The following is a 72,089-nucleotide window of genomic DNA, read 5'->3' on the forward strand; positions in this document are numbered from 1 at the left end:
TTCATTACTTTGCTGAAAGCTCCCAATCTATGCTGTTCTAAGTGAACAATTCACAGCTCTTGTCTATACCTGTTAGTGTTAAGCCAAGGTTTGTATTTTGAGTATTTTTCCCCATTTGCTCCAACAGGAATTTGCCTTCTTTGAGTCAAGACCATTTCTTCCACATATATTCACTGTGATGATGAAGAAAGAAATGTCTTACTGTGGTTCACTACAATGACGCAGATATGTAGTTATCTCAATTAAGATACACAGTGTCCTTAAACGTTCCTCTGAGGCCTCGTTTTCTAAGGTATCCGTCATGTTTATTGCTTTTCTCTGGACATTATCCCATCTCTCCACCCCGCATCTATCATCAAACTCAGGACTTCAACTTCATAGCAAAGTGTTCTCCAACAAACAGCTGGTCACAGGAGCTGGATAGAGAAAATCAGGACCATAACCACTAAGGAGGGGAACTATAAAAGCTAGCCACATGAGCTTTCCATCAACATCTGTCTTTGTAGTGAGTGACTGCAGGGCCTTTATCACTTACATCCCCCGACTCTAGAGATTTGAGATAACGTCATCCAAACTGCACAGTATTAGTGTGACTCCAGGAGAAACACAAAACTGTGTCTTCCATCAGTTACACCAATGAGCAAGCTATGGCCTTCCTATTAAAATAACTGAGTTAGCACTTACACCCAGACAGGTCCCCAGAGTACCTAAAAATGATGAGTTAGGAATTTGTAGAGTAAGGAAGAACCATATCCTCATGTTGCCTCCCTCGGTTAACACATTATTTTTATTATTTATGTGTATGTGTAGGTATGCATGTATTTTGAGACAATGTCTCCATGTAGCTCAGGTTGGCCTCCAATTAGCTTAATTAGCTTGTCTTAACTCCCCAAGCCTTTGAGCTGCAGGTGTGCACCACCACATCTGGCCACACTGAGTCTTTTAGAAGGAGCACACACTTCTGTCAGCTCTACCAGCAATCCTGTTCCTTTAGACTCACATTTTGGTTCTACATCCTATCATGAACTATCATTCTAGCACATCCTCTAAGAATCCCTTTACCACTCCGAATCCTAGTCACTCTGAACCATTAGCAGTTTCTCTGCAAACACTGCTGCTCTCCCTGTTCTCTGCCTTTCTTGGAGTCTCTGTGTTCCCAAGAACTTTCCTTTCTGAGTCAAATAATCTGTGGCATCCACAATCCTGTTTGAAACCTCATTTGGCCCCACACCCTGTCCAGAACTTGCCTCTTGCTTCTCATCTGAATCTGAGAGCACATTGAAACAGTGTCCTGTTCTATACTCTGACATATGCATGGGTCTTCCTTCAGTACCTGGGGGGGCAGGAATAGTGGCTTGTTTTCCTGTATACTTCCTGCAAAATATTCATGCACTAAGTTATAGTTGGTCGCCAATCAAAGCCAGGCACTCACATAGGTATTAATTAGGTATTAATTAGAAATACAAGCATTCACAAGGTGGACTTGGAACCTGTCACTAGGAGACAGCCTGAATGGGAAGAATTAATTTTAGGGAAAAAAGGCATGGATTATGATCCCACAGAAGACAGAGAGCCCATAGGCTGGCGCAGGAGACACAGGAAGGTTCCCATAACCGAGGCTTCCAGGGAATTTTAACAAAGACTATAAAAGATACTGGGTGGTGGCAATTGCCATTGATAGAGAAAGTCATGAGAAAACTGAGGTGAGAGAGCACCATCATTTCGAAGCACCCTGGGGGAGCTTGAGAGACTAGCATCACATCTAACCTCCAGGGCAGGGTTAAGATGGAGAGAAAAGCTAGGGCAGGGCAGGATCTTCCGGGAAGGTGAAGGGGTCCCCTATTGGCTTGAGCCAGTGGTCAGTCCCCGGCAGTTAAGTTTCTTTTGCAGCTGGCTTTGCTACAGAGATAGGCTGCAAGAGAAGATCCACATCAGGGAATCGAAGCAGCCTATTACGGCAACCCAGGTATGCCGTAAGCGGCGGCTCCTGGATATCTTAAGCAGATGCCACTGCCACCTTCAAAGTCAGCTGCAGACCTGGGAGCTTTCGCTCTGTCCACAAACACCATTTTAACCCAACTGACACACAATCTGTAACTGCCCATATGACTGAGGGGGCCTCTGAGTGTCCCATGCCAGGATGCCTCACCCAACATCTGGATTTTTAGCACACCTGGATTCACTTCAGCATTCCAGCCGCAGGCATGATGGGGAGATTCACCGAGTTTCCAAGTATCACTGCAGCTCTCGACTCACATGGAGAACCAATCAGCACTGTAGTGTTTAACTTTCACAACAGGCGTGATTAGCATCTTAATCCATAAGCGTGGAGCACAAACATACAGAGAGCCCCTTAGTCTCCTCCTCACATTCTTTCAGTCACAGGCAAAATCAGCAGGCCCTTCTGTGACTGTCCTTCTTAAAACTAACGGATAAATGAAATGGAGTTCAGGGGCCAGTTCCTCGAGAGCTCACTTCTTTAGTTCAGAAATAGTAAAATCTCCCCTGTGTAACATGAAACTATTTCCCAAGGCAGAAAAAGATAGCTGGGAAATTCATAGTAATGACAGCGTTCTCTTGATGATGATCACATAGCCTCTCCCTGTCCCACCACACAGCCAGTTCTGCCTCCACTATCACTAATTCAGAGAGATGGATATTATCTTTCCAAAGCACATGTATGTCTTAATTCTGGTTACGATAACCAAATGCCATAGGCTGGGGGCTTAGAAACTGTCAGTTTTCCCTCACAGGTCACATTCCTCTGGAGGATGGAAGTCTGAGAGGAGAATGCCAGAATGGTTTCTGGAGGGGCCCTCTTCCTGGTTGTAGACAATAACCTGCCCCTTGTATCCTCACATGGTGGAGGAGGAGAGAGAGAGGTCCCTCTCCCTAACCTGTAGACACTAACCCCATTCATGAGGACCTCTCTCAGGACTCAAAAGCCTCCCAAAGGCTCCACCTCCTAATACAAGTCACCATGCAGATTTGAGAAGGAGTGGGGCCCAAATATTCTTCCACTGCGCAGGGTTATGGTGAAGAACTGGGAGTCATCTGCATAGTTGTCATAGCAACCATCCATTTGCTACTGAGAGGAAGGGCTGTAAGTGAGCCATTTTGAAACAGGTTGTCCTTTCTGATACATGGCCTCTATTATCTAATTGACCCCAAATTAAATAATTTAGGTCATTCAGTTATCTAAATGAAACCAGATATACATGCGGTCCTGAAGTACACAAGAAAGTAATTATGCTGGTCATGTCCACGTTACATGGACCCTTAATGAAGCTCTTATCTGGTATCTTTATTAGTCCCAATAGATGAGGTTCTTAATTATACTTGCTTTAAAAAAAAACCCTGTTGTGGTACTGTTTTCTGAGAAAAATATTTGGACTGACTTTTTCATGTGTCTATTGACAAAATTGGTTCAAAAATTAAATCCTATAGATTTTCTTGTTGGGGCTTTGCCCAGAATCTTCAACTGGGCAACGAGCCTCATTAGGCTCCTAATGCCTAAGATTGCTGCTTGTGCTGTCCTCACAGACCTTGCTCACTGCTTAAAGGATAAAACCACCTCAGTAACAGAAAGGATTTGAACATGGAGCCCTGATACTTGTCAAGGAAAATAGTAAAAGTCTGAAGAATGTGATCTGACCTTGTCCTTAGATCCTCCGTTGGATTGAGACTGATAAACAAATTATGCCACCTGCGTCTTTAGTTTAACTTTAGTTAAACTTCCTATTTAAATTGCCTTTATGCTTCTCATCAGCATAGTTGGAAGGACAATATAAAAAAGGATCCATAAACTCAGAATTACACTTACTCCAAGAATGCAATCAAATAAACCATTTCTTATGTTACCCAGTGACCTCTCTAAGAGGGCCCTTAGGACAAATTGATCACGGGTTTTAGTGGCAGAAAGAGCTAATGTCCCCCCAGGCAACCGGACTCCATTTTGTTTTATGGGGATGTTCTATAAGGGACCTTGGGATGTTCCTGCCTCTGTGTCAGCTGCTCAAAAGTACAGTCAGAGAGGCTGCTCACAGCTCCACATTCATCCACGTGCTCTTTTCTTACTTTGAAAGAAAAACTTGAGTATTAAAGTAGAATTGAAAATTCAGCTAAGAAAAATGAAGATGAAAATCATGTTTACTCTCACTACTCCAAGATGGTCTCTGGGTTTGGTTGTATTGCTTCGTTTTGTTCCCATGCCCAGGTCCTTTATTCTGGAGAGAGAAAAAAAATGATATTATGTAACACATGTAACTAGCTCTTTATACCTCATATAGTAATGCAACTTGCATATCACTTAATGTCCTCCGCAAAGACCTCAATAACATCATTGAACACTCGATACAAGTGATGATTTCTATTCGATCATCCCTTATGGACTAGTTTTCTTCTTTATGTGTTTCTGTTGCAAATATGTCCTGGTGAATTTCTTTCTAACAGAATCATTATAGTAATATTTTCTAATATGTTTTTTATTATTTTCTTAACAATTAATTTCTAAGGCTAAAATAATTTGGTCAAATTTTGTGTAAGATTTAAATGTTATTGCTAGGAATTAGGAAATTGCTCTTCAAAACAACTGCGCTAGTGTCTGGTGTGGCGAGCAGCATTAAAAATGGCAATCGTGTAAATTGAAGGTGCTTGTATTTATTATCAGAAAACTCATATATACATGCATGGCCACATGCATGCATATGCATTCACCTGCACGTGTCCATGGAAACAGACCACTGGAGTTAGAGCTGGGCTTCCTTTAGCAGATGCAGATGTGGCAGCCACCCTTACCATGGCCTTGTCTCTGATCTTGTTCTACCTGACTTGGGTCCACAGAGACATACACAATATTCACATCAGCATCTCATCTCTGCCAATCTATGTAGCCAAAAGTTTTCCTGTGCTCAGCCAGCACCAAGGTCCCACAGCCACTTATAAAATTCCTGTGCCCTGCCTTTTTATATACATACATTAATTAAAACTGCTTTCCTATCTCCCACCTGGTCTGCAGCTGCTCAGATCCAAGTAAATACACAGAGGCTTATATTAATTAAAGCTGCTCAGCCATTAGCTCAGGCCTATCACTGACTAGCTCTTACACTTAAACTTAGCCCACTTCTGCTCATCTATATGTTGCCATGTGTTCCGTGGCTTTACCTGTGTGCCATTACATGCTGCTGGACAGTAGGCTGACATCTCCTGACTCAACCTTTCTCTTCCCAGAATTCTCCTTGTCTGTTTATCCCACCTATACTTCCTGCCTGGCTACTGGCCATTCAGCTTTTTATTTATCAACCAATCAGAGCAACACATTCACAGCATACACAACATCCCACAGCAAATCTATCCAAAGGTACTGCAACTAAAGATGGATATTTGGTCCAACTGAGGCCATTTTACCCATTCTCTTAGAAATTTCACAGGGACACAGACTCTGGAAAGGATTAGATTTGACTCCTTAATTGAGACATCCCTGATGCCCATCATGAGCAGACTCAAGCAGTCCTGCTGCCCAAGTCATAAGGGCTACCAAAGCTGTCTCCTCGCTAGGACATAATTTTCATAAACACCAGCCCAAGTTGACCTAACCAATGGATAATGATTAAAATGAACTTCACCTGGACTGGGTGTATTTGGCGTGATATGAACACTGTTCTAAAAAGAGAGCCTCTGTTATTTCCCTCTGTCTTTTTAAAACTATTGGAAGGTGGGTAATGTGAATGTCTTGATTTTTAGAGGAGAGCAGCTGAAACTGAGAACAATTAAGTTGTTTTTCATCTGCCCAAGGTCTCAAATCCCTCAAGCAGCAAAGCTGGGATCTGGACCAGGATAATTTTGCTGTAAAGTTTGTGTTCTTTTTTGAAAAACGTATTAACTTAAGAGAATTTCATAAATATATACATTGTATTTTTATCATATCCATCCTTCACCTCATCCCTTTCCTCCCACGTTCCCACTCCCGACTTTATTCCCTTTTCCTAGTTTTTCAACTCACAGAGTCTAACCAGTGTTATCCATGTCCACTTGGGAGTGGGGCTGTCCACTAGAGCATGGTCAACCTCATAGGGACCACACCTTTAAGAAAACCAATTCTTCCTACCCTAGCAGCCACCAACTGCCAACAACACCTCCACTAGGGGTAAATGCCTGTGTTTGTAATACTATGTTGCAGTAGCCACTGTCCTTCAGAAACTCTTAGAAACCTCATCTCAATGCAGCTCAAAGAAGCCACATTGTAGCCACCCTGAACAAGGGCAGTGTAGATACAGTGAGGTAAGCCAAGACTCGCTATGACCCGCCAACAAGCTGGGACTTAGGTAGCTGCTTACCAACTTAAGCCATGGTCACCAGAGAGCATCTGCCTGGTACAGGAGGGCCACCCTATTCACTGCACAACTGCATTCTCCCTGTGGTTGTGCTGAATCCTGGTGGATGTAACGGCTTTTGCCTCGCACTGCACAGCATCCTTAGCCTCATTCATGCAGGAAAGGGAGTGACAGAGACCCCACAGTTGGGACTCCATTGCTTTTTTTTTTTTTTTTTTCATTTTTATCAGAGCAGGAGACCCACTCAGGCCTCTCCTAGAGAGCAATCACTGCCAAGACCAAGAGAGAACATGCCAAAGGGCAAGGAATTCATTCTCTACCACAGTTACAAGTGTGGATTCTGCCAGACTGAATGTGCTCTGGGCTGTCAGGAAATGAGGTATCCAGCTATTGTTTGAACTTGCACAAACTGTGCTGTAATGACTTTAATTTGGGAGGGCATCTGAGGTTCTTGTCTTTTCAGTAGCCAGTTTCCCATTCCTGACATGAAACTGGGCAAAGTGTGTGAAGTGGATGGCACTGATAACCTCCCTGGTAAGGACTTCAGGTCCCACAATCCGTGGATTCCTCGAATCTTACCTGTTTTACCAGCACTCCATGGCAGAGTCTCTACCAGCCCCAGGCTGTAGTCTTACTTCTCTGTAGCATCAGCTATATCCCCTACTCCTTTTTGGCATGGGTAGCTCTTCCTTAAAGACCCTGCTGATGTCCAGTGAGCGCATAACTGTGGCTGTGGTCACCACTCATCCCGTCAGCCCTTTGTGGAGGCTTCAGGGATGTGCTTCCAGCAGTAAGGTCTGAGGACAACGCTATTCATTCTTCCTGAAGGAGCAATAGCACAGAAGCTCCTGGTCCTAGCGGATCTCCTGGTCAGCAGATGTTTGAACGTGAGCATGTGGGATTGTTACACTGCATACTAAAGCTACCTCAATCTTGGGACAAGGGATTAGGGGGCATCCAAAGTCCTTTTCCCTCCTGACCCACCATCTTTGAAGCAATTTTGCCCACCCACTTGTCTGTCTCCCTTTAGAATGGATCTGTCCCTGAGGGCGCCGTGGTCACTCGGGGAAAGAGGCACCCTCCTTTCAGACATTCCATTCATGCCTGAGTACATGGGCTAACACTGGTGAGGTTTGGGCTCCAACTGAAATTCCTCCCATCACATCTATTATCATTACTGCTATTATCCCATCATCATCCTCATCATCATTATGATGAGGATGATAACAACTATGATGAACCAGAGTTTATGAATGATGCTTGCTTCATATCAGACCTCACTGGAGAAAACTAGATACAGTCTCTTCTTCCATCTCACTCTTGCAATACAAAAACATTACTAAAAGACTTAATATGCCTAGCATAGAATTTTTCCTCTTTAAGACAAATATAATCGGCATTGAGTATTAGAGAGAAAATATGTAATGAATTTTGCCCCAAATAGCTCTTCTTACCTAAGCATACAATTGATCTGGTGCATCAGAGACACAAGGAGAGAGGAGGCCAGGAAGAGTGTCCGAATGCCCTATTCATAAGACTGTGAACGCAAAGATCCTATTCAGCTTAGGAGCTAGAAGGTTCTTCAGACTTCAAATCACTGGGTGGCTTTAGGAAAGGCTCGGAACCACTTTAGATATGGGGAGTCCCTGTCAACCAAAGATGCTAATGCTGTTTGTAGAAACATTGCAGTGACATTCAGTCCCCCAAACAAAGCAAATGCTTAACAAATAACCATTATTTTCCTTCCTTTTCTTGCATTACTTGCCAGGAACTGTACAAATACTGTGTTAAATGTCAATGCAGGGGAGCTGCTGCCAGAGATGAGTGTGTGACTGGTAGATGAATGCATAGGCTGAGTGACAGATCGATGCTAATGATTGTTCAAGGGAAAGCTGAAAGCATCTTGTCACTGTGTGTTTCTGATAAAGACAACTGGCTATATGTCATGGCAGTAACCAAGGTGATTTTCCTCAATACCTCGATATCTATCTAGTTCTATCTTTATTTTGTCTTCACCAAGATCATCATGGTCCTGAGAGAGAGAGAGGACCCCCAAATCCAGTCGAAACAGTAGAGACAGATGAAGGTGAGACCCACATTTTGTTTAACCCTGGCCTGGCCCGATAATCTCTCCCATACACTCACAGGCACTTTTGTGTTACCAACAAGATTGTTCTGATAGCAGCGATGACTGTGGTTGAACATTTTAGATATTATTTAAAAGAAACTGGGGAAATTAAGTTTACACAAAATCCCCTATTAATTAAAAATAATCTAAAGATTAAAAAGAATATGTTAGGAGAGTGAAAAAATGAATAAGATACAGACTCAAGGTTTATAAAATTCCTAATTCAGAATATATTGGAATTCTAGCTATCATATGTTCTGTAAGTGCATGCGAATTGACTAATACTTAAAAACTACCCAAAACTTACTAGTCTAAAATAACAAATCTTTACTATTTCACATATGTCCCTGGGTAGCTGTATCCCAGGGTCTCTCAGGCAGTAAAAACGGAGCAGGACAGCATCATCTGCTTCCATACCGGCTGGCTCCTATGGCTCAGGGCAAGAGGTCTCTATGTACAGCTGATAGAGCATCCTCACAGTGTAGCGTCTGCTGTCTCTAGAGCACGCAGGAAAGATAAAAGCCATGGTGCCCTTTATGGCCTATCTTCAGAAGTTACACATCTTCATTTGCAACAATTTCCCCTTGGTTTCATCAGCCCTTTAACATGAGAGAATGCTACTCCAGGCAGGAATAACAGCAGGCAGGGATCATGGGGTTCATAGTGGGAATTTGGTACCATGGCATATAACAGAATCGCCTCTGGTCTCACTCACCTGTAGGTCAAAGTCACTGATATTTCAAACTTCAGCAGCCCTCTCCACCCGCTGACTAAACATCCCAAGTTCCTAAGTTTCCCTTCTCCCCCAAAGTCTTAGGACATTCCTAGACAGGGACATGTGGCCCCATTCCATCTAAGGTACGGCAGGCATTGCCACTGAAGAAATAGAATCTATATAAAACAGTGCTTATTTCAAAGTCAAGGGGTCTCCACTCCCCCTTCTCAGTATGTTCTTATTGGGTCAAAGCCATGCCTCTATGTCCTCCCTCTCTTGTCTTGCAATCTCTTTGGGAAGACTCCCCAGCTGTCATATGTAGGGGCCTGTCTTACCAGTTAACAAGGCAGGGCCACGTATACCTGATCACTCTTTTATTCTTTAACCACACCCCCCACCCGACACACACATACACACCTGATTGCTTGTGAGAATGAAATGAGACCTTTGAAATAGTGTGTTTGCTGAGTCTCAGCCCAGAGGCCATCTGCCAGTAGCTAAACTTCCATGGCTGCTGCTCTTGCCATGGGGTCAAATAGGGTTCAGAGACCAGACTTCCGCCCATCAGTCACCATGGTGCTAACCTACAGTGATACACCCTGCAGCAACACACGGGTGGATGAACAGATGGGTCAGCAGCCACTTTAGTTTAACGACAGCAGAAACGCTGCCTAACTCTACCACGGAAGCTCTCTCGGCACATTCACCGCTAAGAGAGCAAAGCAAACGCTCAAGTTACTAAAGTAAACTTCTATTTTTAGTCTCTTCCCACTGTTTTTTTTTTTTTTTAACTACTTTTAGTCATCTACTTAGATATTCCTCAATAAAACCTGCATTTGAGCGGAAAGCTGGGGTGAGTGCCTTGAAAGCCTGAATTGTCACTCAGGCGATTAACAGAAAGGATTCTTCCATCACCCTCCTGGTCCTGATGGAAAGCTCTGGCTGTCAATGAAAGCTTGTGTCACCCTGGAAGCCGGAGAAGAATCAGAAGATCTAAACACCGCCCTAGATACCCAAGAAGGACAATCATAAAACCCCTTCTAGCTGCTTTTCAAGTTTTCTCTAGACGCAGTTCTCATTGGTGGGACCAGTTAAGGGTACAGAAGTGAAATTTCTCAAGACTGTCTGTCATCCCAGCAGAGATTCAGCTTTGTTCCCCAAGGCTTTCTTCATAACAGAAGTTAATTGTGCCCCAGGACCAAGTGGTGGGTTTGTGAAGTAACGTGCATGGCAGTGTGCTCATTTAGTCACTCAACAACACAGACACAGATTAAGTATAAACACTTCTTATTTACGAAATAATATACTTTAGACAATGACAAATCTTACCTGAAGTAGCAAGACTCTTTCTCAGAAATTGCTCAGCACATTGAACAAACTAGAGGATGGCACCAAGTGGCTACCTCACCGTGCGTGAATGTAGGGCATATTAATTTTCCATTGCTACACTAAAAAACACCGTAAGTTCCACTGTTTGAACAAAAGCCATTTGTTACTCCTGGCTCTGTGATCAGACGTGCAGTGACAATATGGCTTGCCTGGTTCCCCTACTTAGGCCATCGCCAGGATGGAGATGAGTCAGTGACAGGTCCTTGCCTCTTTCCAGGGACCTGGCCATGAATCTGCTTCCAAGCTCCTATGAGACAGACCCGAACTCAGTCTCTTACGGCTGTAGGACCAAGGTTCCTTTTTCCTCTTGATTAAACAACATGGCGGTTTAGCTCCTTGAGATTTCTCCCTACTCCTCCTTGTGTGAGATCTTCTCACCCACTACCCGGGAATAGCTCATCCGGTCTCCCTTATGTATGTGTTCGTTCCCCCCTCCATCTACCTCTATCTCTGTCTGTGTGTCTCTGTCTCTCTCATCTTTCCCCCTCCTCCATTTTCCCTCTCTCTTTGTGTGTCTCTGTGTCTTTGTGTGTGTGTGTGTGTGTGTGTGTGTGTGTGTGTGTGTGTGTGTGTCTACCTCTCTGCACTCCCCCTCCCCCTCTCCTTTTCTGTGTCTCTCTCTGCTCTCTCTCTCTGTCTCTCTCTGCTCTCTCTGTGTCTCTCTCTGCTCTCTCTGTGTCTCTCTCTGCTCTCTCTGTGTCTCTCTCTGCTCTCTCTGTGTCTTTGTCTCTCTGCCTCTGTCTCTCTGTGTGTCTGTCTCTCTGTCTCTGTTTCTCCCTCTCCCTTTCTCTCTGGCTCTCTCTGTCCGCCTCTGTCTTTGTCTATCTCTTTCTCTGTCTCTGTCTCTCTGCTCTCTCTGTCTCTGACATTCCCTCTCCCCACTCTCCCTTTCTCTCTCTGTCTTTGTCTCTCCATGTCTCTGTCTGTCTCTATCTCTCTCTCACTCTCTCTCCAACTTCCACTACAGCTGTGAAATCTCTCTGCCATCTAAGGAGGGACACATTCTCCTGCCATAACACACAGAGCCAAAGTTCCACTCACCACGTGAGGAGAGAATGTGAGGTTCCTCCCCGTGTAACAGTGACTCCTTAGTGCCTGGGCTCTCCTTAATGCAAACAAATGATGGATTTGTGCTTTTGAAAATTTCCTCTAACATCTTAAAACTATTAAATTGTCTATTTTCAAATACATATATTCATTTCAGAACCCTTCATTCACAAATAATATAAATTGCATTCTTAATTGTTAGTTTTAATAAATGAAATGTTATTATCATTAACTATTTGTTTGGGGTTTTTGCTTGTTTTTTTGTTTTTGTTTATTTTTGGTTTGTTTGGTTGGTTGATTGGTTGTTTTTGGTTTTGGTTTGGTTTTTGAGACAGTATCTCATACAGTCCTGGGTATATGACTTTGAATTCTTAATACTCCTGCCAAGGACCAGAGTTACAGGTATACTATATCCAACAACCATCATTATTTTGCCCACTAGATTTTTATTTTAAAATTTCTTTTTCCAAAGGTATGTGTTTCTAGCATTATTTACAAAACTGAAAATGTATCTCTAAATTTTATCATATGTGATCTATGAAAGAAAAAGTATGAAGGAGTTAAATAACTAAACAAGAGGATTTAAAACACGAATCACAGATGGCTAGCACTGGGCATTGTAAGTACCACCGAGGGAAATGGCCCCATGTTGTTTGGTGTCTCAATGAGAAGACTAAGATAGGAAATTCAGAGTAAAAACAGGATGTGTCCAGTACAATTTATACTTTGGAGTTCAGCAAAAGGATTGTCACTGCCAAGAGCATAGAGGAGTACTTCCCCCAGGACAGGGAATTTGAACTTGGCAGCAGTGGTCTGCCTTTGGACCTTGCCCATGAACTTCTTTCCAAACAGAACGTCTGGTTTGAGCATGGCATCCTAAACTTGAAGAAACAGAGAGTTGCCGTGTCACTGTATTCTAACCTTGTCACCTCAGTGCAAATTCTGCAGAGCTCTAACAAGGCCGGCGGCAGAGTCACTACAGTGGACTTGGTTGTCTCAGATCAAAATGTCAGAAGTTACTATGAGAAATCTGATCCCTCTTCTATATGCTATTTAGTACTCGGAGATAAAATGTGAAATACACAGGGCTTGGAAGAGTTGAAGTTGTCAGCATCCCAGTGTCCAAACCCAATGGTACTTCTGTGTAATTCTTTAAATATCATGAGTTTCACCCTCTCCCCTCTAAACCAAGTGCCCTGGGATTTGGGCCATGCTCTTTTTCTTTTCACATCATAACTAGGGGTCCCCAGCTTCTTGGAAATATTCATCTAGCTGTTTTAAATAATTACTTCCGAATGTTGAAAGACTGTCTTGGACAATGTCCATCTTTCTTCACTAGTAACCAGAAATTCTAGCTCAGAATAAGAGACACTATTTACCATAATCCATCCCAGAAGAGGTTATTGGGAAAAGCTGAAAATGCGGGTGCCTGGTATTCTCCATCCTATTAGATTTGCCAAAATTCTTCATGTTTTTAGTGACATTACAGGGACTACTTCTCAGGTACCACATCCCCATTCATTCTAATTATATTCACTTGCTGTGATAAAACATTCTGACCAAAAGAAACTTTGAGAAGGAATGGGTTTATTTCATCTTACGGGTTATATATAATCCATAGTTTAGGGGAGTCAGGGCAGGAACTCAAGTAAGAACTTGAAAAGCATGAAGGAACTCTGCCCACTCATGTTCATCTCGATTCTGCATCCCCCAGGCCCACCTGCCTAGGGACTGGTGCAGATGCAGAGGGTTGAGCTCTTCCACATCAACTAACATTCCAGACAACTCTCCAGAGACATGGGGACATGCCATCCTTATCAGGGTAACTCTTCTATTGAGACCCCATTCTCGGGTGACTCTGGGCTACATCAAGCTGATAGCTAAAGCTAACTAGAATGCCATTCAAGAACCTAGAAACTGGTACTAAGATGTGTCCTATATTAGTCCGAGTATTATCACCAATAACAAAAATATGGGCACTAAATTATTAAATAAAGCCGGGCGGTGGTGGCGCACGCCTTTAATCCCAGCACTCGGGAGGTAGAGCCAGGCGGATCTCTGTGAGCTCGAGGCCAGCCTAGGCTACCAAGTGAGTCCCAGGAAAGGCGCAAAGCTACACAGAGAAACCCTGTCTCAAAAAACCAAAAAAAAAAAAAATTATTAAATAATAAAGTGTTTCAATGCTGTGGTGTTCTACGCCAACAGAACTTTCATATACTATGAGGCATAGTACTCACTTTTTTACCTGTCATGTAAAGAAACATTGGTTAAAGTCAAATATTAGCTGTGTGAAAATTAACTGAGGCTGTCACTAGCTGTCAGGCTGAGCAATTTACCTGATTTCTCCCCATCTTAGTTTCTTGCCACTAATGTAGTAATAACACTCATTTCTCTGGTAAATAAATTTACTAAACAGAAAATAAGATAAGAACTAAACAGAAAAAATTAAGATACATATTACAAGTGTATTAAACTACAATGTTTGCTTACTCAAAAGAAATTTGTAAGTCAGGTGTTGGATTATTTATTCCAAAACTTAAAGTAAATTAGTGTAAAAATACAACTATAATTTAGATTGATTTTCTGTGCCCTAGTACAGTGAGCTGTAGAAGGTACATGCCTGTCTCTGTGTTCTTTCACATATATGGGAACTGAAATCTTGTATTGCTGTCTATTTACTTACTACCAGCATTAGGAATGGTGAAAATTATCTGCACATAGAATTTTTACAAGGAACCATAGAGCAGAATGCACTGGGGGATGAACTAATTGCATGTGTCATTCTGTGGCTGGACAGAGCACACTCAGTACAGGACACATTGTGTAACTGATCTTATCCAAGGCAAAGAACCACGTGCATGTTCCCAAGTGGCAAAATTATCTCTCCTCCACAAATGGGTCCCTTCTGGGATTTGATGTGAGCAGGAGCAACGGCAAGGAACTACAGGGGAAGTGGCTACTTTGAGACCTAATGCAAGTTCTTTCTCAGAAACCGTAAAGCAAGCGATGCCATCATAATGCGAAACACATTAAACTGTCAAAGTGAAAATCCTGTCTTCAATCACGTAAGGTCCCTCAAGATTTCAACGTTAAATTTTGCATTAGGAAACCTCCTGACCCTCTCCATGCTCAAATAAAAAGTTGCCTTTAAAAATGAGAACAAAAAAAAAATCAAAAAAAAAAATGAGAACAAGTTGAAGCATTTTTGAGACGATCATGTGCCTCATGAACATATACCAGAGAAACTGCAAAACCATTTCTTACGTTAAATTGATGTAAACCCCAAATCCCAGTTGTATTCCAGAAGTGTTTCCATGAGTAATTTTATAAGTACTAATATTGTTTGGTGGTGCAAGGGATTGAACCCAGGAGTAGTAAGATTAATAAGGTAACATTTTTTATCAACACAAAACAGTCAGGCCAGTGACTAGGTCTGGGTTGTCCATTGTCAAGACTTCCCTACTCCAGCTCCAGTGTTGGCAACTGGAGAAAAAGGATTCATTAGTAGGCTATGCAAACATCCTTAGGAATGAACACACATCTTGATTAAACATTTGGAAAACAGATAAATACATTTTTTTTTCTAAAACTAAAAACACGCCGGGCAGTGGTGGCGCATGCCTGTAATCCCAGCACTCAGGAGGCAGAGGCAGGTGGATCTCTGTGAGTTCGAGGCCAGTCTGGTCTACAGAGCTAGTCCAGGACAGGCTCCAAAGCTACAGAGAAACCCTGTCTCAAAAAACCAAAAAAAAAAAAAAAAAACCCAAAAAACAAAACAAACAAACAAAAAAAACTAAAAACACAGTAACCCTTGACTGGAAAGTAATAATTTCTGATCTCAGGGCATTTAAAAATATATAGGCTAGTCTTTTATGGATAAAAGATATGCTAACAACAACAACACACACACACACACACACACACACAAACAAAACAGGAAACATTTGGGTGGCTCCTGCTTCTACTCTCTTGTTTACACTTCCTGAAGCATCACCATGAGAGATGGAGTCCAAAGGAATATACTAAATGACTTTGCCAAATATGAACTCTAACACATTCTCTGTGCTATTTTCTCCCACCTCTGGTTTCCAGTCCAGTTAAAGGGTTTTATCTTCTGTGGATGATGACAGAAAAATCACTAATAATTGCTGAGCCACAGGAAACTGGGTATGAAATTAACACCACATTCAAGTATCCACAGAGAAGTTTTATTGCTTATAGGAGAGTCTAAGAACATTCTGATCAAAGATCATATTTCAGAGGTTTTTAAGTTTTCATTCATTCCTAACTCACAGAAATCTGAATTTTGCCTCATGTTTCTCAACAATAACAATCACTTTAAAAGTGAAACACCTGGCATCCAAAACATGAAGGGATAAAGGAAAGCAAAAGGAAAATTACTTTTAGCTCAATAACAAGCTATTTAGTCTTAAGTAGTTTTAAAGATTTTTTTCTTTAGTATTGCATTACTTCATCAAAAGTTTGAAGTTTAACCTGTCTTTGGAGAGGAATATGTCATCTGATGCTGTTTATAAACCATTTCCCTGGAGGAGCATTGAACAAAAGATGCAAGAGAAGGAGCCATAGCAATCAGCATCTAACAGTTCATATTTTGCCAAAGGAATTATTGGTGATCTCTAATGGAAGCATATTGCAATAGCTGGTGTTAGTGGTCAACTTGACTGAGTTGGAAGATGATTGGAAAACTGATGGAGCATTCTTTCAGTCTGTCTGATGGGTTGTTTCTAGAAGTCTGGCACACAAGTCACTACACTAAGTAAGGAAGAACTGCTCTCAAGTCCAGCAATGCCAAACATAGGTTAGAGGACTAGGTGGAAGGCAAAACATGAGGGTGTAGCTTGCTGGGACATGGATCTAACCCTCCCCGAGTAGCTCTGCTGCTGCTGCTGCTGCTGCTATCACTAGAGGACTGTCACCTCTTCACTCTTCAGTCTTTGAATGCCAACATATGCCAATGACTCTCCAGAGAATTTCTGGCCCTTCAGCCTCAGACTAAAAGGGGCAATAACATGCACTCTGTGTCTTCGTGTATTACTAGTGTGTGTCTAATTTTTATATTTTTGTATGAGTTCATAAGTATGACTTTGTGCTGAGTCTCCAGTAGAATGGTTGACTTGGACTGTGTATATGTGTATGTTAGGGAGACGTTTGCAAACATGTGTGAAGCTCTATGTTCTCCTGAAGCACATGGATGCACCTGGTGCCAGTTGTCTTGCCCTATCACTCTGCCTTATTTCCTTGAAACAGGGTCACTCACTGAAACCTGGAGCTAGGCAATTAGCAATCGCCCTGTCTCTGGCCATACCCCACAGTACTGGAGTTACAGGCTCACATAACTATGCCTGGTTTTCTTACCTTCTCTTTAGGGGTTTGAACCTAGGTCCTCATACTTGCGCAGCAAATATTCTTACCCACTGAGTCATCCTCCCAGCCACCACTTGGACTTTTTAGCAATGCTGAATCTTATAAGACCTTGGGGACTCTTGGCAATGAACCAAATGTATTTTGTTTTATGAGGTGATCATGAGCCATTGGGGGTTTAAACATTAAATGTGAAATGTCCCCTAAAGGTTCCTGTGTTGAAGGCTTGGCCAGCAGCTGGCACCAATGCTGGGACTTGGGTCTGTTTTGAGGACATGCCTTAAGGGGTATCTTGGTCTTGGTCCCTTCTTGTTTTTTTCTCTCCTTCTCTCTGCTTCCTAGAAAAGAAAGAAAAACAGTACAGAGAACAACACAAGCTGCCCCACTGGACCCTCTCGTTCTCTGGTTTTGAGGCTATGAGTTTTTTGAACTGAATGTCTACCAGTCCGTGATTCTCTAGCTGCAGGCTGCCATTCTGTTATTGTATAAACCAGTCTAATACATCCCCATATGTACACACACATACATATTCTCTTCTTTCTATTCCTCTGGAGAAGACTGACTAATATAGGTAAGATAGTAGAAAAGTTTCCAGTGTTTTTTAAATACAGTAAGAAAGTATTTGTTTAAGGGAAGTCTTAGATTGTCAATAATTAAAGCACACAGCTACATGCGAACTGAACTCTTCTCCCCTTGGGCTAAAAGCTGAGTCTTGCCCATTAAGATTGGCTCAAAAGAACTCCAATGTCTCGATGTCAGTAATTAGAAGAACATTGTGTAAATATTCTGGAGCCTAGAGTTTCAACCTTATATCTGCCAAAAAGGAAATAGCTTGACATTGGACAGGTCAAACAACTACTGAGACTGTGGTGAAGAACAAAGGAGCTAGGTGACACAGCTAACTCACCCAGGTCCAGTAGTCTGTGACCTGATGGCTCCGGGGCATGATCATCTGGGTTCACACTGATCAGCAGCATTCACATTTGTGCACAGCCTAGCCAGAGCACATTAGCGCTGTATCAGCTCCATCTTCATCTCTCCTCAACTGATTGCTTTAGACTGGGCAAGGCACAAAGCTGTTCTTGTTATGCACTAAGCATTTCAAATAGCATATAGTAGAGTTGTTTAATTGAAGTTTTCTAACCACATTCTGCTTGCCATTTTGAGATCATTTCAAAGTAGAATTTTTTAAATGTACATATATTTATTTTCATTTTTTCCTTTCCCCTCCCATGACTCCTCCCAGAGTGTCCTCTTTCTATGCTTTTCCTCTGTCTCAAGAAAGAAAGGAAGAAAGGAAGGAAGGAAGGAAGGAAGGAAGGAAGGAAGGAAGGAAGAAAGAAAGAAAGAAAGAAAGAAAGAAAGAAAGAAAGAAAGAAAGAACTGAAGAAAGAAAGAAAGAACTGAAGAAAGAAAGAAAGAAGGGAGGGAGGGAGGAAGGGAGGGAGGAAGGGAGGAAGGAAGGAAGGAAGGAAAAACAATAAGACAAAAAAAGCACACAAAAGAAAATATGGAGTCCATTTTATGTTGACAAACTATTCCTGGTACCTGCCCTGGAGTATGATTAGTACCTAGGTGGCACTCCCCTGAAGGAAACTGATTTTCCATTTGCCAGCAAGTATCAGTTGCAAATAGCTTCTTGGTTAGGAGTGAGATTTATTTCCAGTTCCCCTATTTTGTGCTAAGGTTTTGTCTGGTTTGAGCTTGTGAAGGTCTTGTAAGTGCTGTCACAGCCTCTAGGTTCACCCATACATCAGTCCTATTGTGCCTGGATGGTGCTGTTTCCTTGGAGTCTTACATCACCTCTGACTCTTACAATCTTTCTGCCTCCTCTACTGCAGAGATCCCTGAGCCTTGAGGGGAGGGATTTTATAAGACATTCGTTTAGGACTGAGTGCTCCATAGTCTCTCACTCTCTGCACATGGTCCAGTGGTGGCTCTCTGTGTTAGTCCCCATCTACTGAAAGAAGCTTCTCTGTGCAGGTTGAGTGAGGCACTGATCTATGGGTAGAGCACTACATCATTAGGAGTTGTTTTATTGCTGTGCTCCTTGAGCCGAATGGTAGTAATAGGTTTTTCTCTAGGACCAATGATCTATATAGCTTTAGATTCTCAGACACTCTAGCAGTGTTGGGTATGGGCTCCATCTCATGGAGAGGGCCTTAAATCCAACTTTTTAAAAAGTGCTTGGTTATTCCCATAACATTTACACCTCTATCACACAAGTATATCTTGCAGGCAAGTCACTGTTGTGGGATATTGGTGATTACTTTTCTTCTCTGGTAGCATGCAAAGTACCTCCCAGCACCGTGAATACTGATCAGTAGAGGTAAAGCTGCTAGTTGGATACCAACTCAATTCCTCCATAGCCCATGACATGGCCTTCAGCAACAGAGCCTTACCATCAGGTTGTGGAGTGCAACCAATAGCCTTGGAAATATCTTGTTACGTTTATGGGGTCTATGAGAACCCTTTGGTCAATGGCTCAACAAGTTATAACCCATTCCTGACACTGGAAGTTTTACTTGGTGGCATTAAATATCCAGTTGGGGACATTACCTCCCCCGTTACTTGATGACCTCTATTTAAATTCTATTTGTATATGTATACATTTTAGGAAACGTCTACACTAATAAATTTCCCTAAGGTTTCCCTTTAGTATTAGTTTTTCCTCCCCACAATCTCTCATTTACTTTTCCCTTCCCCCTGAACCATGTTTAATCCTAGGTAGCTTCCCTTTTTATCTCTATATTTCTATTTCTATTTCCCCTTTCTTGGAAGACGGTCACTAACCTGCCTCTCATTCCTTACTAGCTACCTAACCTTTGTATTTATTTAAATTGAAACACATATATCATGAGATTCAAAACTATCATCCACATAGAAGAGGAAACATGTCATTTTTGTATTTGGGGGTCTGGGTTACTCAGAATTTTTATTGACATATTCTTGAAGTTCAAGTTTCTCTTCCTATTTCTTACATCAGAAATATAATCCTAAAACAATAATGAAACTGGAAAACTCCTTTAACTAGTTGCTATTGGGCAAGATGAACATCCTCTTGTCATATTATCATAGTCATATTTGTGTGTGTATATACATAACATTATGTCATGTTCGAAATTTGTATGGCAGTAATGTACTCCAGTCATAATTGAAATGTCTAGACATAATAAGTGTATTAATTTTAAATTAAGTCTTCCCTGAGGGGGACAATAACTGAATAACCAAACAATAAGTTTCCCTAAACAGATTAGACCAAATTAGCCACTGTAAGAGGGCACCCTGCCTTTTAGCTCCTCAAACTAAAGGAACTTCCCTTAAAGAGAGGGAAGAGAGGTTGCCCCAGTTTGAAACAACATCCTTCCTAGCTTTGAAAAGAGGGCCTTTCGAATCTCCTCACAGTCTTCAGTGTAACAGACTCGACATCTCACTCTTTTCTCAAGCAGGTGATTCAAAGGCCTACCGTGGACCTAGAAAAGGAAAAGCTGAACACAGAGGGAAGCCAGGCCTCAGTCTACAACACGGTCTACCATATAATCCAGGGAGTTGCGTGGATTGGTTTCATTTCATAAAAAATATTCCCCCTTATCATGGATCTAGAAACTGTTTCTCAGAAGTAATATTCATTTTGGAAATGGATGGATTTTATGAAAACATACTGTATCTATTCAGTAGTGACCAACTCGATGACTGAAAAGAATTCTCAATTTCCTTTTTCTGACTGGTGTGGATGCACCAAGGGAATTACACTGAGGGTTTCTACACCCACTCTGGATGATTCTCCTGTACTGAGCTTGCCAAGGATCCCCCAAGACTCTCCTCACAACCCTATGCCAGTCACTGCCCCTGGAATAACACCCAATTTGAAGACTAGCAGTAGTAAATGCAGACAGTAGATTCCTGGAGACTGCTGACTCCTGTTTACCAGGCAAAGAAAAGAAAATGACCCTTAGGCAGCAGTGAGCTCCACTAGAAATGAGGACAACTGTAGAGTCTCCTAAGGAGATGACTGTCCTTACAGGGATGACTGTAAACTCAGAGAGCAAGAGCGAGAACTGAGGCATTTCCTTGAGACAATGTTCGCAAAGTGATTTCTACTGAATGATAGAAACTGTCACACAAGATACACATACACTTGGTAGGGTAAAAAAACAAATTCTAACAAGTAGGAATCAATAAGGAAGTGTGTGTTCTGGGTGTTTTCACCTTTCTGCTGGTGAAAACTGGGGAGGAGATCTTTAGATTGACCAAAACAAACACCAGAGGCCATGTAAGCAATGAGCTACACTGAACTTGGGTCCACCCAGTGGGACTAGCCTTAAAGAAGTAATGACTGTGGGTTTGCTGGAGCTTTAGGCATCATTGGGAAGAATTAGACTGGAAAGGTTGAGGGAGAAGGTCTGTCACCTGAGCTGCCAAAGGAAACTCCTGTGCCAGGTTTGTGGCTGTATTTATAAGCAAGTGTCGCAAAACTGAGCAAGTCTTTGGGGAACAAAGCAAAGGAATTTCCAGTTTACTAATGAAACATAAACTGTCTTTATTGTAGATTTCCTAGGGGCTCACTAAACGATTTCATGCAGGTGTATAAGTGAGAAAACAGGAAAAAATCTACTTTACTAGGCAGGCTTTGTAAGCCAAACACATGTATTAGGGTTAAAAACTTGCCTGTGGCTATAACCTCACTGAGACTGCAGACCACATCGAAGTTGGGATGATATGGTTGAAAAACCTATAAAAGCACAATAAAACCTTCAGGGCTTTCCTCTGCTGCAGTCTAGCATAAAATGGTAGAACTAATGTAGCCCCATACTCCCCATCTACAGATTTACGCATCATAAGGTAATTATGAATTACCCTGTGATGACCACAGGCTACATGCCTTCAAACAAATACCTCACAACTGAACCCGAACTTGCCTTCAAAAGGCCAACTCTAACAGCATTTGTGTTTCACCAAGTAAAACTGTCTTCAGAGCTCAAGTTCAGCTATTATTTTTTTTTGCTAAGCTATTCTAAGTGAAATGTGTTTTAAGCAGATCCTGAGTTCTCCAAGAACAAATGCACCTTGTGAATACCAATATAGTAAAGGGCTGTGAGAAAACCAGCCCACTAAGAGACAAAGTGAATCACACAAGCAGTGGGATGAAGAAAAGCCAAGCATGATGGCTCTTATGTATAATAAATATACTCAAGAAGTTGAGGCAGGAGAGTTGTTGTGAGTTCAAGGCAGGCCTGGGATATGCGAGTTCCGAGCCAACTTAGGCTACAGAGTGAGACCCTAGCTCAGTAATACAAAAAGGAAGGGGAGAAAGGAAAAGAGAAAGAAACAAATAGCAAAGAGGGCTGTAGACCTCACATCAGGATGGACTCAGGGCTTCAGGTTAGCGATGTCCACATGGCACTGTGTCACAATCTATGTGACACCCAGAGGCACATCCACTCTTCATACCTAAGTGTTCTAGGAGATGGAAATGGTAACCTAACTTCATTTTTAACCCACGGGACTAGTGAAACCATGCTAAGCAGCTTTGGACTTCTCAAGAGGAGGACTATACGTGCGAGGATTGCCCATCCCCAGAGAAGATAGTGAAATGCCAATATAAAGTATCATTTTCACCTTTTAGAACATGAAGGTATGACGAGTGGATGCACATCTGGGTGTCATATAAACTGTGACGCAGTGCTGTGTTGACAACACAACCTCCTGGAGCCCTGAGTCCATCCTTCCCATGTCAGCTCTACAGCCCTCTTACTGTTTGTGTGTCTGTTTGTTCATTTGCTTGTTTCTCCTTTCCTTTCTCCATTTCAATTTTTTTTAAGCATTGAAAACAGATAATGAATAAGGACATTGAGGAGGAATGTTATAAAAAGTATCCTGAAATCATAAAAATAAAGGAGTGCCGGCACCAAGGCATGAGAGTGTGGCAGTGATCTTAGAGGCTGTCTAACGTGCATTCCCTCACCTTCATGAATATCCATCTGCTCCCCACTTCCTAGACCCCCCCAGAAACTGAACATGGTACCTTCTGAGCTCTTGTAATTAAAATGTGGGTGTACATAATATCACTTCAGAGTCTGCCCCACAGGAACCCCCAGCCTCCTCCATGCTCTTTCCTCTTCTACCTACACTGTGTGGTTGACGTTGAAGCCATTGTAGACAGGCGCCATCTTAAACCAACAGCACAGACATCATCTGGAGCTCATTAAAAATGCACGGCTAGGATTCTGTCTGGACGGCTGGAAACAGAATGTGCATTTTAGTAAGCTTGCTCACTGATTCACATGTGCAAGGCACTGATCTACAGTGGTGGTACCACACTCGAACTGGTTGTTGAAAAGACCATGAATCCCTGAATTGTCGAATGGAAGAGAGCCAACAGAAACATCAGCCTTGGGCTCATAGAAGACTTGGAAATACACTTTATCTAAGGCATTATTTTTGTCCCTAATTGTTAACACAATGAGCATACCAAGAAATGTCACTCCAATATCTATTCCTGCACAACTAAACTGGAACCCTGTCCTTCTGGACAGTGAACTATTTTTAATATCTTTAGTAGAAGGCTGAACCAAGGTCCCATTTCATCACATGACAGATGTCTGCATGGCCTCACATTGAGGGTACTTTTTTAGCTTTTTAGCAGATAGGTTTTATAAAATAAAGATAATTTTTTTCCATCTACCGCCCAATTCCAGACCCAGCTTCCTATCCTGCCATTATTCCACAGCATTTTCAAATTCCTCTTCAGAAGCCCAATGTCAACTTCAGCATCCCTGCCTGCTTTGAGCATCTATCACTTTAAGAGTGAGATCATTCTTCTCGGCATATTATGAGCCTTTTTTGTCAGGTAGTTAACTAAACTGGCACCAGTTAACTGTGATCTAAACTTCATATTGACAGATCTGGCAACAGACTGACATTCCTCGCACTAATTTTGGCTGCCCAATCTGAAAAAAAAAATATGCTTGAAGTATGATTTATCTTAAGCTGACAGCAGCGTTCATTGGGGTGCCAGCCACTGACAGAGTGAAGGAGAAGGCCTAGCATAAAATCCTAGTGAATATGCTTTCAAGACAGGAGGAGAGAATTTAGGGCCCCGGCGCCTCAAAGTCATAATTTAATTTAACAACCAAGGCTGGAAGGAAAACAAATGTTTCTTACTAACCCTCACTATCAACAATCTATTTTTCTCCAATACCACATTTGTCTTACCTTGTAAAGCCCTGGATTTCCATCCTCAAGTCTTACAATAACGCATGACACACACCGACTATCCCAGTAGCCTGGTGGAGCCCCTGAAATGCAATTATAGGAAAAGATCTAATAAGCCAGAGATTAGCTGCAGAAATGTGAGCACCGTTAACTGTTTTTCTTTGGGGCTGATGTGAAAGCTAAAAACTAAGCAGCTGAAGGGAGAATGGAGTAATCTGGGAAGGCAAAGTGGGAACAATCCATCAGCATAATCATGCCGCCGAGATGACAGCAGCAGCAGAATCATTTGACCAGTAGACCCTGCATCTCTCTTTTTCCAGAGAAAATGAGATAGAGGAATGCATTCAAACATTAACAAGAAGATGTCTGGGATGCTATTAATATTTCTTACACCAGCCATGCTCTATTCACAACCCAGCCCATGTGTTTTTAGAGTATGCCGACTTTATGTGCAAATACTTGGATATGCAGCTGTGCGGTGTCATCTTTTCTCTTTGGTGCAGTTTCACCTGAAGGGTAGTCCTGTGTGTGTGAATAGTAACGGTGAGGGAGATAAAACAGGCTCATGCTCTGGGCTTGAATCCCTGTACGGGTATTTATGGTAGCCAGGGTGATAGGGAGAGCGGTAAGGACCGCCTAAAAGCTACAACTATTTGCATGTTTTCTGGAAACTTGAAGCCAGAGTGAGCCAAGCTCTCCTGGGAAGTAAGCAGGGCACTACAGTGCCATTGAGGACATAGTAAATGACCGTTTACCAGAGGGTCACCCCTCTGGGGCATAGGGATTGTTTTGTTTTTCAGAAGAGTCTTCACTCTCTTCGCTCTATACTTTTGGAAGCTGCGGTGTAAACGTAGAAATAAAAACACATGACATGAGACATCTATCACTACACTACATGGGGCAAGCCCAAGTCAGGATGTCCCAGGTCTCTGCCTCTCCACGTTCGTTTGTCCATTCCACCTGGCTTGGATGTCCATGACACTAGACTGTCCTCACCTCCTGTCTTTCACATGGCCCATTTCCTTCTCTCCCCTTCAAAGTGTCCTGGGCACTCTAGGCTGCTAAAGCCTCCCCTCCCCCGCCCCAATCCCTTCTGGGCTCTGAAGACAAGAAATTCTTGTGTAAGGACAGGTACAATTCGAGCAGGTAGACGGCTTTATTTTATAAAGCTTGGAAAGCGTTTGCTTTGTTTCACTTTCTTTTGTTTTCCCTAGACAAGAAGAAACTCTTTATAACTTGGGAAGACAAAAGAAAGGAAAAGAAGGGAAGGAAGAAGCCAGGGATGGAAGGAAAGAGGTAAACAAAACGACATGAAGTCAGTACGTGGCTTGAGCTTCTGCCAGGCCGGGCAAGCTAAAACCGAGGCGCTCATGCAAAATTCCACCTCATTGAACTGAAACTAAACTGCTTAACCTGAGAAATTGGGACTAGAGAGAGAAGCCAGGCCAGATTCTGCACCACAGTGATGAAGTTCCTCACCCCCGGCCCTCACATAAAGATAGCCTGATGCTGCCCAGTCTCCCTTTTCCTTTGTTCTGTCTCCTGGTCCCCAGCACATGTGAAAACGACCAATATCCGCTCCGATCTTTGTTTCTGCCCTGGCGTCTTTCTCTCTAGACCACCAACCTCTTCCGTTCATCTTGCCACAGCTCTCTTTCTTTCTATTTTATGGAGTAAAGTGTCTCCCAGTCCCAGAACTGAAAATAAACCAATTAAGATCTTTAAATGAAAGTGTAATTTTGTCCTTTAAAACTGAAGAGACATATTGGTCACAGAAGTGTTTTGTGTGTGAGTGTAGACAGAAACTATATGTTGCAGCAGACATCTTCTGTCCCATCATTCTGTATGATAAATGGAAGGGTTCATTTCTTGATTTTGTCATAAAGCAAAATTTCCTGAGGCCTCCCACTTAGACACAAAACCTTCCCAGGTACCATCATTCCTAATGTATCTAAACCGTATAATCGCTTTCTCCCACCCACCGGCCTGATGCAGAGCACCCATATATTAAGTGTGTCCCCTCTAATGTCAATAGGTCAGACTCTGTCCATTTAGGAAAACACAGATTCTCTGTCAAAATACGTACAAGACTAGATTGATAAAGGTGGAAGTCTCCTTCCAAAGGAGGAAGAGAAACATGGAGAGAGCCGTATGGGTAAAGACGCAGGCCATTAGCAGCATGGCATGCAAGAGTGGACGTTGATCCTGGCCCTGTCTGACATTAATACAAATACTCACCCCAGCCCCTGGGGGCTAAGAATGGAGAAGAGCAACACTGTATTTACAGTGATGTCAGGACAGAGAGGGAGAGACAGTACATGAACCCTGTAGGGCCTCTCATTCTCCCACTCCTAAGCCCCCCCACACCCCTTTGTGCTATAAAGGACCTGGAGCTGCATAAGGGAAAGAAGCAGTCCTTCTTTTGTTTTTTAACTTTGTATTGATTCTTCATGAATTTCACATCATGCACCCCAACTGCACTCGTCTCTGAGTCCTTGCACATCTGCCCGCTGCCCATGCAACCTTCCTCTCAAAAGAAAACAAGAAATAAAAATAACAATAAAATTTTTTAAATCTCACCATAGAAGCTGCAGTGTGTCACCCAGGATACTCTTTTGCCCTATTACATCCAAAGAGACTGTACACAAGGCAGAAAAAAAATTAATAAAAAAGGCAGGATAAGCCGGGCAGTGGTGGCGCACTCCTTTAATCCCAGCACTCGGGAGGCAAAGGAAGGAGGATCTTTGTGAGTTCAAAGCCAGCCTGGGCTACAGAGTGAGTTCCAGGAAAGGTGCAAAGCTACACAGAGAAACCCTGCCTCGAAAAAAAACAAAAACAAAAAAACAAACAAACAAAAAAGGCAGGATAATATGGGTGTAGTATCACACAGTGGGCATTCAACAGGTGCATGTGTGAGACAAAGAAGGGGTGAATTCATCCTAATCAGCCACATACAACACTCTCACCTCCGTGCACAGGATAATGCTTAAGACAATGGGATGGCAGAGGCGGTTTTCAGGTTAAGAACCACTGGCCCACACCTGAAACATCTGCCAGTATTGCTTGTTGGTCTCTGTTTATCATACAACCTCAGCCAAGACCAGAGAAGGCTTAGTTCACAAGAGACTGACACGAGAGCCTTGAGCAAAGCAAGCATGGAGCTCAGCAGCTCAGCGTGCACCATTTTTAATGATCCCTGCAGAAACTGCATAATTACAATCGTCCCCAATTTACAGACAGAGGAAAAAAAGAGATTGAGGCTCAGGCATATTCAGAGAGAAGCCCAAGAACAAGCAAGCACGAACTGAGATGCCCACGTAGATGCTCTGACACCCGGCCAAGCCTGCTGGGCCTGGGAACCTCCAGTTCTACTTCTGTGGTACTTCTATGAACACCCACTTCTTAAGGTAGAAGACACAAGTTTAAGAAACACACAGAAAGCCTGTTCTACATACCTGTTGAAGGAAGGGGATTTGTAGGACCAGGGAATTTGCTGAGGGAAGAAATGGAGTTATACCACGGGGTGTAACATGGCAGCCACTGCTAACTTCACATGAGGCAATGAATGAAGTTCCCAGGCCTTTGATGAAGGTTCTACTGAAACCCAGGCCCAGACCAAGTGAGAGGACACCAAGAAGGTGAGCATCTGGTGGAAAGAATAGAAAGATTGGTTGGGTCTCTAGTTGAATATTTGTCAAGAATCTAGAAGATTCTAATGTCAAACTAATTACACTAAATTGCTTGACTTGAAATTACTCTAGTCATAGGATTCTATGAAAAATATACTTTTGTATTCCTATGAACCTTTGCACATGGTTGGAGCAGATGTGAGGACAATAGCGGTGGTAATAACTACTTACAGAGCTCTCATTAAGTGCCAGGCTCTGGTTGATAGGTGTGTAACTCGGCACCATGTGGGCAAGGACAGTGACAAGAGGTAGAACAAGGACAGAGCCAGTCATCAGCTAATGAGAGCTGAATTTGAATGGAGTCCAAAGGGAATAGAAATTCATCCCAGTATGTTGTGCAAGACTCAGCTTACCCTTCAAGGAGGCAAAGAAAGCTTTAGACAAAGGATGCCAAGGGGCCACCCACCATGGCAGTGCACACAACCACAGGGCCACAAAAGAGAACACAGCTGCACTGCACTCTGGGAGCCTTTAGTGACAGTCACCAAAGCACCAGTACATGGTAGTCCTCATATCCCTGTTTACTTTGCTTAAGGTGATGCTATCTCAGTGCTTGACCATTGGCCCGTCTCCAACTCCTTGCAACGTAGCTGCTCACAGGTTCCTTAAAGGCAAAGCCTAGCAATTTTCTGTGCAGTTCCACAACTGTTGGCTCACTGATTCATGCAGCGTTGTTCCAAAAGTGTCAGCAGAATGGAGGGAAGAACCAATGTAAAATCAACAGCCACTTTTACTTGGTGCACCTGTCCAGACTGTACTTCATTGGGAGGACAGCAGTGACATGTAGTAGCCTTTGTGAGAACAAACAGCTTGTCTTTTTCATCATTGTGACTCTATAGCTACCATGATCTCTTATCTATTATGTCATTAACAAATTCTGAAAACTTGAAAGGCATTAATGAAATCTCAGGTTAATTGGGATTATGCACAAGTAAAGTTTAATTACAGTCCTTAACTATATTGAGTATACTCTAGATATCGCACAATACGTGGCTTTGAACTTTTCTGATACTTTAGGCAGCAGCCAACACACACACACACACACACACACACACACACACACACACACACACACATATATATATATATATATATATTAACTCAAATGGTAAATTCTTTGAGCAGCTGCCTCAGCATTATCTGTGTTGTTTTCAGGCCTCATGCCAGACTCATTAAATCCAAATTCCTCAAAGTTATATTTGAGTATCTACGTTTTCCAAAACTGTCTAGAAATTCTTGGGAACCAAAAGAATGAAAACAAAATAAAACAAAAAAAGCCTGCTGATCAATGTATTTCGAGATTGTTTACTCAGAGGCTTTAGATAGAAGAAGGGCCGAGAATACAGAAAGGACTATAGTGTTGGAGAATTAAAGGAATGTCCCAGCTGAGGAGGTCCTCACACACAACTCCACAGAAACTTTTAGAAATTTGTGGTGTGTGTGTGTGTGTGTGTGTGTGTGTGTGTGTGTGTGTGTGTGTGTGTCTGTCTGTCTGTCTGTCTGTGGGAACACAGCTGGGAGACTGGCTCTCACATTTTACAACAGGGTACTCTTGAGGAGAGAAGGATAAGAGATTTAGATAGAAGGATAGGGAAAGAGACAGCTAGAAACACAGGATAGCTTCGTGAGGGCCGGGATCCTTATCCACCAGCCGGCCCCTTATGTCTCTTCTAAAGGGCATTTTATAGGAATGCCAAGGGGTGGATCAAAAGAACTCCCCCTAGCTCAGCCAAGTATAAGACCCTTCCAATCACCTTGTAACCACACACATGGTCAAGCAATCCTCTAATGCAGCCCTGCTGGGTGAAGCAAGCTCAGATCTCACTAGAAAACCTTTGTGGGCCTCCACAACTCCCCCTTCTTGATATAATAAAGGGCTCCCCAGGCACCTCAGATAGACTGTGCCTGTATTAGGTCATTCTTCTTGATTAATTTTATATACATGCATTCAGGAAGCTATCAAGAAGAAAGTTACCTGTCTTTGGTTACTAGCCTCTGGCAAGAGGGGGTACAGAGCTTAACTCAGCTCTGGCCCAGGTCCCTAATGAGCTTGCAAACATCCACAGTGATCTCCATAGCTGCCACACCTCCCAGTAAAGGAGTAGAGGATAATAAAGATGGAATATACCTTTTGGAATGGGTCTAAGATGACTGAAGCAGTCTTAGCTGCACCAAGTCTTTTTCTAAATCAAAACTCTCTCCTAACAGATTTTCAATAAAATTTTCAAGAGACTATTTTGATTCCCTGGAAAAAAACAGTCATTTCACAACACTTTAAAGTATCCTCTCAAGTAAACAAAACCCCATGCTAATAATAAAGACACTTTTACAAACTAACTCGATTGTGTGAGGCTTATCTCTTTGTGAGAGGCCTACCCCTTTCTAAAGAGAAATAGAATGAGTGGAAACATCTAGGAAGAAGACCGAAAAACTCCCCTAATTATGACACATTCACTTAAGTTTTCCAGGGGCTACTGAGACCATAAAATTATAGTTTAAGCTATCATATAAAGTATTCAAATATATCTGAAGGTAAAAGAGCAATAAAAACTTCAAGATGCTTCTGATTTGATTTGGTTTATCTTTTAAAAATTAATGTTACCTAACTTGTCTGAAGTAGACAGATATTGAATTTACACTTTTTACAAACTTGCATTCAATATTTACACATTTTACATTCAATATTTACAGTTTTTACATTCAATATTTATATTTCTTACTTCAATATTTACACTTTTTACATGCTTAATTCAAAAGGAAACTCAATAGAACTATTTTTCAAACTTTAGCACACATTTAGAAAAGCTATCTTAACATCATTATACATATTTACAACATGAATATACTTACTTATGCTTTTTACAAACTTATATTCAATAGGAAACTCTATAGCCCTATTTTACAAACTTATCTAGAAGAATCTCTTAACAGAACTAACTTACATTAAAAAGCAAATTCTATAGCAAACATCTAGAAAAGATTTCTTAACAGAACTATTAATAAGACAGGAAGTATGCAAATTATTTCTAAAGTTCAGAGTTTATAGCCAGCTTTGATATCATTCTGAAAGTTTTCCTGAAAGTTTGAAGTCAGAACCTAATTCATCATTAGCTCTAAGCTTGACTGAGGGTAAAATTCCCTCTTCTTCATATTTTTAAAGCTGCTTTTTAAGATTATCATGAGCATTCCAATAATTCCAATGATTCTCTCTTGCATTTCAAGCACAACTCAAGTTTCTTTTTTTATTTGCTCAGAAGTTTTTTCTTTTTTCACATCCAAAGTAATTTCCCAATGTACAGACCTCTTTCCCTAGTTTTCTAAAGAGTTTCAAAATGACTTGTTGGCAAATGGTATTAGCATTTTAATTGCTTCCTGACAGGCAAGCTGTTCACCTGTTTCTAGCTCTCGAGAGGCCAGCTGTGGTGGTATTGTGTTCCCCAAAATATTGTGCACCCTAATAAACTTATCTGGGGTCAGAGAACAGAGCAGCCACTAGATACAGAGGCTAGAAAATGGTGGCACTCACACGGTTAATCCTAGCCTTCAGGAAGCATGGATCTCTGTGAGTTCAAGGCCACACTGGAAATAGCCAGGCATGGTGACACATACCTTTAATCCCAGAAAGTGAGCCTTTAATTCCAGGAAGTGAGGGCAGAAAGCAGAAAGGTATGTAAGGTGTGAAAACCAGGAACTAGGCTGGTTAAGCTTTTAGGTTTTTGAGCAGCACAGTTCAGCTGAGAACGATTTGGATGAGGACTCAGAAGCATACAGTCTGAGGAAACAGGATCAGCTGAGGAATTGGTGAGGTGAAGTGGCTGTGGCTTGTTGTGTTTCTCTGATCTTCCAGCGTTCACCCCAGTACCTGGCTCCAAGTTTGATTTTATTAATAAGCCATTTAAGATTCATGCTACAGCCAGCTAACAAAGCTTGTAGAAAAAATAACATTTTGAGCTGAAAAAAAAAACAGCTTTGGGGCAGTGCAGTACCAGTATCTCTTGTATGGATTTCATTTCCCAAACTGCCCTTCTCTATATCATCACACTGTTATGAACCACATTACAGACTACATTTCCCAAGCTGCCTTTCTCCATATCATCATGCTATTACAAACAGGCTACATTTCCCAAGCTGCCTTTTCTATATTGTCATGGTGTTACAAAGGAACTACATTTCCCATGCTGCCTTTCTGGTCTATCACACTTCTGTTTCCATTTACATGGTTTGTGTTCATACTGAAAATCAAGATCAAGTAAGATTTTCACCATGAGAGGTTTCTGTTCTCCCTGAGCTGGTATTGGCAGATGTACTTCCTTCACCTAACATTGTACCCAGAGTGGATGAACCACATCTTTCCATCTGCACACACTTGGACAGGTGGTTTGGTAACCCTTTGATCCCCTGTCTTACTGGGTCAGTGAAAAGGTGAAGAAAGTACTTGAAAATGGAGCTTTTTTAGAAAGATTTTTCCCCAATAGAGAAAGAAAAGAAGGAGCTTTTTCAGAGAGACCTTTTCCCCAATAGAATAGAAAAAGAAAAGAAAGAACTTCTCAGCTTCCCCCCCCCCCCCCCGCCCCAATACTAGCTTGAAGGGGAGATAGGACTACCAGAGAGGATTTGCACTGTTCCAAGAGGCTTTTTGCTTTTTCTAGAGCAATCACAGGTAATTTTCCCATACTGATAGATGTTATTTCCAGTTGAGTTAAATTTTGGCCCTTACAGAAAGAAATCTTGAGCAGGAAAGACCTGAAGAGCTTCCAGTTTTTTAGAGAGAGATTACTAAGTTTTTCCTGAGAAAGCTTTCAATTTTTGAGAGAAAAATTACTAAGTTTTTCCCAAGACTTCTGTTCCCTATTCTTGATTTCATGGCCAAGGAAACTAATTCTGATGGTACGATGCTATCATACAGTAACAATGTCAGTGGAGTGAAGAGTTTTATTTCACCTGCATTGCCTCAGAGAAAATTCTTTACTCTGCTGCTCAGGACTTAAATTTAAGCTATTCACAGAATTCATAGTATTTTTTCACAACTGTGATTCTTCCCCGGAAGTTTGCATTCAGAGTCCCAAGAGCACAGCTCCTCTGTCTTGTGGCTGTTCTTGTCCTAAGTTTTTCTTATACTGTATTCCTGTATTCTACCTTATATTTTTTCTTCTTACCCTAAGTTTTTTTCTACACAATATTCCTACATTCTACTTTATATTTTTCCTTAATTTTTATAGATAGAAATTAAGAGAGAGAGGAAAAAAAGAAAGAAAACTATATAGAGAGAGATATTTGTTTCAGCCTCACTTTTCAACTTTGGCATCCAGCTGCCTTACTTACACTCCCAAGAATAAAATACTGTCACCTTTATTTTTAATTACTTATTGGGCACACCCCCTTACACCTATGATGCCCCCTCTCTCCTTTTGCCCAGTCCCTGTTCCTGGCCCTATTTATGGGAGCCCAACTGAGAGACCAGCTCCCACATTTTACAACAGAGAACTCTTGAGAAGAGAAGGATAAGAGATTTAGATAGAATGATAGAGGGGAAAGAAACAGATAGAAACACAAGATAGCCTCAGGAGGGCCTGGATTTTTTGTCAACCAGCCCCTTCTGTCTCTTCTAAAGGGCTATTTATAGGAATGCCAAGGGTGGAGCAAAAGGTCTCCCCCTAGCTCAGCCAAGTGTAGACCCTTCTTGTAACCACACGCATGGTCAAGCAATCCTCTAATGCAGCCCTGCTGGGTGAAGCAAGCTCAGATCTCACTAGGAAAGCTTTGTGGGCCTCCACATATGTCTGTGTGTTTATGTGTGTGTAAGTGAGTCTGTGTATGTGAGTGTGTGTGTGTGTGTGTGTGTGTGTGTGTGTGTGTGTGTGTTTAAATGGAGTTATGTCACTTGGGCATGGTATTGTTCCTCCCAAGAGCCATAATTAACTAATACAAATTCCAGTATCAGACATGGAAAACTACACTTTGAGTTTTTGGTCAGAGGACTACAAGAGATCCCTCAAATAATACAAGCTATTGCCATTGTCCTTGTTTGCCTCCCAGAACTTGGAGGTAAGACCCTTTTGCTGACACCACACACATCTGACCTAGGATTTGGAGAAATTGAACTACAACTGAGCTGAAAGCCTTCTCCTTGAGAACTAACTATTGTAGTATCTGAAGGTGCTAAGAAAGCACCCAAAGGAGAAAGGAAATCAATAGTGCTATCTACCTGTAAAACCTATGAATCACAACAGTGAACAGTTGAACAAAATATCCTCAGTGGTACAATAGTGATGTGTTTGTCTTTGGTGTAACCAACAGCTATCTAATTGGCCAGCCCACTCAAAAGGAAGAAATCCATGCCTGATACAGAAAAATTAGTCACTTGCCCATGGCTAGTGAGGTCATGGACCCTAGAGGAAAACCTACTACTATCACTTTCCTAAACCAGTATAATTTCTGAGTACTACATACTTATCCTTATTCCCATAGATAAATGTAGATCTCACCCTTCATAGAGAAGCTTCTTTTTGCAGCATATGGAAACTGTCATAGAAATCACAACTGGTCAAAATGTAGAAAACAACTAATTATGGGGTGTTCAACCCTAGGATATATCTACAACACAACCACTGTATCTAAGGCTCAGGGAACATCTCATTTTGGAAACATATCTACACTTGACTTAGTTTTAGGAGACACCACATCAAAGCTGTCAACATTGCTATTTATCAGCCTCCAAATAACTACACAGAAGAGAATCGTGTATATAATGAAGTGGGTATCCAAAAGAATGCTCAAGAAATGAATAGACAAGACTAGTTGGAGTTCTGTCTTTCATCTTGCCTCTCCTCATTTAGTGTGTGTTATCTGAACAGGCAATGAGTCCTTGATACAAATTGACTTACTACTATGATTGTTCAATAGAACTTATTCTACCCTCTTACTAGAGTAATTTTCCTCTACCTCTTCTTGTGGCTGGTACCCTATTTAAAACAAGTCTCCATCTTTCTCTCTGCCTCATGAATTCTGCTGCAATATGTCCTTTTCTTTGGGCATGTAGTAGAGTGACAAGAGACATTTCCTGTCACATTTGCTCTTCTATAAAGTGGCTTTTCTACTTCCCTATTAGGAGTTAGAATCTCAACCCCATCTTAAATGTAAACAGGCACTACAACCTATGTGACCAATCAATTACACAAAAGAGGACATGATTCCACTGCCTAGGTCGCTCTTAACTGTTCTGACCACCCTTAACTACTCTGACAATCTTTACTTTGGTACATTGGCAATCCATCACTGTACTAGTTAGGATTTCTAGTGCTGGGAAGAGACACCATGCAAAGGAAAACACTTAATTGAAGTGACTCACTTGCAATTTCTGAGGATTAGTCCATTATCTTCATGGCAGAACATGGTGGTGTGCAGACAAACATGGTGCTGGAGAAGGAGCTGAGAGTCCTATATCTTGACCCACAGGCAACTGGAAGTGGTCTGAAACACTGATTATAACTTGAGCATATATGAGACCTCAAAGTCCACCATCACAGTGACACCCTTCCTCCAACAAAGCCACACCTTCTTATAGTGCCATTCTCTATGAGCTTATGGGAGGGGGCGAATTACATTCCAAATGCCATCATCACCTTAACAATTCGGCAATCTCATCACTTACTTTGGCACACTGAAAGTCAGACACCATGTAATAAGTCCAAGGCATGGTGCGATAACAATTATATGAGAAGTGAAGCCACTTGGAGAGCTGCTAGAGGATGAGATCCTAAGAGGAAGAAGCCAAGGTCACAGACACTACTCGTATGTCTTTATGCACCAGAATGAAAGCTCCCATCATGCCACGACCTTCTGTGTCTTTCACCACTGTGTGCATAGAGTAGCTGAAATAGAGTAGCTATTGATAAATATTTGTTAAGTTCTTATTGAACACATTTTCTTGTGGAGAGTCTGAGGAAGGCCAATAAGTTAGTCTGGTTTTTCCCTGACTGTTAAGGTACTGGACGTCGAGCTGGTCCATCTTTCACGTTAACTGGAAAATCTGTCTTCATGAAGGAGTATGTGTCATCAAAGTGCATGAAATACATGGACAAGTGTAACATTGCCACACTGATGACTGCAAGCTCCAAATACAGAGCCACAGGAACGTTTCATGTGGGGCCACTCACATTCAATTTCCAGTGTGACTCCTGAGCTCACACCAGGGTCACCGCAAAGAAAAGGAATGTAATGTATTACCTGGGGAGGGGTGTATCTGTCAAGGACGAAGAAGGGACTGTCTTCGATATGGTAGAAAGGATTTGAGGTCACAGTGTTTTATGATCTGAAGGTCCTCAAAGCTCCTCACCAATTGAGGATTTGATTATCCCAGCACAGTCTAATTTTCTCCACTGACAGACTTATTGAACACACACACACACACACACACACACACACACACACACACACACACACCATGCACCAGCCTTACAGACAATGAAAACCTTGAGATTGCCAATGGTCTTGTATGTGCCAGTACTAGTAATATTAACAACATCCTGAAGGTTTATATACTTGTATCTGGAACCCTTTCTTGAAGCATGTTTATGCACAAACACACTCTTTGAAGAAACAACAGATTTGCTTCCATAAAAACCCTAACAGTAACACACAGAGAGTTTGTCTCCTCTTTTCATCTGCAAAGTAGCTTAAGACTTTAAATAACATGGATACATACCATCACTTTGCCTAGGAAGCAAAGTCTGATTTTTCCCAAATATCAGGAGTTCATTTTGTCATCTCAGGGTAGCAAGCAATTACAAACCGAGATACGCTGTTCCACGCTCTGCACAGATGTCGGGGGTAGATGAATGTGCATATCTAGGATAGAGCCATTAGCCCTAGGAAAAAAAGATTGATAATAGCAAGGAGAACATGAGCAAGCCTTTGTTTGCCCTTCTCTGCTTCCTATGAGGTTTTCTTCATGGTTTTCCTTTTCTTTGCAGAGCTGTGGCTCTGTATTTAGCATTGAGGCTTGTCTGTGGAGGATTTTTCAGCTATTCTTTGATGTGGGTGCAGTTCTTCTATTCCTTTAATTCTCTGTAAAACTGCTGCATTCTAATGTAAAGTCAATTTCATCTCTGAAATTATACATGATGCCCACTAATGAAATTGTCATCATAGCCATGTTAAAAGGTCCTGCCCCAATATTTTATCTATATTCATGAAATTATTTATTTTGTACCTTAGTTTGAAAACACCATCCTCAGGGCAGGTACAAACCATGACACATGTTAAATGATTCAAGTTGTGACTTCTGTCAACAGCAGCCTGAAGTAACCTTCCCACCACCCCACCATCACTCCCAGCACCAGCAGCTTCTTCAACAACCCTACCTCATTCCCAGTTGAGACATGCAAAGACAGATACTTGCAGCTGGTCTGTAGCTAGAGTTTTCCTGTCTGGCCCACAGTCAGGACAAACTCTCTCACCTGCCAGTCCCACAGCCCCTCAGACCCGACCAAGAAAACACAGAGACTTATATTGGTTACAAACTGTATGGCCGTGGCAGGCTTCTTGCTGACTGTTCTTACAGCTTAAATTAATCCATTTCTATAAATCCATACCTTGCCACATGGCTCGTGGCTTACCGGCATCTTCACATGCTGTTTCTCATCTTGGCGGCTGGCAGTGTCTCTCTGACTCAGCCTTCCACTTCCCAGCTTTATTCTCCTCCTTGTCCCGCCTACACTTCCTGCCTAGCCAATGGCCAATCAGTGCTTTATTTATTGACTAATTAGCAACACATTTGCCATACAGAACATCCCACAGCACTGGTCCCTGTGTAAAATTAAACTATTAAGCTGCTTGGCACCTGCGTGGTTCTAACTGCAGTCAGAGAAGTTGACGTTTGCCTTCCTGAGTTTTGAAATGGATGCCTTACCTCTTAAAGTAGTACCAGGGCATGACAGTTGCTATATCAGCTCATGCTGCTAAAACAAAATGCTGTGGTCTTGGTGGCTTTGTGAATATAAACTTATCTCTGGCAGTTTGGGAGGCTGAGATGCCCAGAATCAAGGCACCAGCTCATTCAGTACTTTGTTAGGACTCTTCCTGGCTAGTGACAGCAATCGTCTCATTGTGCCATGAAACTAAAATGTCACAGAGGGGAGTGAGAAGGAGGGGCTTGGAGAAAGAGAGACGTGAGAACATGAACCATATGACCTCCTCTAAACCTAATGACTTCCCGAAGTCCCATCTCTATGGAACATCACACTGGGGTCAAGAATTCCACGTAAGAATAGAAGAGGACACAATTCAACCCATGTAAGTTATTAAGACTGTGATGAAAATCCAGAACAAAGCAAGTCTACGAGCCCTCTAGAAGCTCTGGTCCCAATTCCTGAAGTCTTTCCTGAGGCCAGGTATGGGATCTGTGAGCTGATGAGCAGAATCAGACATCCACAGTTAATGAGGTATCAGTCAACAGCTGTTGCCTGAAAGTTGTAGGAGTTCTCCTAAAGGGAGTAAAGTTACAACTGCTCCCCTGCCTCCCCCTCTTTCTTCCGCAGGCACTCCTTGCAAGAGAGGCAGCCACACAGGCTAACAATCTACTCCAAGGAGTCATATCCAAGGCCATTTGATGAGCAGCAGGTATTTTCCCAGGAGGCACTGTAGGAAGCAGAAGGCTCCTGATTCAAGAACATGGCATCTGCGGCATAACCATGTCAGAGTATTAGCCCTGTGGAGGACCCCAGAATATGCCCCCCAAACATACGAAGAACTGTAGAGCAGAGGGCAGTTCATAAAGGCAGATGACGGAGAACTCTCTGCTCTCCCTCTGTTTTCCTGAAAGTAAAAAATCGATTTAGAAAGACCAGTGGAATCTTGCCACACCTCTTTATGAGAGAGAGCAAAGGTCAACCACTGAAGAAAATGTGACCTTGCCCGCACCAGCCTCAGAGAGTGCCAGCAGAATTTACCTAGAAGCATCTGCTAAATAATCCGCGTCTGCTGTTCATTTGCTTTTCCATAGTCTGTTTTCTCCAGACAGTCAAGGTCCTTTTCCTTTTGTCCTGTGACATCTCTACACATTTGCTGTCCTTTGTTGAAATGCTGTGGACGCTGAAATTTGAAGGACTCTTTTGAGAATGACTTCCCTCCTGGACTTCTCCCATGCATGCACGGAGTTTACATGTTAATAAAGTTGTCTAGTTCTTCTCCTATTAATCCAACCTTCATTACATGAGCCTATTCAAATTAAGAATTAAAGAGTTGCAAACATTTTCTTTCTTTACTCCATCATTCTAAAATCGCTGGAACCTAAGATTTAAGAGAAAAAAAAAGAGTAACTCAGAACAAACATTTTACTCTTCATTCACTGTATTGCTTGTTTCAAGTGAATATTAGAAATTAACATCAGATATCCTTTTTGTTATTCAAGTTTATATAATGTAACACAAATTATTATTTATAAAGTTGTTTCTCTAATTTCAAGGAATTTGTTCTATTATTTTAATAAAATTATGAGGTTTTCAATTTCTCTAGCTATCAGATACCTGAGATAAGAAAAACCTGTATGGATAATGTTGGCCAGATTGTCATCACCACAAGGGCATCACCACTACCAGTGATTTGCTGTCTCTCATTCTTGCAATACTGGAATTGGGGTTTTTGAGTCTTCGATGACAATTTAGCTCATATGTTCAAAAAAGAGCAAATAAATTGCAAGTTATTGTCCACTCACTACTTGGTGGACAAGTCCAATGGAAGCTCCAGCTGTCTCCCTATTAGATGCCCAGAGACAGATGACATCTAGTGTTTAATAGCCTCAAGTACATCCTAGGTATGCTTGAGTCCGTAATGGTATTATCCAGATGCAGCCATGTCAAAGGGTCCCTCTGTTATTTTATTCACACAGGACACTCCGAACATGTGGTTCAAAGCCTTTCATTAGCAAACTGTACTGTGTTGGCTAAGATCCCCATGTGCCTTTAATTATTTGCTTCCCATAATCTCTTACTAGTAATAGATGCTGGTCTGGGTTCTCACAAAGCCGTCCATGGAAATCTAACCATTTTGTTGAAATCTCAATACACAACCAAATTCAAGAAGAGCAAACATTTGAGGGACATATGATATATACCAACATCACTCTGCGACACAGAGTGTGTTTTCACAAATGCAGCACAGACATGTGTTTAAGAGACAAGTGCATGGGGTCACCCTGGGGCAGTGCTTCATCACCAGGTAAGTAAGAAGAGAAGTAAAAGAGTCAAGGCTGCCATGACTGTGGCTCTTCAAAGGCTGTCTGACAACTAAGCATGCCATCTGCTTAGGCCTTGTCACATCATTGGAAACAGAGAAAAGGCGACCCAGTTTGTGAGTGTCCCATACAATTTCTTTCTAGCTAAACTGTATGACCAAATCTTGTCCCCTAAAAAAGATGAACAGAAAATATAGTAGCAAAATATGGCACCTGCTAAATCATGGGACCCTGCTCACCCTTTTAGTTCATGTTCTAGTCTCAGATAAGTTTGTTAAGCCGGAAGGTGATCAGGCTTCTGTCCAGTGGTTCATGAGGATAGACTACAGTCTTGTACACAGAAAATGTGTCCATGTGCTAAAGCACATGCTATTGTTCTGACCTGCTATGTGGGCCCTGCTACTCAGTCTACGGGGTTTGTGTGAATGGCTGATAGGACTCTGACCTTAGAAAGCACTGAAACTCATCTTCTAGGTATTAACTCCATAGAATGTGAGGGGTCCTTGCATTAACATGGGAAAAAAAATCAAAACTGCAGAATCTTGATGTTTCTCTGTCTGTCTGTCTGTCTGTCTGTCTCTCTCTCTCTCTCTCTCTCTCTCTCTCTCTCTCTCTATCTATCTATCTATCTATCGATCTATGTATCTATCTCTGTCTCTCTCTGTCTCTGTCTCTATCTCTCTCTGTCTCTCTCTGTCTCTGTCTCTCTCTCTGTCTCTCTCTCTCTCTCTTCCCAGTTTGGAAATTATTCCTACTAAGTTGAAACAGCTTAAGACAGGTCAGTATGACCAGGAGCCTGATTTATCTTGATGCAGGTTGAGCTTGACCGTCTGTCCCCTCCATCCCACATGTCAGTTAGGGCAAGCTGCTCATTATGGGTTTTCTGGTCTTCCTTTACCTGTCTCTGGGTAACCGGAGCAGCTACTGTCAACTCTGAAGGCATAAACGCCTCTAAGGAGACACCTTCCCCTGCCTTCTGGCTGAAATTTCCTTGGTGTCAACCATCACCTTTTCTAAGGGCATGCCACAGGCCCCGCCCCTCCAGGTCATTTCTTCCTTAGTCTAGACAAGGATCGAGGATGTCTCTAACAATGAGAGATATTTTCATCTCTTTGAGATGATTTAGATGTCAAATAGACCTGGTAGCAAAGGTGCTAGGATTCTGAGCAAGGTGCTGCCCTTCTTCAGTTTTCTGCATCTCTTCTGGAAGGTCAGGGTCTGAAAGATGTTTAGACCGTGGTTTCCTCCTGCAGGGCCTCTTCTACACTCTGCCCTACACCACAAATCTCTTTGTTTCCTAAAAGCCAGTTGCTCCAGCCCTCTTCACACTCGCTTGTCCTTAACCTGGGTGGCAGGAGTGTGTGATAGTCACTCTTCCCTCCCTGTTCTCTTTACTCTGCTTCCCTTCAGGTCATTTTGTGACCTGCCATTCACTATACACTGTGGTTCCTGTGAACAGACACACTTCAGCACAAACTAAAAATAAGATTAATTTACCACTTCTAAATATATCATTTCTGCATGGCAATAGTGTCACTGTTACTTGGTAAACTACAGAAGAAATTTGCGGACATGATGCAAGCTTGCCATCCATTGTGACATTTTACTTCTAGCACACTCTCTTAGCCATCACCCGTCCACAGAGAAGAATGTTTTTGTGTTAAAGCAGCCCAAACGAGATTTGCATTGGGGCTTCTTGTCCTGGTAAATGCTGGAAATGCCACATTCATTCTCATGACTTCCTTGTAATGAGCAGGGAGTGGGCGGCTGCCTACCAGGGGCCTGGAATGCTATCATGGGCATAGAGCAGCAGACATAATCCTTTCAGATATAATTATTTGTGGGTTTTCCACTTAAATCACCCAAAAGGTGATTTTGCTAGAAAGGTTAAGGGGATTATATTGTAATTATTCATAAGTATAGAGCGTACTGGAAGCCTCCACATGTATGGCCTATTGACTTCAGCTTGCTTCATTTTGCATGGGTTAAGACAGTGTATTATTATCCACTTTTCACAAATGTAAAAACAGAGGCAAAGAGCAATTTACGATTTGCCTATTATGACATGACAAGCGAAAATGGAAGTCACAGTAGAAATCCAAGCTTCCGGCTCTGTGTGGTGGCAGACGCCATCATCCCTGGACTCAAGAGAATCAAAAGTTAGAGACTGTTTTGGACTACATGGCAGAACCCCAGAGAAAGAGAAGTCACAGAAGAGAAATGTCAGAGGTAAAGAAAAGACATTCAGGCTTTCTGGTTCTACATCCAGGGGCCATTTTTCTGCACCAGGATTGGTTGTTCAGTGGGAACTCTAAGGGTCCTGGGACCCATTCAGGGACCTGCCACAGGGGAAGAAAGCCAGAAAATGGTCAGGGCTCCATATTCTAACACCAGCACTTATCAGGTCAACTCTATGTATATCCAATTTATCAACAGACTTTCTATTCAACCTTTAATTTAAAGACTTTGCTTTAAAATCTGTATGCTGTTTGGATTCCCAGAGCCATGCTGAAAAGGGCATGAGAATGATAGGGATCTTAAAGGCTTAGTGGGCTGTAAGAAGGCAAAGCACGTGAAGACAACAGCTTGTTTGTGATTATCCAACATACGACCCCCTCCAGGTACCACTTCTCTGTAACTGCAGCCATGTTCTTGAGTGGGTGGTCTATCATCAGAGAGTAATAAAGACACAGGAAATGCTCTCAGTGACTATGAAATCTGTTTAGAACATGGGACTGTTGACACACCTAAGTGCAAAAATGTAAATAACGTAATATGATGATGCACACATAACAATGGTCCAGAAAATTCTAGAACCTGTACAATGGGGCACCAGCCAATGAAAAACCTCATCTACTTATTCACTCTGCTATTGTCCTCCACTGCTGAGCCTTGTTCAAGAGCCAAACTTCCCTTAAATCATTATTTTGTTCTTAGAAAGATGAGGGAGGAGGAGAAAAAGAAGAGAAGAAGAAGAAGACATCACTTTGGAAAGCAAGGCTCAAGGAAGAGATATAAAATAAAGATTTTTTTTACTTGTATATGTATGTATGTGTGCATGTGAGTGAGTTTATGTGTGCCATATGTACACAGAAGTCCAAATGGAGCAGATGAGGGTAAGAGATGCCCTACAACATCTGCTACAGTCAGTTTTTGAGCATGTGATGTTCCCCACATCAGTGCTAGGAACACAAATGGAATCTTCTGCAAGAACTATAGCAAGTCTTCTTAATCTCTGAGATATCTCTCAAGCACTGGGGTGTATCATTTTAAATGGAGGGTTCTACAAAGGCAAATTCCAGGGTGAAGAAAAAAATCTGAATTGCTTATGGTCCCCACAAATGTTGATGAGGAAGGTAATTTAGGGCAAATATTTCTATGCTGTTCCATGTCTCTCTTCGTAGGCATATACACATCTCTTGGCACAGGATCACATACCTAGGTGCTCAGAAAAGGAAAACAAAGCTTGTGTCCTACAGCCACTTATCTGTCCCTGAACCAACCTTTTCTACAGTCCTTGGGCAGGTAATACCACCTGCACTAGGGGTATGTGGGAAATAGAAAAGAAACTAGTTATAAATTGCATAGAACCAAAAGCCAGTCTGTGGAGAATACTTCTGACCATAATGTGGGAAAAATTCTAAATAGAACTCATTCATCATCCTTACTGAAACAGCTCTTGCCTGGTGGGGGTGATTCCACAAGGCAGTACATACAAAATATGAGTAAACTGTATTTTTTCCATGAATTTCATGGAGTTGGATATATCAAAAGTCCTCTCTTAAAGGGCACACATCTGGTAGCAATACCACACAGTCTTCCATTTGTGGGCAGCAATGATTAAGAATTCCAACTATCAAAAATAGAAAACAGTGGGGCTTTAAAACAAATCTGGATCCCCACTAAGTAGGTATGGGCAGGATCAGGAATTCAAGGCCCAGGCTACATAAGACCCTATCTCATTTATTTACCATGGTAAAAATAAAAAACATCCAGCTAAACATGAAAAGGAAAATATCATGATTGTCAGTTGTAAATTATCTATCTGTAATACTCATTAGTTTTTTTAACTAATGATTTTTTTTTAATTTTCGTCTTAGACAAGTTAATATACCCTTGTTTCTTACTATGTACTTTTAACTTCTATTATTCTTTTTTAAAGGTCTCAAAATGATGTCCGGGATTTATGAAGCCTGGGTTTTCTTCTATAAGGAGTAGCATTTGAGCTGAAAGGTTCTGGAAAGACTGTGTTCTCCCAGATAATCAGTGGAAAATTCTCAAATTCAAAAATGACCACATATTATTATTTCTTTCCATATCTAAATTTTTGATCTGCTTAATGAATGACTTAAGGTAAAACTGAAAATTTCTTCGTAAATTATACCAATGTATCCATCTTCTACAAAAAGATGAATCATGGTTACCATTTTTATTTTTGCCACAGCCCTTTGTTCAGCCTCACAAATTATTTAAAAAGCATAATAATTCTTGTAAAAGAAAAGTTCAGACTCACTGCCAAATGAAAATGATTCATTCTTTAGCAAAAAAGAAAACATTGCATATTAACAATAAAATCTCTATAAGCATAAAAATTGTGAACTCATTTTTCAAAAATCTATCTCACAAGATTATTCATGCCTTTTGCAAAAGACATAGTACTCATATATTTTCAGTTTTCATGTGCATATAATTTACTATATGTACATCAACTATATCTACAACGTAGTGTCTAAGCATGAAAGTCAGTATTTTAATATAATTGCCCATTTATATTAAAAGCCTCTTATAAAAATCTTTTCCCCTCCTGAAATATCTCTTTTTCCCCAATGAGAATAATAGTCATAATTACAGAGTAAGAACACATGACAGATAATGTTCCAATTTTAGAAAATTAGCTCTTTCTTAGCCTTGCAATGAAACCCTTTTTATCTGACTCTGGTGTCGGTGTCATATAGAACGGGGGTATTATTTGGCTTTTCAGGGTAAAGAGACACCTAGAGAAGCACTCACAAAAGACAAATTGTTATATTAACTAACACTGATGACACATCAGAGAAACAAGAGAACAAAAAGGATGGTTTTGTTTCACTTGAAGCAGCCCTTTACAATTGTATTTAAAGTCATTTCTCTAAGGTAAACCAAGTTTTCAATCTGCAGCCCACTGGCTCTCTTCTGGTAAACCCAAGTGTTCAGAGGGACCATTCCAAGTATTTCTTAACATAGAATCATACGTGGTATGTTCGCCTGGCTCAGCATTTGCTCTCCAATTCCTCAAGCCAGGATGCCAACAAGGTTTAACTAGTCAGTGATAATATGGGGGAAGAACACTGGCCAGTGTGTGAGACCAGGCCTACTATTGCCCATGCTCTCGGCAAGCTGCAATTCTTTTCGTAAGGTAGGAATTTTTGTTTCCCTTTCAGGACTTAATGTTTTAAGACAGAACATCTCTAACAAGCTCATGCTTTGAACCCTCAGTCTCCGAGGCCAGAAATATTTTGGGAGCCTGTGAAGAGTTCCAGAGGTGGGGCGTCGCTGGAGTAAGTCACTAGGGTTATGACTTTGAAAGTTGGACCAGGTCCCCCAGCCCCCTTTTCTCAAGACCTGGCTCAGTTTCTTGTCCTCAATGTGATGAAGAAGTCCCTCCACCACCACCACACGCTCCTTGGGCCATAATGTTCTCACTTAGACCACAGGCCTAGGCAGCCAAGTACTAAGTCCTCAGAAACTGTGAACCAAAATAAATCGTTACTTCTTTGGGTTGTTCTCTTGGACTTTTTAGTCATACTACATAAAAGTAATAAATGTACTTCACTATTGAGTGACTATACATCACCCCAAGTCCATACTTGTTTTTGTTCTCACAGTCCCCACAATAGGTAGTTTTCATTTTCTCTATTCTACAGATAAGGAAATTAAGATTCAGAGAATGGGAAGAAAATCCCCCACTTGTTAAGACTGCCAGAGGCATTGTCCATCATTGCACTTATATTTCCAATTCTCTCTGCTAGATCTTCTTTCTACACAAGAGAAACACAGTCTCAGAAACCCGAAGTCACAGCTAATATGCAGCAAATTGGCCTTGGAACAGGGTTGCCTTGACTACGAACCATGTGTTCCTCCCACCACAGAACTGCTTCTTGAATCAATTTTTCTCTGAGCTTCCTTCTAGTCAAATAAATGGACCAATGAAAGTGAGTGACTATTCTAACCTTCAAAGAGATTTCGATTTCTCCCAAGAAGTGCTCCAAAACTGCTTGTGAAATGTCTACCTAAGCCTTTTCATCAGCCCAAGGCAGGCTGAAAGAAAGAAAATATGAAACAGAACCCAAAGTCATCAGAGTGCTATTGGCCCAGAGAAACTGCCAGTGTTATTCAGAATAAAGATGGCAGCATGAAATGAGGTGCAAGCATAGGAATTTTTTTTAGCCTGTCTTTTTATTCTATTTTATTAATATGAATGTTTTATCAGCATGTATATCTGTGCACCATGTACTGACCTGGTGTCTATGGAGGTCAGAAGGGGTCTTTGGATACTCTGAAACTGTAGTCACAGATGGTTGTGAATCACCGTGTGAGTGCTAGGGATTGAACCCAGGTCCTCTGGAAGAGCTGCCATACCCTTAACTACTAAACCATCTCTCCAGCCCTCATGGGATCAGTTATTAAAAAAATAATAATAATACCATTGCAAGTCTGAAAGAAGTGCTTTTAAACACATGTAGCTAAATAAAGTAGACAGGAAGTATCCATTATCAACAAAATATCCAACATTCTTACCAAATGAACTGATACCATACTCAAAACATATCTGGTTTTTTTTTGGTTTTTTTTGTTTTTTTTTTTTGTTTTTTGAGACAGGGTTTCTCTGTGTAGTTTTGCGCCTCTCCTGGAACTCACTTGGTAGCCCAGGCTGGCCTCGAACTCACAGAGATCCGCCTGGCTCTGCCTCCCGAGTGCTGGGATTAAAGGTGTGCGCCGCCGCCGCCGCCGCCGCCGCCGCCGCCGCCGCCGCCGCCGCCGCCGCCGCCGCCGCCGCCACCGCCACCACCACCCGGCCATATCTGTTTTTAAGTCATGAAAGTTTCCTAACAATTTTTCTAAAGAATAACCATGCTTTAAGAAAAATCAAAGCAAATTTCTTTCCTATCAGAGATCAGAAAGGTTTGGTGTTAGTTCCAAAACACAGACCAACATGCGGAAGCCCACACAGGCAAGGCCTGGTACAGGGATGATTTTCTAGACAAAATAATTAGATTACATTCCCTCTGAACAGTTTACTAAAATATGAACAATTAAGGGGGAAATAACCAAAATGGTCATTATAAAGGAGCTTGTTTTTGCTCCCAACAATCTAAACATAAGCCAAAAAAAAATTGACTGAGAGACAGACTTGTTCCTCCAGACCAGAAACGCATGCCCAGGCAGGAAGTAGACTGTTCTACTTAGTATCAGAGGCGGGCAGCCAAAACCAATCACTCTCAGCTAATGAAGTCGTTTGTATTATTAAATATGCCTTCCTCCTTGAGAGCTGAGAGCAATTTCTGTTTCACCAAGGCATGAAATGTAATGTAACAAGGATTTAATTGGAAAGCGAACATCACCCCTCCCAGAAGAAGCTGCATTATGGGGGTTCATGTAACATTTGGTCACATGGCATTATCTCGTAGACTGTAGAGAAAGTTCTGAAATATTAATTTGTCCTGAACCAGTGAATGAATCCTCAAGTTGAGAGCCCTGTCTGAAGACAGGGGAATACAATTCTACATTTCTTTCCCTGTTTGATTATCATATCTTACCAGTGGCACCTGCCACAGCATCTGCTCTTTGACAATGGGGAAACACTCAGGTTGGCACTTTCTCTGTTAGTTTTAGCTGCTCTCTGAGCCATAAAGCGAGAAATAAATCAGCTTAAAAGATAAGGCTGGAGTTCTGTAAAAGACAAGAAAGGGAGCAAAGAGACTGAAGGAAAGGGGCCGAAAGCACAAAGCAAGCCATCGAAAGCTGGATCCAGGAGGAAATGAGGGTCTGGGGAGCTCTTCACGTCGAGATAACAAATTCAAACCTGTCACCGGTATGTCCATGTTAAGCTGCTGCTGGAAATCGCTGCCATCCAACAAATTACCTGAGGGATGCAGAAATCCCCTCATCTGGTTAATCTCTTGGGCAAAACTGAACTGGTTTTCCCTTCTTCCCTTGAGCATACAGCTGTCTTTTCCCAGGGTCCTCCTTAGCAGATCTGCATCTGTATTCAAGGGAACCCGGCTGCAGATACAATGTGGAACCTTCCTCATCATACTGCAAATGTGCTCTGGCCCCCAGAGACTCTTAGGTTCTATTGTAACCTCTTCCTCCCTTTAGAATTGTGTTGAAAATGCCTGTGTCCTTGACAAAGACAGATCATATGGACTGCCTTTGCAGCTCGTCTAACTCAAATTTCTTTCAGTAAAATAGGATGGGTTTCATTTGGTCTTTCATGCTACTGAAGAAATGGTACCGTATCAGAACCCAAAGACACAGTTGCTTTACTAAATTCTATCATTCTGGTTCATTTACACAACAAAATTAGAGGATTACCCTCATACATCACCCACAATCGATGACTATCTTGGATAAATCATGACATCCAAGGAAAGTAGGATGGAGGACTTGGGGTTAATTAGGGGAAGGGAACATAATAACTGAGTGTTTCCATTGGCATTAGGAAACTTCTATTCGGCAGACTTTTCCAAACACTGCCACTCTATTTCTCCAGTGAGGCTCTGTCAGTGCTCTAGCTCTCACAGGTTCTACCTCATTTGGGCTCTATCTGTTGTGGAGCCTTACTTCACCAAGATTCAGCAATGAACACTGGGTAACTTTAATTAGTGAATAGTCTAGAAGACACAGAAGGCTGCTGGCACCGAGGATCCCAGAACTTATCATCACCCCCAGACAGTGCCAAAAACGCAGCATGTTCTTGAACTTGAATAGCTGCTTGGACTACCCAAGTTCACTCACTATGTGGAATGTTCATTCTTTTAAATCTGAGAGCAAAGGTTCAAACTGATTTTACCCTCTTCCAAGACTGTCAAAATAATTCCTTAACTTGGAGACTTTATGAAATTATGAGTCCCCAATCCAAATCTAAGTGGACATAGACATCAGTCAAACTCACGATCTCTATGAAAACAGGGCACTGTGTCTGCTTGGATCCTCAGTGATGGCCTTTTTTAGGTGGTGTAGAAAAGAAATGTAGTATTGTTCAACAGGACCACTGTCTATGACACAACCCCTACTGTCCCAGCTCCCACTGTCCCTTTCTCATTGTGGATTTAAGACAGTGCTTTGCAGTGATAGTCTTTCCATGAGTGACTATCTTTTCAATGCCCAGGAAATTGAGCTCTCTAATACTTGTCTGACCCCAAAATAACAGAATCAGAAAGGGTAGCTGGCCATCCAGGAACCTGCTCTGCCACTGATAGCATGACATGACAGCATCTGTCCCTTAAGTTCTGAGGGCATTCTATACTTCCCAGATTTCTCAAAAAGAATATGGAGACCGTTCTGCTTTTCTAGTCTCATCTCTTAGTAGTTCGTAGTGTTATCTGACTCTTCATGCATGGATCTTATGAATAAATATTCCCAAGTCTCCCCAGTAACTTCCCAAACTTCTCTCCTGAACCCTCGACCTACTTCTATTACTGTTGAATGCTCAAATAATTTAATCATGACACCATAAATAGCAGAAAACAGGAAGCAACTCTAACAAGATTACTCCACAGACTGCTCTCTTGAAGCTAAGTAGTAATTATTCTATTCTGCCCTAAGATGTTCGTCTCTGTCCTTGTACCAACTAGAAAAGATGTTGCCTCCGGTTGTAAAATTTGTAAATCACCAAATTATTCCATTTCACCAGCATAAAGAAGCTGCTCTGCCATTAGCTATGCTTTGAGGATGGTTCTCCACCTCCCAAATTCATGTTGAACTTAATCCCCATCATGAGGCATTAAGAGGCAGACCAGAGGGAAATGTTAAGTGATTGGAGCTCTGCAGTCATGATGGATTGCTCCAATCATCAATCAATGGACTCCTGTTGTTTCAACAATGGCTCTGCTATGAAAGCCAGTTTGGCTAGGTGCATCACAGGCATTCTATCTCTTGCATTTAATGCCCTATGCTGCCTCAAGGTGCTGGCAACCAGAAGTCTCATGGAGCAGAACCATGGGCCAAAATAAATATCATTTACTATGAACCAGCACGGCTGGTAGGATTGTGTTCTTGTAACAGAATACCGACTGATACTCTAGATTAGTACTCTATTGGGATGAGCAGCCATCACTGTAGTGAGCCCTGCATGCTTAACTCCTCATCAAAAGAGAGGCATATTTCTTTTCTCTATGAAGACTAGTCTTCAACAAAGAAGCAATTTCAGAAACCCGTTTTGTCCTGCTAGAACTGTTTCTCCTACTCAAGCTTCATTCTTTTTGATGTAATTATTAATATTAAAACAAACATTCTCTTAATTTGGAAGTTGCTCATTTTTTTTCAAAGCAGAGATGAAAGGATACATCAACACATTTCCTGTTGCTCCTGATATAGTTATAGCCCCAGAAATGCTCCTGTCAGATTAAGCAACACTTCATGCTTGGATGAGGCTTACCCAGACTCCCACCCAATTCTAATAATCTACGCCAACAATAAAAGCAAGGGCCTTCCTCCCTAAGATGATGCCACTGAGGCCAACAAGAAATGCCAGAGAGTACTTACTCTGCCCAGAGCTACAGCTCTGCTTCCAGATTCTCCATGGCAACCTTTAGAGATACATATCTAGTATGTTAGTGATGGGCTGACATCACAGTTTGCTCCTTGAAAGAGGGGCAGGCAGTGGCAAGAGTCCCTTATTACCATCAGTGATAATAACGCTGCCATTAAAATAATGCTGTGGAGAGGGTGTGGAGAGAGCTGCTTTTATACAGTTGAAATTGCTGTCCAAGATAAAAGCAGGGAGTATGTCACTACTGTCTGCTGTCTGCGTTAGAAAGAAATGTGGATTTTATAACAGATAAAATTCCATTTTAATTTAAAAGAAACTCTAATTTCTTTTTTAAGCTTCTAATCAGTACATCTGAAATGAACTGCAAAATGATCAGTATTTGTAAGTATAGCAGAAACCTGAGACCGTTGTGATCTTAGTTCATTCTTCCAGCAAGCACTGGAAGAACAGTAGATGTCTGTGTCTATGGAAAACTATGAAAGTGAGGCTACAGCACTGGACAGTCGTTTCCCCTTGAGAATGGGCATGTCAAGTGAGGAGGTGGGGTCTCACTGAAGAAAATATGTCATTGGGGCATCTCCTCTGGACTACATCTCATCTTCATCCTGTCCTGTATCCCCCTTTCCTATGCGTCCTAATGTTCATGTTGCCACCCACTCCCACTGCCGAGTGATGGACTGAACTCTGAACCTGTGGGCTAGAACAAGCTCTTCCCTTAGGTTGTCTACGTCTTTCATTATAGCCATGAAAATGTAACAATACAGGTAGGTGCCTTCTGTCTGCTTCTGATGCTTCAGAGTTTGAAATCAATGTGAATAAAAGCATTTTGTCTTTTTTCACATTGAGAAAATGCTTTATGATGCCAAATGCAGTGGCACACATCTATAACAGCAGCACTCAAAAAGCTGAGGCAGGAGAATCACAAGTTCCAGATCAGTCAAGTCCAGACAGCTCAATATCGTCTCAAAAAAAAAAATCAGACACATTAAAAAATGAAAGCATTTTATGGATAACTTATTTATCCAATAACAAAACACTGATTTTAGCATTAATTTTTTTTTAATGTTGATGGTGGCCTGTTATCGCAGTAACAACCAGTAGAGTCTTCAAATCCATTCTTAAGGAGCTCTTGGAGCACCAGCACCAAGCTGAGGAAAGAGGGTCACACGTCAGAGGCCGGCCTGAATCACAGAGCAAGACCCCATCCCAGAAGAATTGTTTCAATTTATTTTTCAGTTTTCTAACCAAGGCAAAGTCTTGAACTGTGCTTTTCTCTTGTGAAGCCAACATAGGAAGCAGTTTGAAAGCTTGTGATCTTTCCACATTATAAAGGCCCAGGAAACTGAAGACTGAGCACATGCTTGTACTTGTGTGCATGTATGCATGCATGTGCACACACACACACACACACACACACACACACACACACACACACACACACACACGTGTGTGTGTGTGTGTGTGTGGTGATATCTTGTGTACCCTAATAAAATTTGCCTGAAGATCAGAGAATAGAACAAGCCACCTGATTAAACATAGATGCCAGGCAGCGGTGGCACACACCTTTAATCCTAGCACTTGGGAGGCAGAGATCCATCTGGATCTCTGTGAAGTCAAAGCCACCCTGGAATAAGATTGACTCATTCTAGGAGAGAAACAGAGCCAGGCAGTGGTGCTACACACCTTTAATCTCAGCACTTGAGATCTCATGCCTTTGCTTGGGAAACACACATGCCTTTAATCCCAGCACTAAGAAGGAAGTGATGGCTGGGTGGAGAAAGGTATATAAGTAGTGAGGAGACAAGAACTGAAGCTTTTCAGGCTGAGGAGTCCTAGAGGTAAGACGTAGCAGTCAGTGCCTTGTTCCTTTGTCTCTCTGATCTTTCAGCATTTACCCCAATATCTAGCTCTGGGTTTTTTATTATAAGACCGTTTAAGATTTGTGTTATACTCATCCTTTCCATACACATACTAAAGTAGTATCCAGTGGTCTGCAGAAGCAGTGCCAGCCAGAGGAGCGAGTGCACATCTGTCTGGAGGCTACCAAAGCACCAGGGTGTTGCTGCCAGTGCCATGAGGAGTAGTACCAAGTCTAGAGCTACGGCAGAAAAACCGTCAACTGCCAACACCATTGGTGTATCTCTGTGTTGTGGCACCCCTCCTATCCAGTCAGTGCTTCTGGCACATGGTCATCCTTTTTTGTACATGGTATCCTTAAGAATTAAAGAAGAAGCTGAGCTGCTGGGCGGTGGTGGCGCACGCCTTTAATCCCAGCACTCGGGAGGCAGAGCCAGGCGGATCTCTGTGAGTTCGAGGCCAGCCTGGACTACCAAGTGAGTTCCAGGAAAGGCGCAAAACTACACAGAGAAACCCTGTCTCAAAAAACCAAAAAAAAAAAAAAAAGAGGAAGAAGCTGAGCAGTGGTGGTGCACCCTTTAATCCCAGCACTCAGAAGACAGAGGTAGGCAGATCTTGAGTTTGAGGCTAGCCTAGTCTACAGAGCTAGTTCCAAGACATCCAGTGCTACATAGAGAAACCCTGTCTCAAAACACCAAGAAGAACAAAAAGAGAAGGAGGACGAGGATGAGGAAGAGGAGAAGTAGGAGAAGAAGGAGGAAGAAGAGGAGGAGGAGGAGGAAGGATTACTTAGTATTTAAAAGGTTTTTTCTCAAATCCTCCTGCAAAATTTGAATGCTGGGTACAGTGCTTCTCAGAGGCACAGATTCCTGAAGACCCCAATTCAGCCCTTAGGAGGATTTTCATCACCAACAGTTTTTGCAGCCAATTTCATTTCCTAGTGAGACAAATAGAGACTTATTGAAGCTGAAGCCATTGATAAATTGGTCTTTGAAAGATATAAGAGAAGGGACAGACCAGCTAGTGAGAAAGAAATCTGTGCCCAGTAACAGAAGAAAGCAATTGGAAATCCCAAAGTGTCATCACAGAAAAACAAACAAACAAACAAACAAACAAACAATAAGCCTTATGAAATACAACGTCATGTGTGTCAGCTTCCTGTCACTGTGACAAATGAGAAAAGATCTGTGTGGCTTGTTGTTTCAGGGATGTCATTCCATGGTGGACTTGAGGCAGGTGAGTATAGTGAAGAGCTTGGCAACCAGTAATCCACCAGATTTGGGCTGTACACACACCTCCCTTTCAACAAAGCACTTGGCAAGCTGAACCCCTTACCCACAGGCACTTTGCCCAGCAATCCTCTCCTAACATTGTACCTAGAAACCCAGGGCCCACACCTGCCTCAGAATGGGTACATAGCCCACTCCAAACTATGGAATAACTTTCTCTTCCTATTGGCAACCATCAAACATGGACAGAATACATATTCAAATATATTGCCAGTTACATTTAGGCATAAGAACAAGGGCCTGACCTGGTCTGAAAAGTTTTGGGATACATGTGCAATAAGACAAACTGTGTACTCTGAATGAACTTTTAGGGGAAACCCCCATTTACCATCTTATGCCTATGCATTATGGGGCATGCATATGATAAAACCTGGGAAGGGACATGTGCAGTAAGCAAACGCTTACAATATCTCAAATCCGTCAATCAAAATAGAGAACCACTCAAGCTATACCCCTTAGTAACTAACTCTTCCTTCCTTTGGAATCTATAAAAATGATGAGAGTACCGGAGTACTCTTACTCATGTGGCCTGCTGTCACTGTTGACAGTGTCACTTTCTGATTTGTACTATCACTTCACTTTGGAATAACATTTCCTTGTTTCTTTGAAAAAGAAAAAAAGGAAGGAGGGAGGGAGGGAAGGGAGGGAGGGAGGGAGGGAGGGAAGGAATCCTCATGAAACACATGAATCATGAATGAAAGTGGATCAGATGATGGTAATTGTAAGCAAATCGGAGCACTGAGGAAGACTGAGAGTGTCTCCTCCATCTTGGGGTGGCTTGGGGAACATTTTTGCAGTCTAACCTAAGGTGCTATGGATATGCATCCTATGCTTTGTTATCAAAAGACAAAATATTTTAGGATTACTGTAAGCAAATTAATTAGATAACAAATAAAAACAAACCATGGGGGAAAAATCTGTTGAATCCACAGTTTGAACAGACCTCATAGGCATCCTGCTGGATTAAGAGGAGGAGGAGAAGGAAGAAGAGAAGGTGGAGGAGGAGGTGGGGAAGGGGAAATACAATTCTCAAAGGATTGGATCAAGTTGTATCAGCATGATTCCCTTGTTATAAAATAATCACCAAATGATAATGTTCTATGCTAATGGTCATATTGTGATGGCAGGAACTGGGTTTGGGGAAAGGGTGTGACTTACAAGCTGACACAGAGAATTTCTCTGCAGTGACAATATTGTGCATGTGGCATTCATTATTTGAATCTATGTATGTGTTGAAACTTTATAAAATTATATACCAAAAGTAGGACATATAAAACCTGGGAAATAGGAATATGGTCTGTGCTTGAGTTCATAGGGCACCAACCTCACCCAACTCCTTAGTTTTGACAACGCACTGCGGTTATATAAGAATACTATGATTTGGAGAAGCTGGGTGAGACATACTGCAGGAACTTTCAGGACTATTCTGGATGTCCAATGCTATTTCAAAACTTAAAGTAATAAAAAAATCAAATATGTAATTTTATAAGAACAGTTGACTATTCAGAATCATTCTGAGTACAATGATCAGAACATTATGAATGTTCCCTAAGGGTTGTTTCAATAATTTCTAATTCTTAAGTCTAAAATGGTGTCATCAAAGAGTTTTCACAAGGTATAGTGTCTTGTACCTGTACTACCAGCATCAGGGAGACTGAGGAAGAAGGATGGAAAGGTCAGGGTCAGGGTCAGCATAGGCTATATAGTGAGACAATAAGAAAAAATTTCTAAAAATTAAAAAAACAACTTTTTCTTGAGTAAGCAAAATAAAACGAACAAATGGGAGCTTTAATAATTGCATAAAACCAACATCCATTTGGCCATGAGTTAGCTGCACAGCATCCTAACAAATGGCAGGGCAAGGGAGGAGGCTAACACTATTTTAGAGCTTATGCTATCTAATGACATAGAAAGAACAAATTAAAGAAGTTATTTGGTTTATTAAAGTACAGGAATATCTTCTGAAAAGTTACACTAGAAAATTAGGATCCTGCTGGCTGTTTTTATGAGTAGTCCTCTGGGATCTGTCAGGTACCTGTAAGAAACACTATGTGTGATGCTGGAAATACACATACGTGGACACAGCTTGTGATTTCATCACATGGGACGCTGAAGACGACGATAAACACAAAGATGCGAACAGCTGACAACCTCCCCCACCTCAGCGTAGGTTCCACTGGCTTCTTTTCCTCTGCGGCTGACAGATGAGGTTGCCCAATAATTAAAACTTGTTTTCAAGCAGCTTCTTCCTTGACATAGTTAGGTAACAGGAGTTAATAGGTTCTCAAAGTAGAGCGAAAGGAGCAGGGAGGTAAGAGGTGACTGATTACGGTAATAAAATAATTAAGTTCCATTAAGATCAATTACTGGCTCGGGGATCTTAGCTATTTTCTTTGTAGTCATTCACAGTGGTCCTCTCCCATTCTCACTGCCATATGCAACCGTATTTATTACCTAAAAGAGAAATTAGCCCGGTCCTCTCCTCCCTTCCGGCCTGATGCACAGCGCTGATTCTCCTCCTATGGAGTCCGGCACCCACCCCGTCTTTCTTTGTGCCCTGTTCACTTTTTCTTTGAGTTGCTCCCAGCCCCACCGATCCCTCATCCAGTGAAAAGCTGCAGACTGCAGAGTGTAACCAGGCTCTGCTAGATTCGAAGCCCAGGGCCGGCACCTTCTTTCTTACTAATCCATTCTATTGGGAATGTTTTTGTTTCTGTTTGTTTGCAGTTTTAATTTAGACATCTTAAAGAAGAAAGAAGCTACATCATTTGCAGGAAAATGGATATCACTGAATATAATCACTCTGAGGCAAGCCAGTCTCAAAAAGACAGACAAAATCACTTGTGTTCTCTCATATATCGTTCCCAGATTTTACAACAATATGTGAAATCATGCATGTACCTACATGTGAAAGCAAAAGGAAAACTGTTTGGAGAAGCATGGTGGGGCTAAACGAAGGGAGAGTGGTGGGTGGGGTATTGGAGAGAGAACACACTTAGCATACAACATGTACCTCTATTAAAATATCCCCATGTAGCACAGTCCCATGGACAATGGATAAATACAATAGGAAGCTTTTTAAATGACAGAAAGTCAGATGCATAACATCCTTCAGTGCCTTGTAAGCTTGAACTTGAAAGCAATGTTCCACCATGATGTGTAGGTGCTATTGATTTAAAGACTTCTAGCATCCCTCATTAGCTTTGAGGGTCAAGCCCCATTTGAATGTGCAGAACGATCTACTTCAACCGGATATAAGGTCCTTGCTCCAGTCTGTCTATTAGCAGAATAAATTCTTTCTAACCTTCATCTTTGCCTGTCAGTATTGAAGTAGGAAATAAATTAGAAAATATCCTTCCTTGGACTATGCGAGTGAAAAATAATAGTTAAATGGCAACTGATGGAGTTAGCGTTCTCCTTGCACATCCCCAGCTCTGTGCGGCAAAGAGCAAAGTGTTGGGGGGGTGTAACAATCCAATACTCCTTTACGTAGCAAATACATGTCATCACATGTTAAGTGTGAGGCATCATTCTCCATGTGGGTTCAGAGCTGTGAAGAAGACAAGCGTCCTTGGTTCTTTTACAGTCCACATTCTAATGAAGGACAAATGACCAGAGACAAGAAACGAACCTTAGAGAACAACAGAGTTAATTGTCCCTTTACACGGTAATTTAGAGCTTATTATTTTCTTAGGGGTGGGGTAGAGCCACAGGAAAGCTATAACAGAGCTTTTTTTTTCTCACATGAAATTGAAGAAACAAAATAATTTCCTCTATGGTGCAGTGTGGGACAGACAACGGGGAATGAGGGGAGTGCCTCCTCCATTGTCAGATGGTACCTGAGTGAGCCTAGCTGCCCTTGATGAGCAGAAGAGACTCCCTAAGGCAGCCTAAGTGTGGCCCTCATGTTTGTGAGACTCAGAAAAGAACACAGCAATGGATAGTTGAAGGATTTCTTCCTGTGGCAAAGAGACTGAAGACTCCCTGTCCTGCAGGCTGGGCAGGGGGTAAGGGGGGTCCCGGTGAGGGGGGTCCCTGATGAAGGGGCCTTTAGAAGCTACTTTGAAGCTTAAGTGGGAAGGAAAGAGAAGATGGGCCAGGATCAGCCACCTGAGAGTCCCTCTTCTTGAAGGCAAGAAACCTTAGGCCCTATCCTTGAGTCCTGGAGGGAGTTCCAAAGTCTCAACTGAGATCGGCACTGTCTCCTGGCAACCAGATAAGAACTCCATCTGGAGCGGACTAAGCAGATCAGCAGGTCACAGAAGAGAGCTGGGAAAGGCTGGGAAATGGAAACTCTCCAGCTCTCCCAAACACAGAGACCCAAGGCAGTTTCAACAGCAACACAACCTATTGACTTCCTCCCTATCACTAGATTGCCCCAACAAACTATTTAAAAGGAAAGGGATTCAGTTGGTTTGAAATTTAGGAGGTTTTTAGCTCATCATAACAAGAAAGGCATGGCAGAGCCGAGCAGCCCACATCATAGCCCCAGGAAACAGATGGGAGCCATGAAGAGGGGTCAGGCCAAGAAGGCCCACCCAAGAACCTGCTTTGGTGATTCTCAAGCCAATCGAGTTGATAATAAAACTTAGCAATCACAGCTATAATAATCAGAGTGCTGAATGGATAGATAGACAGATGGACAGCAAAAATAAAACCCTGAGGCTGGATAGATAATTAGTAAAATGCTCACTAAACAAGCATAAAAAGCTAAGATTGATACTCCCCACCTACATATAAAAGCTGGAAACAGTGGCTGGCACCTGTCATCTTAGGGGATGTAGAGACAGGAGGATCCCTGAGGCTTGCTGGCTAGCCTGTCTAGCTGAATAATCAAGCTCCTGGTTTGGGGAGAAATCCTACTCAAATACAGTATGGAGGAGCTGGAGAGATGGCTTAATATATAAAGTGCTTTCCACACAAGTGTGACGACATGAGTTCATATCCCCAAGACCCACATAAATCTGGGTAGAAATGGCAACCCACCTGTAATTCCAGCACTCAAGAGACAGAGACAGGTGATTCCTCAAGCAAGCTGGCTAGCCAGACGAGGCAAAAACCAAGCTGTGTATAGGTTCAGCAAGATTCCCAGCATCAACATATAAGATAGAGAGGGATCAAGAGATCAATGTTAACACACTTAACATCAACTTCAGACGTCCACATGTGAACAGTCCACATACACATGCACCTATACACACAAGCATATATGCACACATGTATACCACACACATACATATACAGATAAATAAATAAGATAGAGAGAAACTGAAGACGACACTCAGCCCAAACTCCAGCCTCCACAATCACATGAACCCAAGTGCATAGGCACCTCCACACACATGTTCACACATACATAAACACACAAAAGAAAACCCTGTAGAGAGGAGATCACGAACTGAAATCTATATTGTCTACTGCGTACCTGCCACCACCCACTGGTCCCTCTTCCATTATCATGCACACGGCAACAAGGAATACTGTTAAGGACAGAGCAGGGGGTTTTACCTGAGGGATAAATAATTTATTACATTCAATGCTTGGAACTCCTTTGGAAAAAGGAACTCGAGAATTCCAGAGTAGAGCCGTGTAGCAAAAGTTCCCTCGCAGCTTCTACGTGGTACTAAAACAAGTGAATGTGTCACAGCAGAGTCTGAGCCCTGTGTGACCAATTAACTCTACAATAACACACTGAAATTTAGTGCAAGTGTGAGCCACATAATGAAATGACATAAAAATGTGTTTGTGTTCTGCCTACTAACAGGGTACCTATGGATTTGACATATATGAAATAGCTGTGTTATTGGAAGTGACCCAGAATACACAGGATGTCATGATTTCTATTTCTTAAGAACCTATGGAACAGAGAGACATGCCCACAAGAGAAAACATCAGTTGCTCAGAATTATAATGTGTTTGCTTTCATTTACTTAAGAATTTGAACCATGTAGAGCTATCATTTGTGAAATGTGTGTTATTTATTAATTAAACTCTAATTATAAACTTACAGAGTGGTACTAATATGGATGTCGTTAAACTATCTTAAAGGAAATATTTCAATGTCTCCATATTTGAGTCATTAACTAGTTAATTGATTATGTCTGTATTTCGTTCACATCCATTTATTGTCAACTGACTGAACCTTATATTTAATTCTAGAAACATTAAAACATTTCCATGTTTTTTTTTAAATAGCTCAAAATAAGTTTCACTTCCAAATGTCAACTTGCTACCTTCAATTACTTCAGACACCTGACACCACAAAAACAAACACATTTTAAATGTAGGGCAATTTAAACACACAATTGGTGATTCGGGTTGTCCTTACACGTCTCCTAGGCTGTGTATTTACTGGCAACTGTCTCAAAGACAAGAAGTTTTGAATAGCAAAGAAAACTCTTGGATTACAACCACATTCTGCCTAGACAGTCCTGAGGATCCAGACTTCTTTGGAGTGCAAATAGCAAGGCTTCAAAGAGAATGAGAATGCCTAACACACACTCCGGAGACATCAGACATTGTTGGAGCCCACAGCCACCTGGCACGTGCTGAGAGAGCGCCTCTCACCTACCTCCATCACTTCTCCAGGAAAGAAGACAAATATTTTCCAGACAGCTAGCTCACTGCTTGGAATTTTAAAAGGAAGGTAGAAGGTTGTACAGAGGGGCCAAGGAGGGTGGGAAGTGCTTCTGGCTGTTACAACAATCCCTCTAGTGGCTGGGTCATGACAGAAGGCATTTCCTGCAGCCTGCTGTGGCCCAGGCCCCTGAAAATGCACCCATGTCCTGGGTTTCACAAATTCAAAAAACTGGCACCGCCATTGTTCACTGGTGACAGTGGTTTGTGAAAACTACCTCTGAAGACAGCTCTTCTTGAATCTAACAAATATGCAATGGAATGAGAACCTGAACTGTGCTTACTACAAGCAAACTTTTATCCTAAACACCAGATTTAGCATCAAACTGGAACAAAAGTCTCTGTTTATATGATCTATTGGGTACGTTTATGGGTTGGAGAGATTAAAAGCACTTGCTGCTCTTGCAGAGGACTGGGATTTGGTTCCCAGCATCCATATGACAAGGTATGACAACCTATAACTCCAGTTCCAGGAGATCTGACACCCTTTTTTAGCCTCCATAGGACAGCAGGCATGCATGTGGTACATATACATATATGTAGCCACTCATACATACAGAAAAAATAAAAATAAACTTTTAAAAAAACCTTGACAGCCAGGGATCTGAGTTGCTAAGTAAAATAGTCTGAGCAGATTTATCTAATTCCCAATATTCATATTACTTTGAGATGGAAACATCTGAAAGAGGGGTCAGTGTGTATACAACAAGGGAACTGACGGCAGTATTGACTGCCACCTTTCTGTTGACGTCATCTTCCATCTTACCCAAGCAGCTCTGGGTTACAAGATCCGGGAGGCTATACCATGAGGGGGTCATAAGCAGAACCAACAATGATACTGGGATTTGGGGATTAGAAGAATTAGCACTGTGCAAATGACAGTGCCACCAAAAGTGATCTGCACGCCCAGTACAATCCCATCAAGTGACAATGACATCTTTGCTGAAGCAGAAAAATAAAATCGTAGAATCTGGACAGCACCATGAAGGACTCCAAAGAGCCAAAGCAATTTTGAGCAAAGAGAACTAATCTACCAGCTCACATCTGTTAGCCCAGCACTCAGGAGGCAGGCATAAAAGGATTGCTGAGTTTGAGGCCAGTCTGGGCTGCATTATGAATTCCAGGACATTTTGGGCTGCAGAAGGAGATCATATCTATAAATAAATAAGATAATTAATAATTAATTAATTGATTAATTAAAAGCTAGAAGCATCAAGTACCAGCTGTCATAATCAAATACGAATTTGGGAGAGAATATCTATCATCAACAAATACAACTTGTTCTTTGAAGCCTTTGCCGCCGCCCCTCACTGCAAGAGTCAGCGTCCTTCCCCCCAGCTCACCATGCTGGATTCCACCCATCAGCGACAAGCCCTGTACTCAGAACCCTGTTTTCTAGACTATTCAGTTCCAGACTGACTCAACCGTACTTTTTGAAAATTAGTGATCTGTTGACTTTTGACAGGGAGTTTTAGGAGAGCAGCTACTTACAGGCCCTGGGTTCAGCCCCTTCTCCCCGTTAGGCCTCCGTTTCCATCCCAGCAAGGTGAGAAGACCACAGCAGAAGCCAGCACTGACCAGCACATTCATAATCTCTCCTCTCTGTCTGTCTGTCTGTCTGTCTGTCTCTCTCTCTCTCTCTCTCTCTCTCTCTCTCTCTCTCTCTCTTTGTGTATATAGAATGTTGTTTAGTTTACAAAATTATAGAGAAACTTTCAGTGAATATCCACAAATCCAAGTTTCTAGCCTCCTTTCACAAGTCACATTTGGACTTCTAGGTCAGAAATTTCAAGTTGTCCCCTTTCCAGATAGCCTGATCTTGGTTCCCGCCATGTCCTTCCTTAGCCTCCAGACCCCGGGATTCTCTTCTAATGAGCGTTCTGTTGCTCTCCAATCGTATGAAATGTTGTCCACTAACACTAGGTCTGAATCGGTGTTTCTCCATGAGGAATGAAGAGACTGGGTTGCTAAATGAGGACTTTCGAAGGCCAGCAGTCCCATGCAACTCACCACATTGAATTTAAGGTTAAAGGATAGAATGCCTCCCCTGCTGCTTGTCCAGTACACCCAGATATCAGCAGTAAATGACTGGCAGACAGTGTGGAACATTTTCACGGACACTCTTCTAGTTAATCAAGGAACAAAAGCAGTGGCAAGACAGTGCTTATAGAACTTCCTAAGATTTATTTGGAATGGAAAAATATTTTTAGAAGAAAGGTAGCCATTCCTAAGTAGAGACTAGTATAGCCCCTGATAGCCAACAGCAAACAAACAAACAAAAAAATCTTAAAATTAGACAGAGGGAGAAAATCGCATTATCTTCTAAACATCATAAATGAGGTGCTGGAAGCTGTCTTCTCAGTGGAAATATGGGTGGACAGAAGACAACAACTGTCTTTAAATACTGAAAACCAATAACTCTTTACTCTGTGAAAATACTTTGAAATTAAGATAAAATACTTTTTGTAAACAAAAGCCTTTGAGAATGTGTTTCCAGAAGAGATGAATCAAAACAACTATTGCAGGAACTTCTTCAGGCAGAAGGCACATGACTCAGGGTGAAAAGGGAGCATGAATGAAGAGCTGGAAAGGTGTGTGCGTGAAGTGAATATTGAAACAAATGAATTTCGACAGCACGAAACAATGGTATCTCGGCAGTGTTTTTCAAGATGTGAATAACTGCAATCATGATGGTAATAATACTTTAAAAAATAAAAGTGGGTGAAATTGCACTAAAGTGTTCTAAATTTCCAGTATGTTCAGGTAAGCAGTAATAGCAAGCCAGCCCACGGTGTCACCAGAGACAAAGACAGAGACCAAACCAGAAAACCAGACACCAAAGACTGTCCAGAGACAGTGCAGAGAGAAGGAGGGCTGTAAAAGTGTGATCGCACTTAGTGCACCCAGAAAGCGGGAATCCGGCCATATTCAGAAAACAAGAAAGCACAGTGGAAAGGAACGTTCCAGAAACAAAATATAAAGTGCTTTTGCATGAAAGAGCAAAGGCTAAAATGTTAGTAAAAGAATTTGAGGAAAATACTAAGTAAACCTCTCAAAAAGCAGAATCAAAGCAGAAATAAGTGACATACAGGAAGAGAAAAAGAAGGGGAGGGGGGAATTAGGCTCAGTTCAAGGGCTCCAACATCAGACATGTAAGCATTAGGAGAAAAGAGGAGATAAGCCCCAGGAGGTGGAGCCAGACCGGGGACCTAGCATTAAGGGCTGAAACAGGGAAATAGGTCACTGGGTTACAGAGAGACACTGTCTTGAGAAGTCAAATAAGAAAGCAAGGAAATAAATAAGTAAAATCTAAAGTAGATAAAACAAAAGAGATAAAGTTTTTGTTTAATGTTTAAGAAAATGTCTTCAAATTGAAAGATGGCAGTACTAACCATTCATTTGTTACGAATGAAAATACAAGACAGCTCATTAGTGAATTTCCTAAAAGCCGAGTCCAGAATCAAAGGATCAAGAATCAGTACAACACTAGATTTCTTAGAAACAATGTTCAAAGCCCCGAGACCACGAACACAGCCTTCCAAAACCTAGCAGCAATGCAAACTCTAGTTTTAGAAATCTATGCAGGACCAAACCACAAGGTTCCCAAAATTGTGTCCTGTGCTGTCTTCTTTTGTCAACTGCTAGATGGTATTGTTCTCAACCCAATCTAGGAACCACATGAGAAAGGGGAAGATATGTGACCCAGGAAACAGGGTGTCTCACAGAAATGAGAGTGAGACCCTTCTCAGAGCGGCAAGCACAGGGTGAAGAACACCGGTTGCAGATGAGGCCTTGGCATTGAGGGAGTTCTGGAAATCCCATCCTTTGGTGTGCCGATAGCTTTGAACTATCATAAATGCAGGGAGAGGATTCCCCCTGACCTCCCCTTACTTGCCTAAAGAAGCAGCTTCCATGAGGAGCTCAGTTACTGGGAATCCTACCAACCAGAGAACATTAGCAACATACACATATAACTTTGATTAATACGAAATTTAAGAGGAGAAATGGTGACCTAAAACTTCATGAACTCTAGAATAAAATCTGAGTGAGTCACTCGGTGTGACAGGAAACTTGAAATGCTGAGATTATAAAGCTAACACCATGCTTTTTTGTCCCCCCTTTCCACAGAGGATTGATTAATTCAAAGTGAAAACATACCTCTGTGAACCACTAATTGCTAGCAATTAGCATCTCTTTTCTTCTGCCCAGTTGCAAACCATTCTTACCTAAGAACTAGGCCAGCCAAGCCCATTCTAAGCAGGTGTATAGCTAATAATGTCCTGTATAAAAGCCAAGGTGAAAATCTACACCTCGTATTCTAGTTCCCTTGTGTGGCTGTACAAAAGGCATGAATAACAAGGGACCTCTGTGTAAAGCTGAATGTACACCAGGTGCAAGGACAGATCACACGTGGTGTTTGTGAATACGACAAGGATGTCATTACTGAACGCCTACATTCTGCTAAAAGAATCACTGCCACCAGAGGACTTTCATTAACAGACACAACTATGAATGAAGGGAAATGCAGCTGAAAGCAACATGAACACCATCACCACCCAAAGTCCTGGGAGCTCATTGGCTCTTCTAGAAAGACTCCCTCCCCCCCCCCCCCATTCCCACGGCCCTGGCAGGAATCTCCGGCCTGCTTGCTCACACTGCGTGTCCAGGGTTTTAACAAGTTGTCTGTACTTTATTGATGTCTTCTGCCTCTGAACATTCTTTACCTGTTGAGACTCAGAGTTTTTATATTGATGTCACATTAGTATGACATTGCACTCACAGCTCTTGTTCCTGGTTTGGAGAAAATTAACATAGAACAGTGGAATCTTCTTGGGCATTTATTGTCCCCCTGGCCACATAAGCCACCAAATATTGAGTGATCAAACATCAGTCAGTAAGTTCCACTATATCTGCTTTCCTTCCTCCTGGATGTGCACAAGAGACAATGTGTTGTTCTATTCTTAAATGGTCTTATAATAAAAAACCCAGTACCAGATATTTAGGTGAAAGATGAAAGATTAGAGAAGCAGAGCAAGCCACAGCCAACCTCACCTCAGCAATTCCTCAGCTAATACTGTTTCCAGGAATCCTCAGACTGAAAGCCTCTGAGTCCTCGCCCAAAAGGCCTCAGCCAAAAAGAGCCTTTAGTTCCTGTCTCCTCACACCTTGTATACCTTTCTCTGCCCTGCCATATTACTTCCGGGGATTAAAGGCAATTGTGCTTCCCAAGCAAAGGCATGAGATCTCAAGTGCTGGGATTAAAAGTGTGTGTCACCACTGCCTGGCTCTGTTTTCTTTCCTAGACTGAGTCGATCTCATGTAGTCCCAGGTGGGCTTGAACTCACAGAGATCCAAATGGATCTCTGCCTCCCGAGTGCTAGGATTAAAGGTGTGTGCCACCACTGCCTGACCTCTATGTCTAACCTAGCAGCTTGTTCCGTCCTCTGATCCTCAGGCAAGCTTCATTAGGGTACACAATATATCACCACAACGATGGGTCTCCTTTTGAAACACATCTTCTCCCACAGAGGAATAAGGGTGGCCCCAGAACAAGCATTTGAATACCATGCACCTTGAACAGAAACCAGCCTGATGCACATTTTGAGAACCTTTGGTTATGGATGGTCTGTCTCTAAGAATGCCTGTCACAGCATCGACGTTCCATTCCCACTGTGCTAGCCAGTTTGGTAGGCTCTCTTATTCTCACATGGCTCCCACCGATTGACTCCAAGACATGAGTGTTAATTGTCTTGTTCTGGATTCTCTTAGCAGGTGTAAACTTTCCATCTGAGGCTTGAGGGTCTAGCCTCAAGACTCTCATTAATGTTCATAAATAAAACTCTGGAGTAAAATGTTGGCTAGAGCAAAACAAACTCCCCAAACATATGGACTCAAGATGGTTGTTCACACACGGGCCCCAGAAAACCAAGTCTAAAATCCCAAACCCTTAGTGGCCTCAGTAGCTCCACCTACCTGTGTCCTGACACACATCTGCAGGTGGGTGTGACAAAGGCTTCCCTGGATGCTTCTGTTCCCCATTCATCTCTTCAGTGATTGGTTTTTGCCTGGGCACTTTTTCATCTTGGACACCTCCTCTCTGTGAATTAACAGTGTGGATATTCTAGCCCTCTCTAGATTTTGCAAGAAAGACGTTTCACTAGGCATGATATGTGAAGTTATAAAACTCTTTTCAGACAGATAGGACTTAGAAACCATTAATTTGCAAGGATGGGAGAAATTACCCAAATGACAATGAATGACCCAAATGCCACAATGCTAGAGGAACTGGAGAAAGGGAGAGACAGTGCTGGGCAGAGGAGGTGGATGAGAATGCAGTGACCGTGAACTGAGCTGTAACACAATTTGGGATTCAGTAAAATAGCATGGCATCATTTCCAAGAGTAGACACTCTTCAAATCCCAATTTGGCTACTTACTAGCTGTGTGGCCTTGACTGGGTTTCACAATCCACTGAGCATAAATTTTCACACTTGTGTAAGTAGGATTAAACAGTGTCTGCCATACCAAAGAAGTGCTAAGATCAAATTTAGCTGAAACGCCTCAAGGACATGGGATGGTGTCACACCTCACAGTGTTCACTGATGCTCGTGGAGCCACTGTTATAATAAATAAGGAATAAAAATATGTTTTGAAAAATCCTCACATAGGAATTTTATTCATAATTTCACTGAAATGAAAAATCTCGTGCCAGCAAGGCTAACTTCTTTCCGTGGCCACTTCCACCAGTGTCCTGGCAATCTGAATGGGGGAGTCCTTAAGCAGAGAGATTTCACTTACACTGTGAATCTCCAGGAACAGTACTGGAAACTTCAATCTTTTGTTCGAAACATAAAGAGTGGAAGCATATGTCACTAATCTGAACGGAGGCGGTTCACATATTTGTTTAATGACTGCCGCTCGCGTGGCCACGAAGGCCCAGGTGCATTGGAAGCAAGATTTGTGCAATGCTCAGGAACAAGAAAATAAAGTGCCAGGCAGTCCTCATGATTCTACCCATTCCTCCAGCCACCACGAGTGCAAATGTCTCATCTACATAAACCCCACTCATATAGATGCTAATAGGGAGCAAAGGAGAGGCTCGCTTCTCTTATCCAACCTCAGAAACAGGAAATCAGAATTCAAATTATTCCCATTGGAAATGGTGATAGGATCTTTCAAATTGTTATGTTGATCAGCTTTAATATTGGGATATTAATTCAAGAACTATCTAATGAATAAAGAGCACTTATCAAGTGTTTGCTGTGACCCAGGCATCATCCTAGATTTTTAATGCATTTTCATACATTTTTACAACATCCTTAATAAGAAGGTCCCATTATACCCTCTCTTTTTCTGATAAAAAAAAATAAATGAGTCACAAAAAGATAAAGCATCTTGTCTAATATCCCCAAGTAAGTGTGTCATCTGATTTTGGAGGCCATGCAACCTGCTCAGCGTTAATTAAAGTGTTTAAGCCATTGCCGCCCACTGCCCACTTCCATTTCCCCGTTCCAACTCCCATGCTCTGAAAACAGAGCACCTGAAAGTTGACTCCTTTTCCTGAAAAGGGTGGAGAAACTGGTGCAGGGGAGAAAGACAGAAGCAAGTGGAGCAGTGTTGGGACCTGTCATCGAATTGTCTGCCTGAGCACAAAGGAGATAACCCCGATCATAACATCCCATCGTATGCCACCCTGCTTGAAGCAGCCCCTGCAGCAATACTCTCAAGCTCGCCGAGGAGTTGACTTACCACGCCAGATAGAAGATGACTGCTTATGGAGCTGATTTTAGGAAATATTGAGAACAGTTTAGAGACCCAATATAGAGAACTAAGACTTGCATTAGCATCAAAAGCATCGCATACTTTCTTACGACATTAGTTTTTAAGAGCTTTTATTTCAGATAGTCTGCAGGAACAAGACATTGACTCTGATTTTGAGAGTCATGTCTCTTGTCCTCTCCAGGAGACTGTTTGGGGATCTGCTTTGATGCCATTCAGCTGGCAGCCCCTTCTCCCTCCTGCCTCCCCATCCACCAGTGGGTCTCAGCTCCAAGCAGACTAATACCCCCACATCCCTGTCTTTCATAACCACCCTGCTGCACAACATCTCATAGAGCTTCTAATTCCAAGAACCACTCACACCACAAGATGCACAGAAAAGTCATGTTACCAAGAGTTAGGATTAACCAAATCCAACCCAGAAAACAACTTTAAAACATTGGTTAAAATGTAGTTGTTCTCCAAGTTCATGGGAAAAGAAAAATAAATATAAACCATCCTGAGATGAATGCTGTTTGGGTGGGAGCCCCACCTCAACCCCGGCACCCTGGTAGCCCTATACCCAAAAAGTCTGGAATGTTCTGGTGGAAGATCCAACTCAACTCCCCTCCCCTATCTCTTTCCCTAAACCCGCCCCTTCAAAGCCGGCCAAACACAGCTCCTCCCCCAGAGAGGCTCAAGACCACTCCCACAGGGTATATAAACTGCACCTCAGAAAACAGACATGTGGTTCTTCTAGTCTCTTGTCTTGGTCTCCTCTCTGAGGAGCCGGGGAACCACCCTGGAATACTTTACCCATTAAATGCAGGCTTCTCCAATTCTGTCTGATTTGGTTTAATTTGGATTGCTGTGTCAGCAGAGAGGCCTGTAGGGTGCAAAGATTTATCAAATGCCACAGAGATTCCAGATCCTTTCTTTGTCTTTTCTCCTCTGAGAACCATTTTCTTTAGCTCTTTGGATCACTGCCTCTACAGCCACCCTTGAGGAGAAACTCCACTGCTTGACTGGAAGAATTTACTTGACTTTAGGATGACATCATAAGGTACCTGTAGTGCAAAGAGGTCCAGGCCTTCATTTAGCTACAGGTGACACCAGAGTGAAGGATGAGATGGGATGGAGTTTTTTTCCCCTCAAGCATAGCTGGGCTGCATTCTACCTGGTAGCATGGAAGCATCACATCAGTAGGATTTCCAGACTCAGACAAACACCAGAAAAGTAATGCCTTTCTGTACCACTGAGCCAGCCGCCCTTGATAACTATGGCCCACCCCAAACATCTAAAAGCCCCTTTCTTTTCTATTGGACTTGGTCAGATCCCAGAGCAAAGCCCCCCTCAACCTCATCTCTGCACACAGAGGAACAAAAAAGAACTCACAATGGTCTGATTGACAGCCACATTCAAGCCAAGAGAGATGGTCTAGTGCCTCCATGTGAAGGGGGAGAAGTCACTTACACAAATGAAAACCAAATAAAACCCCTTCACAAGCTTGTGCACATCGATGGCAGTGTTTTCAAAGCAAAGTCCACTGTCTGTTCTAAGAGCTTTAGAAAGTATTTAGTGGAGACTGGGTCCATATTGCTCCAGATGCTGCTGCTTAGGTTCAATGAGTTTGTGTATGCTCGTTAGAGAGGGCGGTCCATATCAATAATGTGTCTGCACGCTCTCCATTGCAGGTGTTTCGGGAGTTGCTCTTCACTAGAGTGGTTCTCATCTGAAGAGTGAAACAAATACTTCTGTTTGGTGTACAGACTCACCTGTTCCCCCTAGCTTTCACATACCTCCCCGATCCCTCCCGCTCTTTACCCTTATCTTTTCCCTCTAGGATATTTGAGAACAAAGGGGTAGAAACAAACCTGAAGTGCCAATACCAAGTCGTTCTAGATCACAGGAACATAAAAGAAAATACGTACGTCTTCCCAGGTCCTTCAAAGTCAATGCACAGAAGCAATGCACAAGGTCTTATATTGATTGAATATCTGAGAAACATTTTCCGAAAATCCAAAGATGGGAAGAATAATGAAAGCCTGACAGAGAAGTTGAAAAGGCAGTTTTGTTGTTCAGTGGTTCTTAGCAGAAGTACAGAGGGAACAAATTGAAAGCTGTGGGTTTGAGACTCCACAACACCAGTGCTACCTTGTCAGTGCGCAAATTACTTATGTATACTAGGGGTGAGGAAATCCAGTCCATAGGCCAACACCAGCCTACCACCTCTTTTTGTCGATAAGATTTTACTAGAATACCGCCGTGTCCATTCACTTACATACTGTTCCTGACTGCTACTGCACTGAAGAGTCCGAGGAGAGGATTCATGACAAAGACCCTTCAGTTCAGACAGACTAACATATTCAGTATCTAACTCTTCATAAAAAAAGAAACTCTTAAAATGTGTGTTTCATGCATTATTGATATGGACAGAAATAATAACTCACAAAGTATTTGTCAACAAATTTTTGAGTTGTCCTTGTAGTTTGAAATTGCCACAGCTGTTGTAATGTTTATAACATACATGTCTGTGCCCTTAAGGATTTACCAGCCTGGGCAGGTAACCTTAAATTGAGTGAACATTGAAATGATAAGATTTGCCAATATGTGACCAATGATTTGGGGGAAGACTGCATGAAGTCCATGAGAAAGCTAAGAGGCCGTTTCAGAACAATGACTAAAAAGGTTCATAAGAAAGAGCTGCGGGGGAATGAAGAAGAGAAAAGGAATCAAAGATCCCCAAGGGCTGTCCCGGAGGACTTCAGGACTGGAGAGAGGCAAGGAATATTCCTACACTGCTTCTCCCAGCTCAGAAGAGAAGGCTAGAAATGAATTAAGACAATGACTCTGTCAACGTAAAATAAATGTGCTCTGAGATCCTTTTGTATGGGCTCAAAAGAATGTCCATAGCTCCAGTGTTCCCTAGCACGTCTATGACTCACCATCCTGGAAGTATATAATTGAAGGTGAAGTCTGCATATGAAACCTGACTGGGGCAGAGCTGTCCTGTGGACAGTGTGATGGCTTTCTCACTGCTGTGGTGAGATGTCCGACATAAACAACTACAAAGGAATCTTTTATTTAGGCTCTTGTTTGGGGCAGGGGTGGGGGTGGGGGAGGGATGTCAGTCTGTCATAGAGGGATGAAGTGGAAGAGAAGAATAGCTTAGAACATAGCAGGCAGAAAGCAGAAAGAGAGAATGAAGACAAGGAAATGCCAGGGCAGCCCAGGGACACACTTCCTCCAACTGTATCCCACCACCTCCTTTTCATCACTCTCTAAAAGAGCCATCATATTATGAAGCCACCAAGGGACTAGTCCATTTATTAGGTCAGATCCTTTGGAATCCAAACAGTCTAACAAGCTGAGAACCAAGTTCCCAATATGTGTGCCTCTGGGGAGAATTCCATCTTCAAACCCTGAGAGGCAATGATCTTCAGAGAACCACCTGCTTCTGCACAGCCAGATCTCAATATGCATGTGGAGATTTAAAAAAATACCCAAGGCAGGGTGTAGTGATGCACACCTTTAATTCCAGCACTCAAGAAGCAAAGGCAGCAGGATTTCTATGAGTTTGAGTCTACATAGTGAGTTCTAGACCAGCCAAGGTGACATAAAGAGACCCTGTCTCAAAAAAAGGAAAGAAATGGAGGAAGGAAGGAAGG

General features: G+C 42.1%; 1 long non-coding RNA gene across 1 annotated transcript; it reads right to left on the reverse strand.

Annotated features, from left to right (window-relative positions):
- Window positions 1-23,128: 23,128 nt before the first annotated feature.
- Window positions 23,129-36,759, reverse strand: LOC128102184 (uncharacterized). Its single transcript, XR_008215342.1, has 4 exons — window positions 36,602-36,759; window positions 27,664-27,854; window positions 24,209-24,291; window positions 23,129-23,232 (listed from the first exon to the last, which is right to left on the reverse strand). It is a non-coding gene; the product is annotated as an uncharacterized LOC128102184 (long non-coding RNA).
- Window positions 36,760-72,089: the final 35,330 nt, after the last annotated feature.

Source organism: Peromyscus californicus, unplaced genomic scaffold (genome assembly GCF_007827085.1).
Source record: "Peromyscus californicus insignis strain IS unplaced genomic scaffold, ASM782708v3 Scaffold_7__1_contigs__length_154581171, whole genome shotgun sequence".
Classification (NCBI taxonomy): domain Eukaryota; kingdom Metazoa; phylum Chordata; class Mammalia; order Rodentia; family Cricetidae; genus Peromyscus; species Peromyscus californicus.